Source organism: Cornus florida, unplaced genomic scaffold (genome assembly GCF_030987335.1).
Source record: "Cornus florida cultivar Cherokee Brave unplaced genomic scaffold, ASM3098733v1 CherokeeBrave_3.0.0_Hap2_Chr04, whole genome shotgun sequence".
Taxonomy (NCBI): Eukaryota; Viridiplantae; Streptophyta; class Magnoliopsida; order Cornales; family Cornaceae; genus Cornus; species Cornus florida.
In genome coordinates, this window is record NW_026775574.1 from 30,728,420 (window position 1) to 30,800,508 (window position 72,089).

Below are 72,089 nucleotides of genomic sequence, written 5' to 3' on the forward strand. Positions count from 1 at the left end.
TTCCATGACCTCATTGAGGGTCATATTGGTGTCTTAGAGACGCATTATATCTCTAGAGACCGTTGTTTCACCTTTCGCTTTCGCATTTCAGATCCGTTATCGGGTCATTTTTTGGTCACCACTGACGCACCGGGTTTACAAAACTTAGGCCGTCACAAGTGGTATCAGAGCTCCTAGGTTTGAATACCTTGGATGACGGGTTTTGGGTGCATATCATGCTTGTGTTACCCTGCTCTATTTGTTTATATGCTTTATGATAACATGTTTTGGTTTGATAACATGTTTATGTGCCTAGGTGGTATATGTAGTATATCGTTTGGTTAAAGCATAATTTTATTCTAATATAAGAAGCATGACATATGATGTATGCTAGGTTAGATTTGTATATGCATATTATTTTGCGTATTTGATAGGACTTGGGATTATTTACGGATGTTTGCCTCGAGGTTGGGTTGTTTGGTGAGTTTGCACTTAGTGTAATATTTGGTGTGTTATGGTTTTATTTAGGCACTCTTCTTAGATATTTTTAGCAATTGTCAGTTTGGTTTCATGGTAGTTTAGGTCGTTGTTGACCTAGCGTTGGCTTTGGATAGGTGGATGGTCATCTTTTGTTTAGGCTCTCATGGGGTGAGCCATTAGGCGTAGCCGTAGTGCTGGATTTGTTGGTTTTGGGCCATAATGAAGTTATGGACCTCTTAGGATCCTTGGTTGTTTAGGAAGATTCCTCTGAGATTGCAATTTTCGTGGGCGGGTACGTTTGTGGGCGGGTGCATGGCACTGTCATGCTACCGTGCTGGCTAGCTACAAACGCAGTTTGGATAAAATCAGTGTTGGTTTTGTTTTGATAGGCGTTGTCCTTTTATCAGTGTTGATGATGGTTGTTTTGGGGATCAGTCGTGGTGATTGATTTAGTTGTTATTGGTATGGCTGTAGTTGCCATTTTCCTTGAGGAGTTCTTGCGTGGTGACGCTTTTGGGATTAAGTCGATTGGTTGATGTTTCGAGTAGTGAGAGCACTACACTATTAGTGTCACTTGTAGTGTCACCTTTAGATTCGGAGTTAGATTGTTAGAGTCTTACCGTTGTGGTAAGGTCTCACGTTTATTTGGAGTCAGGTTATAGCTAGGACTTGTTTTCCTTTTACCTAGACACTCTAGGACACGATGTCCATAGGGTTCATTGTTGCATCATCTTATCTTCTATAGTTTCGTTTACTACCATGTTAGTAGTATGATTTATGTTATTGCGATGCATGAGTAGATGGAGGTCTATCCACATTTATTTTCTTGTTGTATGACATTAGCATACCTTATTTACATGCTTAGAGATGCCATGTTGTTACTATGCTTTAATAATATGCTTTTGCATTACGTGGAGACATGCTGCATGTACCTTTGATTTTATCTATGTGAGTACATTTGCTTACTTGGTAGTTGCATTCCTTGTCATATGCATGACTTTCATGTTTAGTTTTCCCTTTTGTTTCCTCCGGTTGCACTTAGTGCATATGTGGGTTTTGTAATGGTTCCATTGTGAGATTCCTTGTGGAGGAGTTTTCACATTTGTTTTGTTTTGAGCTGTCCGCTTCCCTAAGGTGGGAAGAACGCTCTATTTTCTTGTTCGTTGTGTTAACATTCGTGGGGGGATAGGGTTCCTTCTCTTTTTCTTGGTTGTCTCTTCTCTTCGTCGCCTCGTGCACAGTTTTGGGGTCGGTTGGTCCGTGCGGATCACCGTGGTTGTCTTGAGTCCTTGGTGAGGGTTTGGTGGATTTTGGTCAACTTACTTCCAAGTAGGGGGTGAAGTCTTTGACCTTGTTGTCTTTTGTTTTAGAGGTGGAGTCGTGGTGTTGTCCTTCTTAGGACTGGTGGTTTTCTTTCTTTCGTGTCTTCCCTTGGGGAGTTTTTACCGTGTTTGTTGACGGAGTTATGGTGCTCAGGGTGAGTTGATTTATGTGAGATCATTTTACGAGGACTTGTGTCCATATTATTGAGGATTTTTTTTGATTTGTGAGGTGAGCTCGATGCTCTTTTGAGAATGTCTTTTGGAAACTTGTTTCGATTTTGGAAACCTGGATGTGGTTGACCCTTAGGAGAGGTTTTGAAGGATCGCAGTTGGATTTGGTTTGTTTGTGAAGTTTTCTCGTCCTAGCTATGGCTGGGCATCATTTTGAGGAATTGTAATTCCAGTCATTGGGTATGGAATGAAATTGAGGAATTTTGATTTAGCCTGGTATTGCCAATCACGGTTTTGATAGACTCTGTTTTTATGACCACAGTTGTCAGAATTTTAATGTGTATGCTACGTGGTGGACTTGTTTTTCGAGGACTTAGTTATCCATGATAAGGATGTGGATCTGATGTTTAATTTCGATGTAGTTTTGTAGTTGATATGTTTCAGGGAGATATGTGGGACTTTCGATGAAATGTCTTGTATTGAGGTTCGTTTTGATTCATGGTGGGGTTGATTTATCTGGCAGGCTTTGGATTTTCAATTGATGTTGTTAATAGGAGTGTTTTGAGACATTGGAGTTGTTGGTTTTGTTGTATTGAGGATTTAAGACCTTAAGCAAAGCGGTACCTATAGCATTGTTGTCAGAGTTTTTGGATTAGCCAGGATGGTCCGGCCGGACATCTTGGACCATATCTCAACTCTCACAAAATGTTCGTCCTCGTAATGCTTTTGGTAATGATCATTTTGACATTGATGTCATTGGTATCGAGAGGTTTCATGGGTAGACCTAATGGGGGGCAGGTTATGAACTAGTGCCTTATACTGTCATGCTACCGTACAAAGTTGTGTGTTATGGGCGAGTACTAGTTGCCATCGATGCTACCTCATAGACGAGTAAGTGTGGGCGGGCACTAGGTACTGTCATTGCTACCACACATTTGAGTACGTCGTGGGCGGGTTTTGGTCACTATTCGTGCTGCCACGTTGTGTTTGTTCTGTACCCTGATTTGATATGTGGTTATCTTGGAGTTCTTTTGGTGGTTGTTTTTCTGTTCGTTTGTCTAACCTTGGGTTCTGTGTGTAAGTTTGACTTATCGTGTGGCCATGTCGTCACTTTTCTTTTGAGGGGTTGTCCTATCGTGAGCACATGGGTGCGAATGACATAGGGTTGCACCTTGTCTTTCAGTTTTGGGATTGCTTTCATAGCATGTTGTGTGGGATACTTGGAGATGTACTCTGTAGTTATCCTAGTTTCACCTTTTTTGTTTTGTTGGGGTTGGATTTCGGGGACGAAATCCCTTTAAGGTGGGAAGGTTGTAATGACCCGGTCATTTTTCTTCCTTTTCTTTTTCTCAGATTTTTACGGATATTTTTTTTCCGTTGTCTTTTCCTTTTTGTGTTCGGTTTTTCATCACTTGATGTCGTCTCGAGTGCTCTAGAATGATTTCCGAGACTCTTTTCCTTTGATTGACAACCTCCTTTGGGGATTGTGTCATTTCCATATTTTATTTTTCCGAACACTATTCGGAATAACTTATGCATGTGCGCACTAGGTAGTGCCTTGTGGGTCGTAATTACCCGGAAACACTTGCTTGGTCTAGCGACCGCATGTCCTAGTCTTTCTACTTTGATTTCACATTCAATTTCAAGTTATTAATCATGGATTACTTGTAACTTAAGAATTGGTGCTTGCCTATGTATTTTGATCTCATTTAGTATACTTGAACTTGTATCCTTGTTGGTGTATCTAAACTCTATCTAGTGTATTTACGCTTAGTATGCTTGTCTTATGTGTGCGGATTTCATTTTTGTATACTTGTGCCATGTATACTTGTCTTGTGCGTATGTGTTTAGCTTAGTATACTTGTGTTTGTATACTTGATTTATGAGTACTCTATACATATATCTTATACTTGTGTATGTATGCTAGATATTGCTTATCCGGTTTAACATGATTTAGTATACTTGTGAGCATGTGTACTTGAATATCGTGTATCATGTTTTAATACGGTGTAGTGTACTTTGTCATGTATACTTGTATGCCGAAGTTCATTTCAATTGCATGAGTAGCTTAGGATGCTCCCTGAGTCTCATTTTGATATAGACGTTAGGTGGCATGAGCCCTTTTAATATGTTTCACCATAAAGTGATCTTATTGTAAAATGCTAGGTCGATGCATGCTCATCTCCTACGAGTAGCTTTATGTTACTCACCCACGTAGTGGGGATATTTTTCAGGTACAGGAATCAAGATTCGAGATTCTCATATTGCTTGGATGATTTGTAGCCTTGAAGGTTTCAATTCTTGTAAAAGTTGGCTTGAAATGCCACCTGTAGCCTTATATGTCAAAATGTGTATATTTGATTCCAATTATGTAATGTGTACATAAGTACACTCGATGCAATGTATTTGACATGTATGAGATGAGGCCGGAAGCCAATAACATGTATCTTGTATTCTATGCAACTTTAACTTTATGAAATATTATGAAAATATTGAAAAATGCTACATCATTGCTTCATAACTTTTGCATCGGGTGTAGGAATTTCATTCTTATTCATTCATAGGGTCTTATAAATCATGTTTGAACTGTGGCCAAGGGCCAAACGGTAATTTGAAATCATTTGATAATTTTGGTTTTCAAATTTCCCTTTTCTTGTTCATTTTTGCCTTTTTGCCCGTTGGGGGGTCAGATTTTGTATCGGTGGTATTTTTAAGCCGTGGACCATTGTAGCGCATCCAAATAGGTAAGTTACGTTTGCGTGCATGGTCGTTTCCGGGAAAACCTTCTTCTTTGGTGAAATGAGCCTCCTATTGACTCATTTTGAAATTTTGTTGCATAATCTGATCTAGGGGCATTCTAGACCTTTCACATCAGTTTTAATTTCTTTTTTCAACATGGTTGAATAGAAAATATGATTTTAGGGGGGGTTTCTTCTTCGTGTTTTTCCAGAAAATATCATCTTGGTACCGGAAATCCCTCGTGAAGTTTCAGCTTCCAGTTTGCATTTTAGCAGTTTTTTGGCCTTCATGACCAGATTTCATGAAGGGGAATTTTGGGCATTTTACAGTGAGTTTTTTTTAATTCTCTCGTAAGTCACGTAGAAAACTCGATTTTAGGGGGGTTTCTTCTTCGTGTTTTTCCAGAAAAACTCGTCTTGACCTCCGTTTCAAGCCTCAGTTCTGGAAAACCTGCTTTGGACCCTTGCTGTCAGCATGGGCATGCCATTAGGCACCAGCGCGCATGGGGCATGTCTTGGCCTTCGTTGGGCCGCCGCGACGTCAAAACTTCAAACACTCGTTTCTCCCTCATCTGGACTCCAAATCGAGTGAACTTTTTTTTGAACTTGATTAATTTTTCACTGTCTTTCCAACGGTGTGCTCGGTTACACCCGGATCTTCCTGGATAATTACCAATTTACCCTTTTAGCCTTAAGTGCTCGTTTTTTTTCGTCATGCCATTTCTCCTTCGTCCGGACTCCGAATCATGCGATTCTTGAGTCCAGCTTGATTAGTTTTTTGTTATCCTTCCAGCGATGTGCTCGGTGGCACCCGAGTCCATAGTTTTCAAAAATGACTATTTTGCCCCTGAGGGCTTATTTGTCATATTTTTTAATCTTTTGCTTCCACATTAGTTCTTATTGAGTTCCATGACCTCATGGAAGGTCACTTTGACTTCTTAGAGTCTTGTTTTCTATTTTTGTTTCCGCAATTCGGATCCGTTATCGGGTCAATCTTCGGTTCATCACAGGACGCACTGGCTTGAAAATCCAGGGCCGTCACAATTGCAAGATTAATATAGACGAATACAAGGGAGCATTCCACTTAACGTCTATGTTCAAGGTGTTCTAAGGGATCATCTTAAGCTAACTTAAATGAATCTAGCAACACAATATCAAGATGGATGTACTTAATAACATCAAATTGCATGAAACTAAAATTACAAGTTACAACTTAAACATTGATTGTCAACTTGGAATTGAATGCGAAATCAAAAAGTGGAATCCTTGGACACCTAAGCTCAGAATTTTGCCGAGACCTTAACGGTTATTCCGAGTATTAACCCGCAAGGAAGACCACCCTAAGTGCGCACTTTCTCAATTGGGGAGAACTCATACCTCCCGCACTAGAGCCAAACTCTAGCCATGTCACTTGTAACCATGTCCCAAGAGAATCCAAAATACATCAAGTTCAAAACTTATACATAATATTAAGGCATATATACTACCTTCCATGCACAAGTATTTTGAAACCACACAAATCATGTCTTAGGGTTCCAAGTCTAGAATGGCATAATAAATGACAAGTCTTTAACATGACATAATGTGCAAAATAATACCACTAACTTATCAACTTCAATCATTCCTCAACAACAAGCTTCATATACTAAATCTTAACATTTTTGTAATAAGCTTCTAAAATAATCACAATTACCAATAGTAATCTACTAGAATGTAGAATTAACATCACAATAGTATAGTAATTTGAATCAATGAGAATTCTATACGACATCAATAATCCTACTCCAGATACATACACAATATACATGCTTAATCAATAAAATCCTAAGTCAATCAAAAGGATTTCCTATAGTATGCAATACTACAATTCTAAAAGCATGTATACAATATATATTAAACCTCAAAGGATTTTAAAACACTTAAAATATAAACATACTACCACCCCTACCTCAATAGAGAATTGAATCTCTATAATCCAAGCAACCAAGCTCAAAATGGAAAACAAGTTTAGGGTTAATGAAGAGGAGAGTGAGGGGAAACTTTTGCGTTCTAAAGTTTTAAGTCTAGGGTGAATGGAAGGAGGCCAAAAATGAAGTCAAAGCTATTAACCAAGCTTTTCTCCAATGGTGGCTAGGCTAGGGTTCTTGAAGAACATGTGAAATGAAAAAGAGAAAGTGTGAAATGGTGAGTGGAAGGGCTAGAAATCCTCCACTCACTATGTGTTCTTACACTACCTCTCACACACACACAATACAAGACTAAATTATGATCCTACACTTGTCACAAATCCAATGCTCATTCCTAGGCTCAATCTTAAGCCTACACTTGTCAACCATCTAAGCCAACAAGTGCACCAATCCTATGCCAACATGTGGGTGAATCTCCACCCTCCAAATGTCAAAAGATTACACATACAAATCACTTCACCCCATTGCCAACAAGTGGCACCATGAGAATGTGACACTTATCACATTTTCCAAAATTTGCAAAAAGGTCATTTTTTAAAATATATTGCAAATTAAATTGCAAAAAGGTCACTAGGACGAAAAATAATTACTTTATGTAATTACACAAAAACCCCAAAAATAATGAATAATTACAATAAAGTATGCACCCATGCCCTTTATGAAAAAGTAAGCAATTAACATGCTTTTCTACAAAAGTAAAAATAAAAACATCATGGAAATCAAATACCATAGATGCATGCAAAACCGGAATCAAATCCGAGCACAAGAAGTGAGGTTATGCAAGGAAAAAAAAATGATAAACGGGAAAAAAGACGAAATAGGGAAAAGACAAAATAAGAAAAAGACGAAAAAAGAAAATCACCGCAAAAAGAAAAGGAGGAAAAAGACCGGGTCATTACAGTTGTATACTTTTGATATGATACAGGAAGAACCTAAGCCCCTACGTTCGCAGTTCATCTTGGATCTACTCGACGATCCCAGGAATGCAAAACGAGATGACTTGTACAAGCTCACGAACATTGAACAAATTTAAAAATGCATCTTAATGAGAGTTGGTTGGACAAGCTGCCTTGTGTTAAGGCTTTGTATAATATTACTTCATGTCTGATGACTATGGAATTGCTATTCACATCTCCAAAGATTTTACAGCGGGTCCCAAACCTTTAAAAATGGTGTAGTTGTTGTGTATGCAGGTAAAGTCGAATTGATTAGGTGTACTGTCACTCCTATTTTGCTCTACTGGTGTAATATTTATAACATTCCTATGGCTATGATTAATCAATTAGAAAGACTCTGTATCATTCAAGGTTTGAAATTGGAGGGACACCGTCAACATTTGTATGTTGCTGTCTAATCACCTTCACCCTGATGAAGTGCGTAAGGCTTGCAGGTTCTTTGTGTATCTCTATAATTCTTCAATCTTAATTGTCCATGTTATTAACTTAATTCATAATCCATCACCAGTAGGGATAGAAGTGAAAGTGTCAGTAATCAATTTTTGGTCTTTCATCCATAATGGAAGTACTCGTATGTAGATGGTAGAGTAGAGTATGTGACTTTACCCTTTGTTTGTTTTGACAATCCAAAATGGGTTGGTCTAATTATGTTATGATTTGCTGATTTAATATTTGATAAAAAATGCACCAATAGTTTTTTTTTACGATAATTAAATTGAACTACAAACTACACATAAGCAACCAGAGAACCAAACAGATAAATGGTGAAAAAGGAAAAAATGTAGTAGCAATTATATTCCGTATTCGTACTGTTTGACGCATGAAAGGGGTGCGGAAAATCATTATGCAAAATAAGCATAGAAATAGATGATCTATTTTACATAAATTGGTGGTGGGCCTATACCTGTTAGTTACATGATTGATGCATGATTATAATGATGTTCGCATGTTTGGAAAATATTGATCCAAATCACATCGCAATTTTTGTCTCAGGTTTTGTAATGGGGGATTCAAACTTGTTCACTTCCATATGTAATGTATGATTATAATGACGTCCCTGTGGAATGGCGGTGAAGTACGAAGTACCTTACCCCTGACTTTATTTTCCCAATATAAATTAGGTTGTTGTAATTATGATACTAGTTCATGATTTGTACAAGTTAAAGTTGACAGGGAAATGGATAAAACGTTTTTGCAGGTACTGTCGATGGAGGATCAACGGCTGAGGTGAGGGTTTTATACATGTTGGGAAAGGAGACTGGCGAGGAAAAATAGGTGCAGCAAAGAGAGGGAATTGGGAAGGCAATGTGTACCTAGAACAAGGAAGAAAGCAGAGTATTGAGGGTTTTAGACATTCGGGATAGAATGATGTATTAGTAAAAACAAGTTGTTAAAAAATTTAGTAAGCAATGTTGATGTATTTGACTTTATCCATGTCCAGTTCCTCTAATTTATGCTACTGTTTCGAAAAGATAATTCCCAAAAGAAGGATACGATATTTTTGGGTTATATGCATAAACAAACTCTGTATTTTATTCTTAGTTTGGTAGGTTAGTATAGGTAATGAATGGATTGGATTATTTGAAATTTTTGTTAATTGCCAAATGTTGTAAATATGCATATGCAAATTATGTATTATGTATTTCTGGAAATATGCATTTGCCAATTATGGTAAACGATTGGATTATTTGGTTTCACTTTTCAACGTGGACAACTAAATAGGAACAGCTAAAAATGAGATACTGGACTACTAATATGGGACAGATGCACGACGCGAGGGTACAGTTATACTGACATATGTGAATTATGTGAAGTTTCGGAAATAACTCACTTATTTGCTGGAAATGTGGAATTTGTTAGTTTAACAGTGAGAGAGAAAATATGGTAGTTTCTGACTGTGTTAAAGGCCTCTGTAAAATAAATAGCCATCTTTCACATTGGTTAAATGTGGCATCTTACACATTGGTTAAATGTAGCCGTGTATCTTAAGAAAGATGCGTTAAATCCCAACATTTTCTTGGAGATAACTCACTTATTTGCTGGAGATGAAAATAAATGACAAATCATATGTCGGTGTATATTTTACAGAAAAGGGTTATTGAACATACTGTTGGAGATGCGTTAAATCCCAACATTTTCATAATTTAAATCCCAACATTTTACTACTTTAAATCCCATATGTTGCTACTTTAAATCCCAACATTTTGCTACTATAAATCCCAACATTTTGCTATTGTAAATCTCAATATTTTGCTATTTTAAATTCCAACAATTTGGTAATTCAAATCCCAATATTTTTCTACTTTAAATCCCAACATTCTGATAATTTAAATCCCAATATTTTGGTGCAAGAAATCCTAACATTTTGGTATTTCAAATCGCAATATTTTTCTGGGTTAAATCCCAAATTTTGCTATTTTAAATACCAACAATTTCCCAACTTTAAATCCCAAATTCAGTAAGCAATGTTGATGTATTTGACTTAATCCATTTCCAGTTCCTCTAATTTTGTGGTACTGTTTCGAAAAGATAATTTCCAAAACAAGGATACGATTTTGGGTTGGATGCATGAACTCTGTATATGGTTCCTAGTTTAGTAGGTTAGCCTAGGTAATGAATGGATTGGATTATTTGAAATTTCTGTCATTTGGGAATTGTTGTGAAGTATTATATTATGTATTTGTGGAAATATGCATGTGCCAATTATAGTAAATGATTGGAATATTTGGTTTCAGATATCAAGGTGGACAACTAATTAGGAAAACGTAAACATGAGATACTGGACTACTAATATGGGACAGATGCACGATATGTTTATACAGTTATATTGACATATGTGAGTTATTTGATGTTTCGGAAATAAGTCACTTGTTTGCTGGAATGGTGAAAATTGTTAGTTTAACTGTACCTAAAGTTTCGGTCCATCACATTCATATGTTAGGAATTTTTTGGAATATATAAAATATACATGTCGTATAATAACTGTAATAGTAACATTCAAAAAACAAAGTTCAGCTGGTGTAAAAATTTCAAACAAATTTCATGTCATGACTTTATATCACTCTTACTTTGCCTTTAATAGACACGTGAATGGAATGTATGCCGCTAAACATGCATTTAATATCACTCTAACTGAGTGTTGGAGATGAAAATAAATTACAAAACATATGTGCCGGTGTATATGTGGTAGTGTATATTTTAGTGTTGGAGATGCTCTAAATCCCATCATTTTCCTAATTGAAATCCCAATAGTTTCCGATATTCAAATCCTAATATTTTGGTATTTTAAATCCCAACATTTTTCTACCTTAAATCCCAACAATTTTCTTCTTAAATTACAAAATTGTCCTACCTAAAATCCCAACTTTTTCCTATGTTACATCCCAACATTTTATTGTGTAAATTTACAATAATTTTCTATTTTGTATCCCAAAATTTTGGTTTGAATATCAGAACAGTTTCCTAAATGAATCCCAAATTTTACTAAAATTATTCCCAATATTTTCCTAATTAATATATCAACATTTTCCTAGTGTAAATCGTAACATGTTCCTATAATAAATCACAACAATTTCCTATTATAAATCCCAATATTTTCCTAATTTATATCTCAATAATTTTGTGCCAAAAGTCCAAACATTTGCTACAGTCAATCCCAACTTTCTCATCACTACAAAGACACCTTACCATTGCAATGTGGATATGAAATTTGCAATGTTTAAAGAAACATAAGACAAAAGTTGGTCCATAACCATAAAGAGGGATCAGACCTTACAACTGAAACTTACGTACGAAGTAAAATAGATACAGTTAACACAAAGCATAAGATAGTCATAAATAGGGTTGACATTGCCAACAGCTTAACCAATGCATTACTTGCTTGGATGACTCTCACAGTTGAAGCAAGGTCTCCGGTTTCAGATTTAAGTTCCTCAACTTCATCCACCAAATTAATGCGATCTCCCATTAACTGGTCGGTTGGTAAGTGATGTGGTTGACTTGCAAATAATGTTGAAGATTGACCGAATCTGGTAGAAGAAATAGGATGTCACCATTCCCAGAATCCACAACGTTTATGTTATGGTTTTGAACATACATAATATAACTTTCCTTTGTTGGCATTTTGTTTTTCTGTAATTTTTACATCTGCTGTCTCTTGACACCAACAAAGTGTATTCATATACCTTATGTCAGGTAAGTCGATTGGCCCCGTGCTTGATGCAGATGCAGCCTGAATAAAGGGAAATAAACACATTAAATACGGCTTCACCAAACCTTCTTCAAAAAAAATGAGGATAATCTAATGTCATCATGGAGGAAGTAAAAATTATTTGAATACAATGAAATATTTCATCAATAAAGAGAGGGAAACCCTTACTGTGTTCTGAACATTAGATGGTCGGAGTGATCTGCGATTCCTACGACTGTTGGTGTAGGTGACCATTGATGATCTTCAGTGACGGGATTTTAAACAACACCTGCTGGTTTACAAAACATAGGAGTCCATCTCCAAATAGGAGAAGAATATAACTGTAATTCATATGAAGTAAATTTGGGAAGTCATAATTTATAGGACTCTAGAAAGACTAATTCCAATCAAAGTACAGAAATGGTCAGTTTTTCAAATTTTGAATTTCAAAGATTTTACTCTAATATTATCCAATAAAATATTTAGGAAACAAATACTAAGGATAAATTGTGAATATAATTCGTATATAACATTCCAACATTTACCTACATTAAGCCTCATATTATTCGTACATTAAACCCCAATAATTAAGTACATAAAATGTGATACCCCTCGGATCCGAGACACTGGTTGATCAGGCCTAGGCCCAAACCCGAGGGATATCAAACAATTAATATGTAACAGAACACAGAATACAAGATAAAATAAGAAATAAAAATAATAAGCTGAAAGAATGCTAATCGAAAATCCTTAAAATAATATAATTATTGAAATCTATTAAATCCGAACTCTATAGGTTTACAACTTGGGAATCCATCCATTGGACCCCTTATTAAAGATTCTCAAACCGAAACTGAAATAATAGAAATAAAATCTAAAGCTAACAATAAGAAGATTCCTACATAGTCGGAGGAATGTATATTTATATCTGCTCTGCACGTCCAAGCTCTAACCCTGGAACTGACGAACACCTGAAAAATAAAGAAGTGGGTCAAGCCCACATGCAAGTCCTGATCTATTACAATCCATACAGTAATTCGATACGCAGATACATCATAGAAAGACTCAAGAATATCTAGAGTAGTCCATATAAGTATAAAGTACACACTATAGGACGCTCGCTAGTCTAGTAGGTCTGTCTCAGCCCAAATAGAATGCAACATGCAAATACGCACCCTGAGGTGGGCATGAGTACCTAGACCTACCAGGGAATAACACCTATGTCCAGTTATCCATCCTAGGCGATATACGCACCCTAATATATATATAAAGTCCGTACCACGGCACCATATAATATATATATAAAGTCTGTACTCCTCCTAATACAAAATATCATCCAACCTTATAGTGGTTTGATATAATGTATAACGTATCCATCCTGAAACCAAAAGTACTCAATTCACAATTGATATGACACATGTAGATGAAGGACTTAACCTTTATAATTAATCCATACCTTAATTCAAATTAGGTAGAACTTAGTGTTTTAACTAATCCATACCCAGTATGTCACCGTCCCATACCGGTACATACAATCCAATCCATCCAACATAATTATTAAGATAATTACTGTTATTAATCAACCATTATCCAGAATATGCATAAATACAATTTAATACATATCACATGACGTTAGGAAAATCATTACAGAACCTAAGCATCACATTCCATCCATTAAAGTTGTTAATATGAGTCATAGCATTCAAGTCCTCCATAAAATCCATAAATTGATAGAATTTACAAAGTATACTTATCAATTTATTCCATATCAAGAATAGATAAATTCAAGTATTTATTATTATTATACTTCTGATTAAATACAACCAAACAGTAATAAAATATATATGCCAGAAAAATTCCAAGTTCCAGTACATGGTTTAAATGTTCAAAACAGTTAGCAACTCCCGATATTTCTTAAATTTAATTTGCTCCAATCCTTAACCCAATCCTGGATTAATATTTCCCTTAGTATAACAGGTTTATTCCAAACCCAACAACAATTTAAAACAGTTTAAACAAAGTTCCAAGAACCTATACAGACCAAGCAGTGCACAAAAACCAAATTTAGTGCGTTCAACTGAGAGCAGGCTCATTCAAAACAAAGAGCCTGCTCTTTTTTCCAAAAAAGCCTGCTCCATTGCTCTAGGAGCTGGCTCCTAGATGCTAGAGCCGGCTCCACCTTCCTTTGGAGCCGGCTCTAAGGTAGAAATAGCCGGCTCCTCCTCTTCTTGGAGCCTGCTCTTCTCCCCTTAGTTATCGTCGTCCGTTCTGCTGCATCTTCTTTAAGTGCAGTGTTTTCCAAACCTCTATAAGGTTCTTAATGGTTGTTCTAGGGTTCAATCTTAGTTCTAGGGTAATCTTAACCCATTGTTAATCAATCCTAACTTGAATAGAACACAACCCTTTTTGAAGCAAACAATTACAAAATTCTTAGTTCTAAACTAATTCGATTCAAAACAGATTTCTTCGATGAAATTTGAATACTATTTTTACTACTTGATTCAGAGTTTAATCTCAGTCCCAAATTAATTACTAATTATCAGTACACAATAATGATCTCAACTTAATCAAAAATTCAACATAAACACCGAGAAGAACAAATAATAGAAAACTTCAAGGTTTATGCAAATCACTTATTTCAATGAGATTAATATAATTCATACATGCATACAAGACTTGATATCATGTTGTTTAATCCGTTTTTAGCCTTTAATTAACCCCTGGAGTCTAACCAAGCATGCACAGAACACGAATTAAAGGGAAAGAGAAGAACAAGACTTGCCTTAAGTTTCAAACTTTGAAACTCTAATTCCACAGTTTCTGTATTCTCCCTTGAACTGCTCTGCCAATTCCCCAAGTTCACGCTCTGTTTCTTAGCAGCCCCTTGTGTTACCGATGTAACCTTATGTTTGTCTAAAACCCTAAACCCCAGTACGTGTATGTATTTATAGACTTAAACATTAACCCTAATCCGTAAATAACTTAGCCCATTCAACAACCTAGGTTTAAAACAGTGTCGGCTCTAAGAACTTACGTAAGTTTATAAGTACCAGAAATATAAAACAACCATTAACAAATAATTACTAATTAACAATTAATCAAATAATTAAAACAAATAAATAATTAACAATTAAGCAAATAATTAACAAATAAATAATTAACATTTAATCAACACAATAAACAAGTAACCAATTAATCAAATAAAAAAACAATTAAATCAAAAATTAAATACCAGAAATATCCTTTTAAAATTAGGGGTATTATATAAAAGTACAATCTTTACGTATAAAACATCCCAAGAATTATGTACATAACATCACATTTAAAATAAGCCTTCAATGTAATTTGTTGAAAGTTTTCCTTGCAACAACATGACATTTAAATCACACCAACAACAATGGCAAGTTATGACATCCTCGTTCAAAATCCAGCATTGCCAGTTAATGTGGTTCCCTTGCGGACAACATTGAGGAACATATTCAAAGAATCTAGCATTCCCACAGTCTTGTTTCTGAATTAATGTAAGAATTTTTTTTCCGGGCCCTCTTCAGTGTTGTCTGCAGATGCTCTCATTTTGCTATAACAAAGTTAATAACTGAATTCCGGCCTCCTTGTCATCATCATCACAAAAGAGTAATGCAATGCACATGGCATATAACGACTCAGACCCATTTCGAGGCAGGAATGCTAAGCCTCTACGTTTGTTGAAGACAATCCAATCCACCTATGATATAGTCTTAATTAAAGTTGGCACAATATTCTTGTACAGAACTTTGATTGATAAATATATAAATAATAGAATCTTATGACACGTACCACTCCTCTTATAAACCTTGCATCATAATTCCTGCACTGAAAGCTATGTTGTAAGTACATACACCTATCTCTTATTACATATTCTGGCCCATCACTTTGAAGTATATGCTCTGCTACACCATAACCTTCCCATGTCAGCGTCGTCCACGGTGCATTTCCATGTTGTTCCATTTCCCTTCAACATGATATGTAAATTTCAGTCCAAACCTTAATTGAAATATATATTCTGTCATGCATGGGTACTGAAAAATAAGAACTAACCACTCATGCTTGTCCTTCATATGGTTGAAGCATAAAGCACCAACTCTGCGAATGACATCGTCAATCCAATATTGCGTTTCTTTATCCATTGTATCACTGCTCTGTAAACGCAAAAGTTTACGATTTTGAATATTAATTGTGGGTAGGTATGTTTTAATACGACACCTACTTAAATACATTTGTAAACAACGTTTCATACCTTCATGAATCGGCATATACAAAATTAACTGCTACTGCATGGCCTCTGAAGAAGCCAAACTACTCGGTGATTCCTTATAAATAGGACACCTATTCAAATAGGTTTTTAAATAGCATTTCATATAATATTATTTTTTAATATGCACTGCTACATATATATATATATATATATAGGCAATTATTCTAATAAAGAAGTCAAAGTACTTCATAATAATGAAGAGTGCATATACAATATTAACTGCTATATATTGTGGTAAGTGTAGGAATTAAAGAAATGACAGTAGTTCAAAGGTATTAAGACTTGAATAAATTTGGAACGACGCAGAGGTAATCAATCAATGGAACGTACAAAAGTCGGCATATCCAAAATTCACTAATGCTATATATACTAAAGAAGTAAGAGTAGTTGAAAGGAATTAAGAGTTCATTATGTTTTGAATGACCCACACCTAATCATAAAGTTCCAAACCTACCAAACTCCGCATATCTGTAATTCAATGCATATATATTGCTATATGTACGAAATAAGTGAAAGTATATCCTTGGAATTATTAGTTCAATAAACCCAACGTGACCAACGCAGTAAAGAAGTAAATGGTTTCTCAACTGGTATATATATTGTAAGTGGGTGGTATATATATTGTACCCTAGGGCCAATCCAACGAAACCGATACACCAAGTTTGTCCACATCAATGGCTGGACGTCGATATTACGCTATTTTTATAGGTCAGAAAGTAGGGATATACACGAACCGGGCCAAAGCGATAGCACAGACGTGAGGGTTTCCTAATGGCAAGTATTAGCCTTGCCATAGCCATGCAGAGGCCGTTGAAGCAGTTCATCGATGTCACATGCACGAGCTTGGGTCCACAGCAAACTCTCAAGTCGAAGCAGTAGACGTCAATCAACCAGTTCAACCTTAACAACAATGTATCAGGTGTAACGACTTGGTGGGTGCAAGGACTATGATTGTGGCAGAGTGCAAACGACTCAGGGTGACCATTCCTGAGCACGTCATCTTGAAATGCAAGAGTCGAATGCCGCAGATATGGAATCTGTCATTGTCCAACTTAAACGTGAGATCCGTCAATTAAATGTAAGATGGTATAAAGTGAAGAAACTGACAAAGGCGATGAACACATGCGAGGATCCAGATGCAGAGGTTGAAAAAATAATGATTGAACCGGAGCTAAAATCGGATTCCAATTTGTCAGATTTTTCTGACTCCAGAGATGATAACTTTGAAATTCCACCGCCAAGGAGTCGTACGTCCAAAAGAAACTGAAATGTTGTTGGGGTTGTTAGGAATTATGAGGTATTAAGCAGACTACTATATGTCTGTAGTTATAATTTCAGACGGATCTGTATATATTGCAAATGTATGTTGGTTACCTTCAAGGGATTTGGCCTCGGATTATGTTGGGATACTTACTACGAATTATATGTATTAAAGTACGTATTTATTAGGATGTAATGCACAATATATATTCTGAGGCAAATTTATATAGCTGCCTTCCTAGTCTCATATCATAAATATATAGTCTTAATTATATATCAATTAATAATTTCAATCTAAATTTGAAATACATAATTTCACAGATACTGATATTAATTGATATGAATTATAGAAGTTCGACAATGAACTTGTATTATTGGCTTTAATTTACCAAACACAAAAAAAATAAATAAATAAACGACTAATATATATTGTTTATGAATTATATATATTGCTTATCATAGTTCATAGTAATTAATAGTCCAAATAAAGAGCCGGACTTAATTTCTGTCAATCCACAAAAGATGACCTAATTAGTAGTCATCCTAATTCATACTTCAATAAATTGTCAAATATCCTTCTCAACTGCTATACCCTAATGGGTATGGATTTGGAGTCACTGCGAATTGACACCCATTTTCGATCCATTTAAGTCAGCAGTAGTCGCTATTTCACTCCCCATTTATGGTAGTTTCGTCACAATTTAAGGCATTTATGGTAGTGTCATTTTTGTTTCCTTTTTCCTCTCGGACGATAGAATATGCTTATTTGCCTTCATTTTTCTGAACACTACCCCCATGCATATATATATATTTTTACGTGAACTTTTAAATATATATGGCTTCATATTTCATTCAATATCACACATCATACACACATATTTCTTACACACAAAAGAAAACACCATAATATAAACAGACATACAAGGTCCAAGCCCAACCCAGCAACACTGTTTGCGAACCTTCCAAAAATTACATCACACCTAACCTCCACACATACAAAAGGACACCCACCCCCTCCAAAACATTCCTTCACAACCACGCAGAAAGGGTCCTCCGAAATCCTTCATTGTTCCTCAAGTTCCATCGTCACTTGTGGCGTCAGAAGAGTTGAGAACTTCGACAACCATGTTGTCGTCAGAGTCGGCGTTCCACAGCTCTTCAAGCCTTCTCAGGCGCCGTTCCACCCTCGTCACCAACCTCCAGAGGCGAGTGAGGTCAGTCCCATAATTGTCAATTCGTATGATCAGGTCTTGCAGCGTAGGTGGAGGATCTGGACCAGTGGGTGCTTGACGAATAGAGAAAGGACTAAAAGTGGGGCAATTGGGCCTGGGTCTGCTTGGTCTGTGGTTTGGTAGTGCACCATTGCTGGTTGGCCTAGACGAAGACATGATGTTCGTGGGTGCTTGGAACGCTACTCGGTACTTTGTATATTTATAGCACAACTCGTGCCACTGTGGGTGGGACTGGTGGTTGAACTGATTTATGTTTATAAGCTAACCCATGCATAAATATTCAACTACCCCAGTTCTTGGGATTGATAATACAAATTAAATTGATTTTATGTTTGTAGTAGTTGAGAATTTATGTACGTATTTCTTAAATTTTGTTAGGTAACTATTGGGAAGTTGTGTACAATACATATGTATAATTTCAAGCAGAATAAAGTAGTTTGTTTGTCTCATATCCTAAATATATAGTCTTTATTTTATATTTCATAAAATTTTATATCTCAATTTGACGATAATAATTTCGGACATATTTTTTTGAATTGATATAGGTTGTATAGGTTTATGAACTTATATGTATGAACTTATATCCTTGCCTTTCATTTACCAAACAAATTCAACAAGGAGGAGGCCGGTATTTTAGAATACCTCTTTTTAGATGATTCATTTTTTTTATCCATGTAGGTAAAACAATGTAGGAATGTTTTATACATATTAGTTTATTTTTATCCTACCTTGTAATGTTTTCTACAAAAAAACATAACAAATAAAAACAAAAAATAAGGTAATTTAGAATACCTCTTTCCCTACAATTATGACGGCTTTAATGGTAGAGATTTTGGAGTGACTGTGAATTGACACCCATTTCCTATCAATTTATAAACCAAATTGTCAGCATTTAACACCCCATTTATGGTAGTTTAGTCATAATTTATTACATCATGTATATTTGAATTTTTCCTTCCTTTTTCCTCATCACTTGTCTAATATTATTCTTGTTCGTCATTTTTTTTCACACTGCCCCCATGCATATATATAGTAACGTGAATTTATGCATATATATGGCTTCATATTAATCGCTTCATATACTAATGTTCACACTGCATATATATGGCTTCATATATCATTTCATATCATACATCATACACATAATTATTACATAATAAAAAACATACAAAAAAACACCATCATATATACATACATAGAAGGTCCAAACCCAACAAAGCAAAACAGAGAACCTTCCTAATAGTACTTCACACCAAACTTCCGCACATCGATAAGGGATCCTTCACAACCAACCACCTCCAAAACAGTCGTCCTTCCTCACGTTCCATCGTCGCTTATGGCATCAGAGGAGTTGAGAACTTCCATGACCTGGTCATCAGACTCTTTATTCCATAGCGCTTCAACCCTCTTAATGCGCCGATCCACCCTCCTCACCATACTCCACAGGTGACTCAGGTCACTCCCGAAATTATCCATGCGCATAATAAGGTATTGCAGGGTAGGGGGAGGATCTGTAAGAGAGGGTGCTTGACGCACAGAAATGGGACTGAAGGTTGGGTAATTGGAGCTGGCTGTGCGTCTCTATGGTTTGGTAGCGCACCATTAGTTGGCCTAGAGGAAGACATTTTCTTGTGGGCGCTTCTATCCAAGCCTCATGACATATATTTATAGCAGAAGTGGTGGTGCTATGGGTGGGAGTGGTTGTTGAAGGCATTTGTGATTCTAATCCATAGTTCAATTAATATTCAACTACCGTACACATTTATTATTCTGTTGGGATTCTATTTACATATTATATTCATTTTATGTACGTATGTGTTGTGATTGTATGTACTATAGATATTGGAATTTTCTGTACGTACGTATTGCAATTTAATGTACGAATTTCTTGAGGTATTATGTACGTACGTATGTGGATGTTTGATTGGTTCATTTTTTTTCCTTCAAGTAACATAGTGAAACTTGTGCAACGGTGAGTGTTAAAATTGGAGTGAATTTTTGTACAATAATGTGCTATTGTCCACTTACAATTGCCAACATAAATGATTCAACATGTCTTTGATCTATGTAGGTAAAACAATGTAGGAACATTTTCTGCATATTATTTTATTTTTTTCCTACCTTGTAATGTTTTGTAGTAAAAAATAATTTTTTAAAAAAAGACGAAAAATGAAGTATTTTAGAATATCTCTTATTGTGCAAAACTCGAACCCAGGACAAAGGGTCAACATTTGTCAACACCTAAGCCAAGAGCCCATTGTTAGTCTTAGTGTTTGATTGGTACATTTTTTAAGCTTTCAGTAGCTTGAGTTATATTAATATTTCTGATCCATGCATTAATATTTAACTAGCCCACTACACATTTATTATTGTGTTGGGATTATATTTACATATTATATTGATTGATGTCTTTGATTCATGTAGGTAAAACAATGTAGGAATGTTTTGTACATATTACTTTATTGTTGTCCAACAGTCCCTCAAAAAAAACTAATTACATGAAAAAGGAGGTATTTTAAAATACCTCTTTTCCGACATTGCCACTCATTCATACTGATACTCGAACCCAGGAAAAATGGTCAACATTTGACAACACCTAAGCCAAGAGTCCATTGTTGGTCTAAGTGTTCCATTGGTACATGTTTTTTTCTGCTTTAAGTAGCTTGGGTTACATTAATATTTCTGAACAAACAGTCTACCCAATTTGACAGTGATTCTCTTATGTCTTTCTTGCTTCCAAAACATGGTCATACCCAAAATAAGACATACATTTTGTAATGTTCGAACAGTGAATTTACAAAATACGGTGATACTCAACATGTGAAACATGTTACAAGCATGCACACAATGAATACAAGGTCAATTACATGACAGCTAAAGGTAACAAGGGCAGCCGAAGTAGGCCATAAACTTTGTACAAGATGTCCAAAAGATTACAAGGATACACACAATCAATGATAAGTCAATTACATCACAAGTTTATTCTCAATATTGAAAGAGTCAATGCTGAATTGGATGATTCATCCCCAACGTCATTGCCATTCCAGATGTTGGCGTCACATTTGTTTGCCCAAATGTCTGCAATTAACCATAATGACAACAAATGTAATCCAAATAATTTTTGTAAACTGTTTTCGGTCAGCATATTTATAATGAGAACAATGACAAAAACATTAGTGGAGAAGGAATAAACGATTACCTCATCACCTCCCAAACGATGAGCACTTGATTCATCATATGAAGAGGGCGTACTGAACAATTGAGATTACAACATGGCTGGATTGCCAATATCAGACTGAAACATTTATGTTGTTGACAATACATATTAAGGTAGGATGAACGGAGGCCTTACGCAACCCCCATAATTCACTGCTATATAATTTTAACCACACCATTGATCAGCTTTGTTTATCTGATATTCCAGTGGATAATGGATAATTTACTTGGGGTACTGAAAGGTTTAGTCAGACGAGAGTTCATGCAACGCTGGATCAAAGTCTTATGAACCAGGATTGGGATAATGTATTTTCAAGTTCACAAATTATTCTTACTCCACAACATTCATTTCAGATCATAGAGGACTTAAACTGAACATTCCTTTGCACATTGGTGAAGGTCCAAAGCCTTTCTGATTTTTGTTGGTTTAGAACACACAGGCAGCGGTGCGCAACATTATCTCTGATTTATAGTCATGGGTGGGAATCCAATCCAGAAGCTGCTGTACTATTTTACATTGGTTAAAAGGGCTGTAAAAATTTGGAATTTTTATAAAGTTTGAGTCTGTTTTATTTTAGGTTATTGGTATTAAGAAGTCTCTTGAGTAAGTGCAATTGAGGTTAGCCGAGAATCTTATGAATAATGTTTTCATTGACGAGTAGGATATTAGACAGCAATTTGAATGTGCTAGCTCTAATGAAGCAATTCTTCTGTCTCACAAGACAAGAATTAGATGGATGAAGGACCAAGACAGGTGCAGAAGGTTTTTGCATCAGTAAATTAAAGAGCATACGGCTAGAACCAATATCACTGTCATTCAGGATGCGGCAGGGAATTTTATACATGATTATGGTCATATGAAAGACAATGAGGAACTTCATTTTGGGGCATGATGCAGATATTATACAGATACGAGAAATTTAAAACGAACGAAGCTTGCTGCTCCTACAGAAGAAGGTGGTTTGTGGGTGACAACAGTTTTGGATATTGATTTACCTGAAAACTGTGTATTAGCTTCGGATTATTTATTGTCCAAAGATAGGATTTCGGTGGTTGGGTATAAACATTGTTCATGTTACCTAAGAAATACATCCTTTTGGCAAGTCATGCCAAAGGTTTCAGATTCTTCTATATGGAAGAGTATAGTTGCCATTTGGGGGACTTCATGAAGATCAACTGTAAGTATGTTATTGGAAAAAAGAACTGACATCAACATTTTTCTTCATCCTTGGTGTGATGGTAAAATGATGTCAATTTTTTTTTCCACATACAGTTTTCGATCAAGAGTTTTAGGGATTTTATTGCTGCAGGTCAACGGAAAATGGATAATATTCCAACTAATCTACATCAGTGTTTTGCATTAGGTTTTAGTGTGACTTTTTCTGATGTTGCCTAATCTAGGCAAAGTTTGGTGTGGGATATGTCCCATATGACCTTTGTATATATTGTTTAGATGTAAACAAAATTTGGTCCATTTTGGAAAAATAAAGAAAATAATGCATCTTAATTAGTCAAAGTACTTACATGGTTAGTTAATGAAGTACATGGTTCACAAATATTAAGCTGTCTGTTGTGGAATATAGCTGGTGGTGTTACATAAGATTCTTCATTGAGAAATTCGACGGGAATTTCTGCACCGTAAAATATTTCATATAAACACTGTCAATGCACTTTTCAATATCATCAGCATGTTAACCAACAATCATGAATGAATAGTAACTACTTATATATAAATATACTTGCAATAATACTCACATTCACTAACACGTAGGACGGGGTTGACGGACCATCTCTGCCACCGGCGTCCCCCAAAACAACGGTTTCATTTGATATCTAAAACAAAAAAAAAAAAAATGTTAGTTTCTTCCACTCGCGAGTGTTTTATGACGAAGGATATAATGTTATGCACTTGAATTTATTTTGTTCGCATGTTCAAATAGTTAAATAATGAAATATCAATGCATGCGATAGTAACATATACCTGGCCTGTTGCTTTCGTTGACTTCCTCCTTTTCCCACTATTTAACTCTATGGCTGGTTTCAGCCTCCTAAATCGTCCTTTAGAGGTATCTTTAACTTTCAGGGACATGAGAATTATTCCACTGTTGTTTTTCACCCTTTTTTTTCCATTACCCTTTGCAATTTCTCTGCAAACCTACAACTACAGGTTATTTGTACTGTTCTTTTCCAGTCCAGTGCTTTTTCTAATAGATCATTATATCCTTTGGGGTCGTGCGATGCAATGGAAGATATTTCAGTCAGTATACGGCAAAGCGTCCTATGCCGTCGCTTAATCTCAAGTTGAGGATCCGGATTCATGTCAGTGGAAACAATTTCCTCCAACCTGCCATCTCTAGCATTTCTAGTCCACCTTTTTATTATATATCACGAAGGCAACTCATTCACAAACATGCAGTCTTTAAGGATTTTCAGACTGTGCCTGCACAAATAACCCTCTCTTTGAAATTTACAACATGAGCATGACAATTCATCTTCAAGTGTCCTGCTCACACGATGTCGCACCCCGTCCTCACCAGCAACTTTATAAACACGGTGTCCATTGTTATCCAAGTCAATGCAACTAATAACAGCCTGACTTGCAAGAGCAGCTAAAAACTCCTCCTGGAAAAGCTGAAATATTGCCTTGGTGTACACCTTCCCCGCTTGACGTAATATGTGGCACTTTGTTTTTAGTTCTAGTTGCTTCTCCACCAAGCCATACTCAGCTTCATACTCCTTGTACCGCTTGTCGGACAACAATCTGTCAAATTGTGCGAAGAATTTTGGTAGAATAAGTTGTCTGGAAAGGTAATACTTCAATTAACCATTGAAGCTTTCACTCAATTGCGTGCTACTCATTCCTGCAGACCAGTCGTGTTTGACAAATGCCAGGGCCCATTTATGTCTCAAATCTAATAAAGTGGAAAGCCACTTATTACCAGCAACACCATACTCTGCAATCATTAAATCCCATTCCCTGATAAAATCATCCTCCTCCTCAATTTGGAACATTAATTTTGAGATAACCTTCTTTATTCCTTCAACGCGTTCAAACAGAAACAGTAAATTCTTCTGCGCATTTTTCATTAAGTGTCAAACACATAAATGATGTTTCGTCACCGGCATGACCTTCACGATTAATTAACTTAATACCCATGTTGCAAATATGCAAATCCAAAAAAATACAACCGACTGAAATAATACAATTGTTTCAGCATGAAACAATACAAGAATAGAGATGCATGAAAGTTATTCACCTACTTTAATGCCTTCGCCATTGCAGCATCTTGATCCGTAATAATTGTCTTTGGCACTTTTCCGCCCATCGCTTTCAAGAACGTTTCAAATAACCAGACAAACGAATCCGTTGTCTCATCATACATTATGGCTGCTCCAAACACGGCGGTCTCCCGGTGATGATTCATACCCAAGAAAATTGCAAATGGTTTGTTGCCGTGTACCACTTTGTATGTTGTGTCGAAACTGATAACATCTCCAAACTGGCCATAATCAATAATCATTTTACAATCTGACCAGAATATGTTCATAATCATTTGCTCAGTATCCAGTTGAAATGAATAGAAGAACGAAGGATCTTCACAACCACGTGTCTCAAAATAATCCACAAGTCATACCGCCTCTCCATAAAGAAGCTCATTTTGTCTTCGCGTCCTTAGATAATTTTTAAGATCCACTTTCAAGTATCCAATTGATTCTTTGCCACCAGACTGCCTTCCCATCAACTCATATGCATTACAAGCCAGAACTCCTGAATCCGAAGCCAACTCAACATCAATGGCCTGGACTGAGGAAATTCGTCACTGGGACGGCATCATGTGGTTGCATTCAGCAATTATGAATGAATGGTTGTGACTTTTTACAAATTTAGAAACTACGTACTTTGCCTTTGTCTTGTCATATATAATAACCATTCGTGCACCACAATTGGTTCGTGTTTTAGCCCGGGGAGTCTTTCTAAATACATCCCGTTTATCAGTCCCCTTCACACCTTCCTTGCTACAAACAAACGTCCTCGATGTAATTCTTCCATTAACTTTATTGCCATACTCCTTCCGGATGCTAAAACCAATTCGACCACCATATGCATTGTAAAAATCATATGCCTCTTCCTCACTATCAAACTCCATTTTATACCTTGGTTTCCATTTCATCACTTCCGGTTCTACAACAGCAACATTTCGTCCGTTTGTTGTGTTTTGAATATTATTTACTTCACCTTCCATCTGAACGCCTCAAATACAAAACATTTTCTCACATATGCACAAAGTATTGAATTAACAAAAAAAAAAAAAATTACTTCTACATCACAAGTATGTTCCATCTCAATGTCTCAAATACAAAACATTTTCACATGTATGACCAATCAAATAAAAAACCTTTTCACATGTATGAGAAATTAAATTTGACATATATATATCTCATTCATTTTATTTCTTTGCATGTATCAATCAAGTATATCCCAGACAAACGACAATAAAAATCCTCGTTGCCACCAACTAATGCTAATTTCACATACACTTTCTGAAAATGTTGGGATTAATATTACACAAAATTTGGGATTTACGTTACCAAATAGTTGTGATTCACCTTACGAAATAGTTGGGACTCACCTTAGAAAAAATTTGGGATGTACCTTTCAAGAAGTTGGGATGTGATTTACGAAACCTTTGGGATTCACATTAAGAAAATTTTGGGATATACTGTACAACTACTTTGGGATTTAAATTACGAAAATTTTGGGATGTAAGCTAGGAAAATGTTGTGACTCACTTTACAAAAATATTGGAATGTAGATAAGGAAGAATTTGGGATCCTTTTTAGGAGAAAGTTGAGATGTAACTTAGGAAAATGTTGCGATGCAAGCCCAACGACCAAACATTTTCTTAACATTCACATTCTGAACCACTCTTTTCCAGCCAGTCATGTACCCTAAAAATCCTTTCATTTTTTATCCTCACAAATAAACATTCAAACCCCTCATAACTGCGCAATAAAATAGCGATCAATTCAATTTCACCAATAATTTTCTATTTCTTGGTTTTGGGATGTACGCTAGGAAAATGTTGTGACTCACTTTACAAAAATATCGGAATGTAAATACGGAAGAGTTTAGGATGCTTATAAGGAGAAAGTTGGGATGCAACTTAGGAAAAATGTTACGATGCAACGCCAACGACCAAACATTTTCTTAACATTGTAACACTCACACTCTGAAACATTCTTTTCCGGCCACTCATGTACCCTACAAATCCTCTCATTTTTTATCCTCACAAAAAAACATTAAAACCCCTAATAACTGAACAATAAAATAGTGATCAATTAAATTCACCAATAATTTTCTATTTCTGGGTTTCTTACCAAAATTGTGTCTATATATATTTGTTTCTGCCATTCAGTTCTTATGGAAATCAAATGATTTCCTAAAAAATCAAATCTCAAAATTATGAATCGTACCTAATTAAGGTTGGAAATAAGGCGATTTCCTGCTTCGATTTGGAAATGCACTCCCGCTTAGCTTTGGAAATACACTGTTGCTTCATTTTGGAAGGAAATCAGAATCTGCAATTTCATTGCAACTGACAGAACCGCTGCTTCTAGTTGGAAACAATTTGTAGCATCTAAATTTTGGGTTGATTCACACAACAATCATTGCTTCTGGATTCTATTTGGAAAGAAATAAATTTCTAAAATGCCTTCATTCATATTTTGGAAGAGACGAAGGCTAGGGCGGAATTTTATTTCTATTTCAAATGTCGCCTGAAATGAGGGAGGGAAGAAGAAGAAGAAGAAGAAATAAGGGAAGAAACACAAAAAGGGTATTCTGCAATAGTATATATATATATATATATACACACACACACACACCAAAATTATGTATTCCAAAAATATATTTTTTATCCAAACATGGTTAACACTATTCATTAACCCAAAATGGAGGAAATGGGGCACTATGGAACTGGAGGTGATCCTGGTCCGTGGTTCTAAGTGCGTAAAGGAGCCCTAGCCAATACCGCAGCATTTTTCTTACACGGGACCTTGGCTGACATTGGATCTATTTGAGACTTGAACTCAGATGCTCTTGTTTGGCTCGAAGCAGTACGTCATATGCATAAAAATAATGTTAATCCCGTGCTTTGCCTTGATTGCGAGTTGGCTCATACTAGTACAATACTGTTAATCTGAGAATACACGAGTCCATCAAGTGCATACCCAAATTGAGACCTAGGAATTTTTATTCCCAAAACGGACTTCTCCAAGACCTTCTCTAAGAAAAGATGATCATATCATTGAAGATGCATATATCTCTGGTCTCCTCCATCAATCTCAAATCTAGTTGATACCATTATTTTCTTAAACTTATCATGCCACCATTTATTTTTTTATTTTAATTTTTGGCAAACACATGTAAAAAAACAAAAAAAAAAAATTTAAAATATTTAAATTGGACTAAGATGAAGAACTCGGAAATAATTGGGACTGGAGGGAACCAATATTTGCTTTTGACCTGATTGCATAAAATATTTCCAGATGTTTCTCTTCGTTGATCAAATCAAGCTTACATCAAAGAATGGAGTATCAATGTAAAAATAAAAATACATAAACATGATTTCAAAGGCAGACGGTTAGTCAATCAAAACTACTCCAACTTTGATAAACGTGTGACAATGTCCTCTTTTACATTAACCAGATGATAAAATTTAAACAACAAAAATCAAAGTATATATTATAAATTATTTATAAATAAAAAATGGTTCCAAACAAATGTTGCCTTCAAGGTTGAAATTCCCCAAACCATAAGCTAGCTACGTTCGTGAATGGACAGAGTGGTTCATAATCTGCAGCAGAGTTGCACAAGAGAGAATCGGATGATCAAAGAGTATCAGATTTAAGTGTAAACACAAGACAGTATAATTAATTAATACACAAGATAACTCACCACATATGGTGCTTTGTAAGGCCATGATCCGCATAAATTTGGTTACATTCACTTGCTAATTTATAACATACAAGTCTTGTTGAAAAGAATTTTGATTCTGAATCTGTGTTTTCCTACTATCCTGCAAATTTGAAGGAAAAATCCTCTAAATCACTCTAGAGAAGTGTTGCGTATTTTCATGTTCTCCTACAAAATTCTTCCTTACCTCATCTGAAATTAGCGGAACTCATCGTGGTACTCATAGTCTTCTTCGTCTTCGTTGAATATAGCGCTATAAAATACATATGGGCTCTCGATCATCTCTGTCAAGGTTAGACGTCCATCTTTATCTGCATCTGCCTGCAGAACAAATTAACAAATTTTCAACAACAGAACCTGTCTACTCGATATTAAGTTTATGATATGCCAAATGTGAGCCAAAAATAGCCAATACCATCATGCCATTTAGTAAATAGCTTGTAATAATAACCACCACCAACACTTATTCATACTTAGGGTAAGATAAACTCTAACATCCATTTCAATTCAAATGGACCATAACTGCAGATAATTTCAGAAATTTTCAACAAGGAAATCTCACTACCAAAAATAAAATAAAATTATAGCACAAAATCAGGTAATAAATCAACTCGATCCCAAAATTTGATTGTAAGTTTGTCATCTACATACAAACTTATATTACCACATAATCTAGGATTTGATATTTTTGTCTCACTTTACAAACACAAGTCAAAAACATGTAAAAGTTGTATAGCCAATGTTATCATTTTCAGATAAAAAAAAAAATTATAACTCAATTGGTAAGTTATTATAAAACTTGAAGTTCACAGTTAACCTTAACACTTTTGGATGAATAGTACATCCTTTAATTTGTTTTCAATCTAGATAAGACAATATATTAATCAACCATATATATATAGGACAATACTTGCCTACTCACCGGTGAAGAGGAAATTTATACTCACCATGTATATGCACGATGCTAAATTGACAAGTGTCCTTATATTGTAGAATTACTTTTTATTTAGTTTTGTACATCTAAAATAGATTATATATAACCAGCAAAAATATACTTTTTATTTAGTTTTGTACATCTAAAATAGTCTATATGAGAGGAGAGATAATTATAATTTGATTCGGATTCATTTGGGTTTACCTCGAATAGTTATCAAATTATTTATTTTTTATTATTTTAAATGTAAGGACACTTGTCAATTTAGCATTGCGCCACGTACGTGGTGAGTATAAGTTTCCTACTCAATGGTGAGTAGGCAAGTATTATGCATATATACATATATATATATATATTGATAAGTTATATTAACCAACCATATTACTTTATTTAAAATAAAAAAAAATAAAAAAACATATATTAACCCATATTAACAAGATACATCCTTGTTTTCAAGAACATGTTTTTAAGAGGTTTTGTGTTTCACATGGGAGAGAGTCCAGGATGTCTGGAGCAAGTGTCCGAAATAAACAATGGACATGTATATGAGGTGTCGGACAAGTATTTAGGAGTGTATACAAAGTGTAAGAATTTGACATGTATCTGATGCGGATACAACACCTTTTTTAGAACTGTTGGTGCTTCTCAGGACTCCAAAATAAAGAAAGTGAAACAGTAGTCAGCAACATGACTAAAAGATAACAATCATTAAAGTCATTAAGGGGCAACTATGACTGAAGGTTCTTAAACTTTTATAACAATCACTTGTCTAAGTATTTAAGCTCCTAAACTCTTTTATTCATTTTCTATTCTTTGGCCCCAACCAATAGAATTTAATAGTACGGCAAAGTGATAGAACTTTTCATCCACTCCTAGTTTTTCCCCTCTCTTACCTTTTCTATTAAAACTCCTAACCCTTTTTTAAAAAATCCTTATCTCATCCATAGTTGTTAAAGGCGCCGGAGGCGCAAGGCGCCACCTTGGCGCCTTGATTGACTTAAGGCGAGGGACTTGATATAGGCAAGCGCCTTTTGGGATAAGGTGCTGGGCTACAAGCGAGATGCAGGCGCGCCTGTTTGAAAAATAAATTTTTATTTTAATATTTTGTTATTATTTTGGTTGTGTAACTTGTCTTACTTGTATATTTTATTATTTGTTTATTTCTATTACAAAACCTATATACAACTTGCAAGTTACAAAGCAAAAAAAAAAAAAAAAAAAAAGAAATCAAAAAGCAAAAGGAAAGAAGAGACTCCAGAGACAGAGAAGTACGACTGTACGAAGCACCGAAGCCTGGACTCCACTCTCGGATCTGCTGGATCTGCGTCTGCGCCGAAGCCTGGTAAGTTCTCCTTCCCTCTCTCCTTCTTCTCTCCTTCTCTCCTTCTTGCTTCTTCTTCTCTTGAATCCCTTCTCGGTATTTTTTTTTTTTTCTCTCTTCTTCTTCTTCTTTTCTTCAGTTCTTCTTCTTCTCTCAGCTCTCTCGAGTCTCTACTCCCTAGTCTCTTTTACTTTTTATTTTTTGAGCCGATACCTCTTCTTTTATTTAATTTTTTTTTTTTCCCCTCTATTCTTCTTCTCTTGGCTCTCTTGCTCTTCTTTTATTTTTATTTTTTTTTTTTTTTTCTCTATTCTTCTTCTCTCGGCTCTCTCTGCTCTTTTTTTCTTATTCTTTTATTTTATTTTTTTATTTTATTCTTCTTTGAGCCAAGTCTCGGCTCTTCTTTTATTTTTTAATTTTTTTTTTTCTCTATTCTTCTTCTCTTGGATCTCTTGCTCTTCTTTTATTTTTTTATTTGTTTTTCTCTATTCTTCTTCTCTCGGCTCTCTCTGCTCTTTTTTTAATTTTTTATTTATTTTTTTAGGCTGGTCCTCTGTTTTTGGTCCTCTATTTGTTTGGTCCTCTGTAATATATAAAAGAATTAATTGATGCATGTGAGATACAATTGGAAGTTGTATATTGACTGTTGGCACTTGAAATTGTGGGCTGTGACCCTTGTGAAGGAAATTGGGCAGTGTTGTTAAATGGAGTAAGGGCTGTGTCTATGTATATAAAAGAGAATTGTTGCATGTTAGGTATTAATTGATGCATGAAACAAAATGCTTATATAGTTATATACATAACATTACTATGTCTCTCTCTCTCTCCACTGTTGAAGTCTGAGTGACTCATTCATTTACTATTGCATCTTTATATATACTATTGCATCTTTAATACTCTTGCATCTTTAATACTTTATTAGGTGGGTTTTGTTCTTTTTTTTTTTCAACGTGCGCCTTGCTTCAGTCGGGCGCGCACCTCGCCTTGCACCTTGCGCCTCAGGCTCCAGGAGGCATTTGCGCTTTTGTGCGCCTTGAGCCTTTAACAACTATGATCTCATCCCCCCCTCATTGCAACAGCCAATAAGATGTATTTAATGCTGTGGACTCCTAATTTTTTTTATTCATCCTTTATTCTTAGGCCCCAATCAATAACGTGTATTATTAATAGTAGGCACCTACAGTTTAATTCTTCTATATTCATTCATATCTAGCGGATAATTATTAATTAGCATTGGAAGGTGATAAAACTTTACATTTACTCCTAATCTTCCCCACTTTCCTATCTTTCCTATTAAACTCCTAATTTTTAATTTTTAATTTTTAATCTCTCCTCACGTTTCTTTTCTTCTCCACCTAAACTAAAATCTTCTCCATCTCTCTCTAACTCCTGATTTTTTATTTTTTTCTGAGTACCATACCCTTACTAATAATACAGTTAAGTATCATACCCTTGCTATAAAATCAAACTCCCTCTACAGTAAAAATTGGGTAGGTGCTCCCTGGCCATCTTCTACATTCTGTCTAAAGGACCATGATGGAGGACATCAATGAGGAAGTACAACAAGGCCACCAGCAATAAAATAATTTGGGCCACGACTTCAATTATAGTATAGGGTTAAAAAGACGGGAGTAAACTATGGTTAGGGATTTATGATCAAAAGGTTAAGGTTTTATAATGAAATTAGGGTTTGAAAGGACTGGTTGTGGTTATTGAGTGTGCGAGTGGTCATAGAAATTAATTTTTGATAAGTAATATTTCATTATAAAGCACTCAAGGCTGGACCGCACCCAAGGAAGAGTGGTCATAGAATTTATAGAAGAAATATAAAAGATACTGTAAATCTTAAAATCTCAATTAAAGCCCCGTAGGAGTCGTACCTAGAAGATATTACTCGAGTCTCACCATTAGCAAAGTATCCTTGAAAAATTAAAAAATTATACCTTATAAACTCCTAGCAAATAAAGAATTCCTAAACACACTCAAGTAAAAGGACCTGACAAAAACCATTATCAAAATGTCTAAGTTGAACACATAATAAAGCTAAAATTACGAAATTTTATTTTTTTCAAATGAAAAGGTGTTCGGGCCATGTGAGTTAGTAGCACTTAATTGGACATGATAGAACACAAACGTTTTGACACACCAAATCCTAAATTTATATGATATGAACACAGCATGGACACAATCACACATAAATACCACCACCACCAAAGCCTTTTTTTTCCAACTACTTGGGGTTAGCTATATGAATCATTATTTTCCATTCCGCTCTATCTAAGGCCATGGCCTCACTCAAACTGTTAGCAGATATGATATCTCCCCCCAAATAGCACGAATTTTGGCGATGTAACCTGAAACTATCAAGTCACCCTGAGAAATCCTGGTGATGTCTCGCTCCAACTGGAAAATCAGTGCATTATTCTGCATCTGAGAATAAGTGCGTTGAACTGAATCCCAAATCTACTTAGCAGTCTTCATAAACATATAGCCAACGGCTATGTTTGGCTGCATCGAATTGACTAGCCAAGACATAACCATAGCGTTATCTGCAAACCACTGTGAATATGCCTTCTCTGACTCAGATGGCTCTTTTTCAGAACCAGTAATATAGTCAATCTTGCCTTTGCCACCAATGAACAACTTGGTACACTCTGCCCAAATCAAATAGTTGGAGCCATCCAACTTCACTGTGGTGATTTGAAATTCTAGATTTTTTGATGAGTTGGTGGGAAAAATTGGACCATCACCCAAAGAACTTGAGCCAAGAGAATTAACAGTCAAGGATCCTAAATCTGCCATAATCTGTCACATGACAATAAACAATTCCAAAAACACCACAAATTCTATTAATAAATCAAAGGGTCTCCTCAGACCATAAACAATAACAATGTCTCCTTAGACCATTCCCAAAAAGTGCAAATACAAACATTTTTAAGGAGCGTTGCCCGCTTACATAGCCAGACAACCTCTTTCTTAATATCCAAAACCTCTCTGTAGACTCAAAAAATATTATCCAAGCCCTTCTAGGTATTGGAGACTAACTATCCCAATTTACCCAACCCTAGAAGAGTAAAAAATAAATTGTAAAACTTAAAAATACCTGTTTTCGATCACAAAATAGCAACACAGAAAAACATGATGTTGGAGAATTACGTGATTTATGTAATTGTTAGATAAATTTGGAAAGTATTAACTGTTTGATTTTGTGCTAATTATAGGCTAATATAGCTGGTGTATTAAATTTTAGGTTGACTTATTTTATTTCCTGATCTTCGGGATTTGGTTGTATATTCCTTAATTTACTGGATTCTGATCTGATTGTATTCAGCCTATAAAGGTCGGGCTGCTTTGTACTGGAAATGGATGAAATATACTTCAATTTTCCCAATTTCTGTGTTATGGTATCAGAGCCTTAGGTGCTCTCCCTGGGATAAAATATTTCATCACTTGTTACCTCCCCCTGACGAGAAGGATGATGAAAGAAACTCTCATGTTCAACAAATGTGACATCAATTGAAATGTAGGTTTTTCGAGTAGGCGGATGGTAACATTTGTAACCTTTTTGAGTTGAAGAGTAACCTATAAAAATACATTTAAGTGCTCGGGGATCAAGTTTGCTTCTTAGCATCTTGGAGTTCAGTTTTTTACAGAAGGAAAAAAACGAGATGTCAGAGGTTACACAAACCAGCTCTCAAATCGGAGGAGCCTACAATCCAATAACAAGTTCCTGGAGATCTACAGAACATTCAAGCTGCGTATAGGCTGAATGGAACGAACTATTTAAAGTGGTCTCAACTTGTTCAAACCTTTCTGAAAGGGAAGGGCAAGCCCAACCATCTTCTTGGAAAAGGGCCTAAGAAGGAAGATCCAAAGTTTGCTGCTTGGGACGAAGAAGACTCAATGATCATGTCATGGCTATGGAATGCTATGGTACCCGAGATAAGTGATACTGTCATGTTTTTGACAACCGCTCAAGAGATATGGGAGGCGATCAGACAAACTTATTCGAAGAAAAATGATGCAGCCCAGGTGTACGAGATCAAGGTGAAGCTAGCTGCTACAAAACAAGGGAACAAGACTGTAACAGATTATGCCAACACTCTGAAAAATATGCGGTACGAGTTGGACTATTACCAGGTTCTTGAGATGAAGATCAGCGAGGATGCTGCGTTGCTGAAGGTTTTCATAGAAAAAGACCGCCTTAATCCGGAATTCGATACTATAAGAGTTCAGACTTTGGGGAAAGGATTATCCACCCTAAATGAAGCAATTGCAACGATTCGTGCTGAAGAGAGCAGGAGAGGAGTTATGTTGGATTCGCAGCCATTGGAAGGATCGGCACTGCTTACAACCGCTGCTAGTGGGCAAACTTTGGAGAAGAAGTCTTCAGCTACTACTGATTATAAGAAATCTGACCCGAAGAGGACGTTCAAAGAGAATCTGGTATGTAACTATTGCAAGAAAACTGGTCATACGAAGGACACCCGCTATAAGCTACATGGAAGGCCACACAAAACATGAATGAGTCAAACCAGAATTCCGAAGGAAGAAGCTGGCAGCAAAAAGGACAAGCCCACGTTGCACAAAATAGCACTAATAATACCAGTGATCAACCGAATTCCAGCAGCAGAGAATTCTGTAAGGAAGACATTGATCGCCTCCGATCCCTTCTTGATTCACTCAAAGAACCTACAGGTGCCTGTTCATTAGCACTTTCTGGTATGTATTCTGGTTCTCATGCTCTTAGTGTCTCAAATAATGTTTTAATCCACCCACACTCTTGGATTGTCGACTCAGGGGCAACCGACCATATAACCAACTCATCCCAATCTTTTTCTTCTTATAAACCATGCCCTAGTAATAAAAAGATCACCATAGCTGATGGGAATTTAGTCACTGTTGCAGGACAGGGGGACATATCCTTAGGACCTTCCTTGTGTCTTAAAAATGTTTTACATGTGCCCAAATTGACAACCAATCTTTTATCTGTCAAACAAATCACCAAGGATATGAACTGCAATCTTATTTTCTCAAAAAAATCATGTGTGTTTCAAGACCGAGCTTCGGGGAAGACGATTGGGCATGCTGAAGTAAAGGATGGTCTCTACTGTCTCGAGCCCATGAGTGAAAAAGTGAGTACTGGAGTTGGTTGTTCATCTGTGCTTGTGTTTGATTTCTCCACAAATAAAGACAAAATTCTCCTTCATCATTTTCAGCTTGGTCATCCTTCCTTTAGAACTCTCAGTCTTATGTTTCCTTCTTTGTTTAAAAATGTTGATTTGAAACAGCTTCATTGTGATATTTGTGAAATTGCCAAACACAAACGTGTTTCCTTTCCTTTGAGCAATATTAAATCATCAGTTCCTTTTTATTTGATGCACAGTGATGTTTGGGGTCCTTCACGGGTTGCTAATTATTCTGAGGCACGTTGGTTTGTCATTTTTATAGATGATTGTATGCGGGTAACTTGGACTTTTCTCATGAAGCAAAAATCTGTTGTAGCCAATATCTTTCCAATATTTCATAACATGATAAAAACACAGTTTGGGCTGAAAATTAAAAAGGTGAGGACAGACAACGGGAGAGAATATTTTAACCAAATTTTATCACCAAATTTGAACCAAGAGGGAATAGTTCATGAGTCCTCATGCATTGACACACCCCAACAAAATGGGGTGGCCGAAAGAAAGAACGGACATCTTCTCGAAACTAACTGTGCTCTTCTTTTTCAAAGACAAGTTCCAAAATATTTTTTGGGGGAAGCCGTCCTCACAGCCACTCATCTCATCAACCAATTACCTACAAAAGTCTTAGATTTTAGAAGTCCTTGGGAAACACTTTCACATCATTTTCCAGACTTCCTTACTCAAAACAAGTTGTCTCCTCGGGTATTTGGGTGTGTTGTCTTTACTCATGTTCATGCTCACAATCGAAGCAAACTTGATCCCCAAGCACTTAAATGTATTTTTATAGGTTACTCTTCAACTCAAAAAGGTTACAAATGTTACCATCCGCCTACTCGGAAAACCTACATTTCAATTGATGTCACATTTGTTGAACATGAGAGTTTCTTTCATCATCCTTCTCCTCAGGGGGAGATAACAAGTGATGAAAAGGATGATGATGCAGATGTCCTCGATTTCGATCTTATGCCCAAATTGTCACCACCATCTTTGAGTCCAAGTTCTGCAACCGCTCCTGCCTCGGTTTCCTTTGGTTCCCCCTCCTACCGCGGCTTCTCCAAGTCCGGATTACATTCATTCCCAGGTTTCACTTCCTAATTCTGATCCCAGTTATGATATTCCTCCACTTCAAAATCCAGGTGTGACACCTCCTGAATCTTAACCACAATCTCCTCCTAAAAATCCAACTCCATCAATCAATCCAGTAGTCACTAAACCACTTCAAGTTTTTTCGAGAAGGAAGGGAGGCAAGACTAATCCGAAGCAAGCCCAAAAGTCAGAACCTATGCTTGGGAAAGAAACCACTCAGGAGAAAAACACTGCTCAGGTAAACAATTCCGCTCTTGTGTTTGATGAGACTGATTTCGAACTACCCATTGCAGTTCGAAAAGGTACCCGAAGGTGTACACAACATCCACTCTCTCATTTTGTCTCCTTTGAAAAATTATCTCCATCACATAGAGCCTTCCTTACTCATCTAAACTCAATAGCCATTCCTAAAACATTGTCTAAGGCATTAAACAACAGGGAATGGAAGCAGGCAATGAAATTTGAGATGGACGCACTGGAGAAGAACAAGACTTGGGAGATGGTCGAATTACCAAAGGGAAAAAAAACTATGGGATGCAAATGGGTTTTTTCAGTAAAATTCAATGTAGATGGATCTCTTGAGAGGTACAAGGGGAGGCTAGTAGCAAAAGGATATACCCAGACCTTTGGTGTTGATTATCAAGAAACTTTTGTCCTAGTGGCAAAAATGAACACAGTAAGAATTTTATTGTCTCTGGCTGCTAACTTTGATTGGACTTTGCAATAGTTTGACGTAAAAAATGCATTTCTGCATGGAGATCTTGAAGAAGTAATATATATGGAAGCTCCTCCAGGTTTCAGTTTTCCGAAGAAGAATAAAGTATGCAGACTAAGGAAGGCATTGTACAGACTAAAGCAATCCCCCAAGGCTTGGTTTGGCAGGTTTGCAAGAGCAATGTCAGCAATGGGTTACAAATAAAGTCAAGGTGATCATACTCTGTTCATAAAACACTCTTCTTCAGGGGGAGTTACAGTCCTCATTGTATACGTAGATGATATTATTGTCACTGGCAATGATCAAGCTGAAAGGGAAACTCTTAAAGCTAAGCTGGCCATGGAATTTGAAATAAAAGACCTAGGCAAGCTGAAATACTTCCTGTGAATTGAAGTTGCTCACTCCAAAGAGGGAATTTTCATCTCACAACAAAAGTATGTGATTGATTTACTGAAAGAAACAAGAAAGATAGGCTGTAAGCCCGTGGAGACTCCCATTGAACCGAATCATAAGCTTGGAGAAGCTGTTGATGATGAGCCAATTGACAAAGGAATGTATCAAAGACTTGTTGGAAGATTAATCTACTTGTCTCACACCAAGCCTAACATCGCCTATGCAGTTAGTGTAGTGAGCCAATTCATGCACAACCCAAAGGAAGTACATTTCTAAGCAATATACAGAATCCTGCAATATCTAAAATCTAGTCCAGGTCGAGGCTTATTGTTCAAGAGAGGATCGTGCTTGAACTTAAAAGTTTACACAGACTCGAACTATGCAAGTTCAGTGTCAGATAGAAGATCAACCTCGGGTTATTGTGCCTTCCTAGGTGGGAATCTTGTTACACGAAGGAGCAAAAAGTAACCAGTAGTTGCAAGGTCAAGTGCAGAAGCTGAATTTCGTGCCATGGCTTTAGGAATATGTGAATTATTATGGTTGAAAATAGTCCTGAAGGATCTTGGAGTTTCAGTTGAGAGGCCGATGAAGTTATACTGTGATAACAAGTCAGCCATCAATATTGCACATAATCCAGTGCAACATGACCGCACCAAGCATGTGAAAGTTGATCGCCACTTCATAAAGGAAAAGCTCGATAATGGACTAATTTGCACTCCGTACGTCTCAACAAGAGGACAACTAGCTGATGTACTAACCAAAGGGTTAGCCACTCCTGCGTTTCAAGGAATTGTCTGCAAGCTGGGGATGGAAGATATTTATTCCCCAACTTGAGGGGGAGTGTTGGAGAATTACGTGATTTATGTAATTGTTAGATAAATTTGGAAAGTATTAATTGTCTGATTTTGTACTAATTATAGGCTAATATAGCTGGTGTATATTAAATTTTAAATTGACTTATTTTATTTCCTGATCTTCGGGATTTGGTTGTATATTCCTTAATTTACTGGATTCTGATCTGATTGTATTCAGCCTATAAAGGTCGGGCTGCTTTGTATTGGAAAGGGATGAACTATACTTCAATTTTCCCAATTTTTGTGTTACATGTGTAGGCAACGTCACACAATGTCACAAACAGCCTAAGGTGGCTATCGCACAAGTAGCAAGGCTATTGATAGCTGTGGAAAGGTGTTGGCTCTAATACCAAGAAGAAATATATATAATAAATAAATAAAAAATAATAATAATAATAAGAATAAAAAATAAAAAATAAAAAGGAGATAATTGTGTAACGACTTGAAAGAGATAAATCACTCATTCAGAGCTTTAGTATGTATAGATAAAAAGAGCACAAGCTCATATTACAAGAAAGGATATGAAATCAAATCTAAATCAAATCACATCATATTCTATAACATAATCAAATCTCTACTAATACGGTAAGTCATTCCATAAATCGTGGCTATCATATCTGCTAACACAAACCATATGGTATAATATCTTTCCTTACTAACTCTATTTACGGTAGCTTCGTCTTCTCATTCCCCTAGTATTACCTAGGATGTAGACTATGTCACTCTTCCTAATTGCCACACTACATGTTCAAGCAATCTTAACCGATTTTCTCTCATTTAATCTCCAATTGGTGTTACTCCAACCATCTCAGAAATGTGATCATTTCCAATTCTATCATTTCGAATCTTAACACACATCCATCTCAACATTTGCATTTTCGCTACTCACTTTATGCACATATTGTTTCCTAGTTGCCCAATATGTTGTTCCATAAAGTACGGCTAATCTAAATGGTGTTCTATATGTTAGACAGCCCCTTAAATTTAGGATTGATATTAGCTTGTATATTTGCATATCTTTTGTTACATCCCTTTTTGTAACACACATATAAATACCCTATTGGGATGAATACAACTAAGTTGAATTTATTTTATTTTATTTTATTGAGTAGAGGCTCCGCCTCCTCCATGAGATCCCTCCAACATGTCCTTCTGTATTGAGGTACTCCTTGTTCGATGGTTGTCTGGCTTTATTGTTGTTACTCCATGTCTTCCTCTTCTACCAACCCTGGCTCTACGAACTATGCTACATCTACACCAATAATCTCTGTAGTGTGGTGTTCCTCATTCAGTCTCTAACATCACCAATTTGGTAACTGAAGTTGACTGACTCAAACTCTCTCCTTTAGTGCTCTCAGGTCAAGCCATATCTGGTTGGCCATACTTTTTGTCGCTTTGTTGATTGGCTTCTATCCCGCGGCCTCAAAATTCCTCAAGACAATTGTTGGCCAACCTGGAGTACCAAACCCAGATTAATTGACTTGTCTTTGCACTCATCAGATATTCCTTAGTCTTCTCAATGCCACCTTCTCTGAGACTATTTTTGGGAATGGGTTGTTGGCCTCCACACTTCATGAGATGTTGGACCAGCCTTGAGTGACATTTCTCTCAACAATTTGTTGCTCATGCCTCTACGATTTGAATCCGTCTCATGTCTCTCACCAAGGAGAACCGCTCCATCTTTGACTATCTCTTATATATGCCAAGTCCCCGGCTGATCTTTGGCTTCTATTGGTCAACCGTCAACCAATATCCAAGGATAATTTAGTCACTTGTGTTCTTCGGGTTTGGGTCCAGGTTCTGAGATGATTATAACAGTTATACTGCATTTTCTGCCGTTGCCTTCATTTCAAGACCTTCGGGCTCAGCTACCATCCTTTGAGGCTCAGACTTCTGCTCCTACTCCGCCTCCTCAATCTGCACTTCTGGCTCAACAGGATTATGTTCCTATTGGGATTTCTCCTACACCTTGAGTTTTTAGAGAGGGTAATAATTTTGGTAATACAGGTGGCAACTGCCGGAATCGGAATCGCAACCGGAGTTGCAACAACAACAATCGTGGCTCGGCTCAGGGTTCTACTGGCTTTTCTGATTCTCTTTGTTACTTGTACAATGGTACTCGACATGTTGCCCTCCAGTGTCCTCGTTGGTGTGCTCGTCCGACTGCTGATTCTCTGAATACTGCCTTCGCTGGTATTCAATTGATTCAGCCATCTCCTTTGTTACCATTCCCTATGTAGAGTTATCAGCAAAACGTTTAACCACAGTCCTTTCAACCATCGTATTAGAATTATCAGTCAACTACTGCTAATGACCCAAATTGGTACCTGGACACTGGTGCTACTCATCACATGATCATAGTTCTCAAGGGCGTCAGAGGTGCATGCTAGAGGCACAGCCATAGTGCCTGGAGGGTACTTAGGCGAGGCCCCTTTGATGAGGCGCGCGCCTTTAGGTCAGAGGCAATGAGCTCGAGGCGCGTCAAAGGCACGCCTCATTGAAGTTTTTCTTTTTAAATGGCTTTTTACTTCTTGTACCAAGTCAAATTGAATTATTGCTGGTTACCCACAGGAAAAAAAAAAAAAAGAGAGAGAGGAACAGTGATTTATTTCCGGTTGGCCAACTTGACCCAAAACAAAATCAAAAACAGAACCCAAAAAATAAAAAATAAAAAATAAAAAAGAGGCAGTGACTGCATAATGAAGCTCTTGAAGACGAAAAAGGCCGTTGTTGGGGATATTAACTCCCTCCAATCCACTCAACGGTCTTTTGTTAAAAGTTAAATCTATCCTTCATCACACACAACAAAAGCATCATCATAAGACAAGCATATATGAAGATAACAATCACACATATCCGCACAACACAAATTTTACATGGTTCATCGAACTCTAAAGCTACATCCACGGAAAGAGAGATTCCAGTATGATGTATCAAGGAAGAGATTATGTAACTAGATGTCAAAACCTTACTCACTCTCACTCATCACACTCTTCGGCTACATATTTATACTAAGGGAACCCCCCCACCCCAATTTCCGTCCCCCCCTCTCTATCTCACACTCGTCTCTATTGATAAGAGTCTTCACTAAATTCCTTGTAGGACAAGAATTCCACAACTTGTCTACAACGAGTTACCGTACTCTTAAATAGCAGCCTAATACGCCACAACTTCCTTCCCAAATCTTCACCCTTTATCCACAAATTTGCAAGCTTCCAAAAAGTAATAGGAAACTTATTCCCACACATATCAAGCATGTTGGACTGGTCCAAATAAGCAATCCCTTCAATCTTCACCCTAGTTAAACTGGTCCAAATAGAACAACTCCTTATCTTCAATCTTCCCCCGTTGGACTGGTCCATCTTCTCCAAAACACTACATACACACCGAATTCGAGTCACAAAACCCAACAGTCTCCACCTAGGCTCAAAATTAGTCTTCATGCGCTCCTCCATAGCTCCACCTTGACTTAAGATATCTCCACCTTGAACAAAAAAAACTCTCCTTCCTCCATCTTCTTTCCTTCCCATCCCATTGGTACATAATTGCTCATGCATGGCAACCCACCAACCAATCAACTCATGCTCATCAATTGTTTTTCTGGCTCAAAGCAACAAACATCTCTTCTTCATACCATCACCATCGCCCCATCTTTAAAACGAGCATCCTCCGGCTTATCCCAAGACTTGTTCCTCATGGGCTTCACACTATAACCTTCTTCCTTATCTTCACCATCTTCGTGTCATCATCAACTCTGATTGAATCTCCATAACACCTCATGATCAACCTTTGCTCTAACAAACTTCATATTAACCTTCAGCTCTAATCTTCAGGACCAAACCATAGGCTCTGACCCACCATCGGCTCTAACACCAGTTTTTAGGGATATTAACTCCCTCCAACCCACTCAACGGTCGGCTATTGTTGAAAGTTAAATCCCTCCTTCATCACACATAGCGGAAGCATTATCATCACACAAGCATATATGGAGATAACAATCATACACAGCCACACACAACAGAATATTTTACACGGTTCACTCAACTCTAGGGCTACCTCCATGGAGAGAAATTTCACTATTATGTATCAAGGAAGAGAATATACAACTAGATGTCAAAACCCCACTCACTCATCACACTTTTTTTAAGTCAAAACCTAGCGCAAGAGGGCGAATTTCTCTTTCTTTACTGCTTTTTAAAGATGTGTTCTCTTATTTCAACTTTTCACACTTTAAGGGCTCTCCTCGCATTGACTCTTCACGTTTACATGTGGTCTTTTCTCTTTTTCTTTCTCCTTTCTCAAGCATGCCTTTAGCAGACTTATTCCAATCAAAATAACATTATGGTGTAACCAATGTTAATAAGCACAGCTAGGATCATGATAACTGTTAGCAGATATAATAGCCACGATTTATGGAATGACTTACCGTATTGGCAGAGATTCTATTGCACAGAATATTATGTGATTTGATTTAATTTCCTTTCTTGTAATATGAGCATGTGCTCTTTTTATCTATAAATACTAGAGATGTAAATGAGTGATTATCTCATTCAAGCATTTACACAATTCTCTAATTTTTCTTCTTTTTATATTTCTACTTGGTATCAGAGCCAAAATAGTCCGACTGCAATGAGGGCATTACGAGTTCGGCACCACCCATTCGGGAATGGTCTAAGGTGACATCGCCCATCCGGGAGGTGTCGGGTAGGAAGGGTGGTCCGACCTCAATGACGGAGTTGCGAGTTTGGCACCACCTATTCAAACATAGTCTGAGGAGACATAGTTGTTTCTTTTTATAGTCTGAGGAGACATTGTTGATTCTTTCATCTTCATTGTTTAAACATATGTATGCAGCGGAATGGTCTGAGGATACATTGTTGTTTCTTCCATCTACATGTTTCAAACATATGTATGAAGGGAAATGGTTTGAGACATTGTTGGTTGTTTAAGGTCTTAGGAGACATGAATCATAATTGGTTATTTACGGTCTGAGGAGACATTGTTAATTGTTTATGGTCTGAGGAGACATTTTTGATTTGTTGATTGGCACTTAATTTGAGAGAAAATCATCGCTAGTCAGATTTGCACCCCATCTGTCACAAACTCTCAGCACAGACATTCTTACAAAGGGTGTCGGCAAGATTGTGTTGAGAATGAATTGTCCAAGTTGGGCGTTTCAGATATCCATGCACCAACTTGAGGGGGAGTGTTAGCAGATATGATAGTCACGATTTATGGAATGACTTACCGTATTAGCAGAGATTTGATTATGCTATAGAATATGCCATAGAATATGATGTGATTTGATTTAGATTTGATTTAGTTTCATTTCTTGTAATATGAGCATGTGCTCTTTTTATCTGTAAATACTAGAGCTATGAATGAGTGATTATCTCATTCAAGCTTTTACACAATTCTCTCATTTTTCTTCTTCTTATATTTCTACCATAACATTTTGATTCAGTTTAAGCAATTACTCTTCTGTCCTCCCATTGTCAAAAATCTATTCACAGATCTGACATTATACTGGAATGGATAAATATAGTTAATCTAATTAGCCAATCAAGCTACACTAGCGAAATAAGAGAATTTCAGCATGACAGATACTTCAACTGCTTGTTTGAAGAGTCCCTAAAGGCAGTTTTTTACGAGTATTATTTGTCCTCAATCGTATGCTTCAACTATGTTAGTCATGATATGGAATTAGACAAAGTCAATCAAAGAGCAAAAAGAATATTTTCCCACTGCGATGGCAGAGGAAGCCATATGCAAGAATTTGATACTTATTATAGAAGTTCCATCCTTATGTTAACATATTTAAACTCCATAATCAATCATCCCAAAACAAATAGCCCTCTTTCTGTCAAATGAATACCTGCGTTATGATGTATTCTGCCTGCTGTTTCGCATAGTAATGTTCTGATGGATGAAGCTTTCCAATGATAGGCAGCAGTTCTGTGTGTGAAATGTATCTATGCAGAGGAATACGATTTCAGGTAAGCAATAAAATCATCAAAAAACTCAAATCATCTGATGAAAAAGGGAAATGAATAAGAAGCATGTCCCCAATCGAAAAAAAGAAGATATCTTGATAAGTACCCATCACCATCTTTGTCAAGCTGCGCAAACAACTTTCTAGCTGGTGCTTCCATTGAATCATCAGATTCGTGTGTAGAATTATGAGCCTCTTCATCATAGTTCCTTACAAAGTCAAAGAGCCCATGAAAAAATTCTTTGAAGTTAACCTTCCCATCTTTGTCAGTATCTCTTTCCCTGAAGTGCAAAGGCAAATGTTCCAATCAGTGAACTTAAGGCAACTTATTCTACATTTCTACATAGATCAAGCACAACTGCAAATATAAAATTAAATGAGAGAAAGATGAAATATGTAAGAAATTGAATGAAGTCGCTAGTGGAAGTCATTGAACAAACAACAATTGCAAAATGTACCATGTACTTTTAGTTGAAATCAGAATAAAAGGGTCATTAACCAGGGTTGAATCCTTGAATCTTAAAGAAATACATGGAATTAATGGTTGTATTAGCTGATTTATATTTACTGTCTTACAGAGTACTTGTACATTGTTCAATTGCTTTGAATTTTTTTAGTTCGTGTTGGAATGAATGAAACCTAAATATTGACATGATTTGGTTCAACCAAGTTAAGGCATAGAATTGCGAATTTTTATTGATGGGCAAACAAAGCCCTATGTTTGGATTTGGATTTTAGGTTGTTTAGTAGTCCGATTAACCTGGGAATATGCTAGTTTGGGAAAGAAACCCACTGGCGGTGAGTTTCTGGAAAAGCAAAGAAGAAAGAAGGTGATTTCCTCTAGGCAACGCTTGACCAGTTGCAGGCTTGGCACATGTGGGGCCCACCCGGGCCCTTCATTAAGAGTCTTAAGGCTCATTTTGGTCCACCCTCTCAGCTCAATATTTTAAGCTCACTCCCAGTTCCATTCGAAATAAAAATATATATTTAATTTGAATTTAAATTGATATAAATTATGGAAAAATATATTATAACCAAGGAAAAAATTAATTATATAACTAATTAAAATACATCTAATAAACTCAAATTAGGCATAGAGATTGAGTTTAGATGGTCTTAGACTGATTAATCATGAAATTAGTTAGAAAAGTACCATTTTACAAATAAAAACCAAGAGGACAAATTAGTTTTAAGTAGTTTGGCCTTAATAGGTAGCTAAATTGGGTGGAATTAAAAGTTTTTTGATATAGTTATCTCCTTGCTTCGGTTTGTGTGCATAGCTCACATATAGCACATATGTATGAATGTTGTGAGGTGATTGATGCTGGTTGATGGTTTTGGTAATGATGGAGACGTGTAGTGTGGACATGCTATGTGCTAGTCCAAATTTGCTTTGGCGCACCAATTATTCAAGCCGCGCATGCTCAAATAGTAGTATTAGATACACATCCCTTGGGGACAATACTCCGGATTAGATCATGTATCTGCTCTATTGCTGAGGTATGTGCATGGGTGAAGTTACGTATCTCCACTACACTTGCATGGAGAGTTATGTAGTCTCTCAGCAATGAGGAAGGTAGGGTGCCGGTTAGTTGTGTTGCTTGTTTCGTAGCATCAGACAGATGGGATCTCTCATTGAAGGCGACGTTGGTTTATGAGTATGACTGCTGAGGATTGTGTTTGGATAGTTGAGTGGCTTAAGTTCATCCATAGTGATAAGAGGATTAGAATTACAGAGTCATGACCTTATAAACCATTGGAATTGTTTAATTATGTTGACGTAATAATAATTGATATAACTGTAATAATTATAGATTTATGGTCATTATTGACAATTAGTTTGACTGTTGTTTATTGGACTTTCCAAGCTCACCCAATTTTTCTTCCATACAATGCACGTACTTGAAATATTGGATGGCTAATGACCTGTTGTGGTGGCTTATAGTAGAATTTATGTTTCTTGTTTGGTTTGATATTCTTTTATTTTACTTCAGAGAAACATTATGCAGTCAGGATTCTTAAGTTGAATTTTTTAAACATGAATTTTATTTATTTATGGATATCAGTTGTTTTATTTTAAATTGTCTTGGTCTTGAGATTGATATTACATACATAGATATTGTGAAAGGTTTAATGTGTGATGAAAGAGAGAGAGGAGAGAGCAGATGGAGCAGAGCAAAGAAATGGTGGAGGGGCAGCCTCAGTTTCATATTATTAACCCTAAACATAAAAGGGTTAGATACAAAGACAAGAAAGGCCTATTTGCATAATGGCCACAAACTCTATATACAATTACAAACTGACCCCAACATAAATATATATATCTACATATAAATGTTGTAACAGATATGTTTGGAAATTTTGATACAGCAGGTTGATGCCAATTGTTATTGAGTTGAATTTTGTTTTAAATGGAATGGTATGGTTGTATCCAATCATGCACTTGTTAAGTGAAAGGTCAAGTTGCACTTATCTCAACTCAGGGGGCATGACATATCTAACTTATATAATTATACATACATGTCAAAATTATATATGGACTTTACAACTTCATTACTAATATCTATTGTTATATAAATTATAACTTGGAAATGTTAGAATATTTATATTAGGACACATTTGAAATTAGTTTACCCACGGGTATTATAGTCTTTCATTACTTCTGTACTTTTGTGTGTGTATATATATATATAAGATATTAACGTGAGAAAGGAGTAGGTTTTTCTTCTCACAGAAAGTTCCCCAACCCATGTCTATTGTATTTCACTCAACAGAAAATATAAATATTTATGTAAAAATAGAAAAAAAAAATTAAAAAATTAAAAAATTGGCCTCCTCAGCCAGGCTTGGTGATGTAGGACATAAACGCTCTCATACCAACTGATGTAGGACGTAAATACTATAAGCCAAATTGATGGCGGACCAAGAGTGTTCTAACATTAATTGATGTTGGACAACGGAGAAGAGAGGGAAGAGAGAGAAGAGAAGAAGAATATGGAGGAAGAAGAAGATCTTAATGTGCTTTGATCCAGCTTTAGGAGGATTGTAATCTCCAACAACCTTTATACAATCTATTGAAGCAACTTCTCCAGAGTCAATCTTGTCATGATGTCTTAAACATTCCCTTTAAGTCTCCTATCATCTTGAGTTTTATTTTATGGATGTGAATTCACTAGAAACACACTGACTATGAGGGTGAGTTGCTCAAGTTGAGCATGGATTTGGTCAATTGCCTGTTATAAACAAAGAAAGGTACCTTGCCCGGACTCCCCTGATGTATTGACTAAGTTAAGACACTCTAGACAACCATTCAGAGGTAAACAAAGACCAGCAACTAGAACATGAAAACTACTTAAACAGCAAAGCGAACTACTTGGCAGAATCTGAAAATAGCAAACACCTAGGAATGATGTGAGAACAAAGTGAAACGAGAATTAACATAATGAAGAGCCTTGGATAATGCAAAATAACCAAAATATGTGATTTCAAAGTGCAGGACAGTATGCGTCAATTTAGTCCCAAATGCCAAAACATGAAAACAATGACCCTGTAAATCTAAGACAGCAAAGATAAATAGTAGTAGTTATGCTCTTGTAAGAAATTTATTAAGCAGTTAACATACAGAAAATATACACTGATATTTTGTTAAGAAGATGATGATGATGATGAAAGGAGAGAGATGTAGGAGAGCCAGAGAGTAAAAGATGCGAGAAAGAACGGAGGTGGTACTCACCATAAGATGTTCTTACAAAATAACCAACCACCCCACAATGACGTAAGAAAAGGTATATATAATAAATTACTGAAGAAATTCAGATCCTAGAGAATGGTTTCTTAACTTGTGTGTCATCATCGTATATAACAATCTTAAGTCTCATGTGAGTGATGTCACGAAGACAGTTTAGTTGTCATGTGTACTGCATGTGACTTCCTAAACAACTAAGTGGATCTGGATAAACCTCTTTGCCCCTAATATTTTATGATAATAAGTAGAAGTGACATAATATCATTAAAGATAGTAATAAACTTAAAAATTAAATAGAAGAAAAAAAAAAAAAAAAAAAAAAAATCCTTAATTACTAAGCTATGTGAACTATCTTAAACTAACCAAGTAGAGTTACGGAATCAATCATCTCAAGGCAGCTCTTGACTGCTCCGATTTCTCCAATCATAGATATAGTTTTGCTTCCTACTAATTAACATGGGAAATAAATCATATTCTAATGTACACCAGAAAACTTCTGTTTTAACTAGCTTTCAGTTGCACATTTGTCTGTACAAGTTTATGACTCGATAGTTGAGAGAAGCAACCAAATTAATAAAGGTCAAAAGTCAAAAATAAGTTCTAAAGCCGATTTGAACATATGTGGCTTGCAAATTGAACAAATTGCTCTGTTTGCAACTTTGTTTAGACCCTGCACAATACTCCACGGAGGGGAAGTAAACAACACGTAATGCTCTTCCGTGTGAATGATGTCTCCAAAGTCATTATACGTCAAAAAATCCGTATGAATGGCACAGCCACACAAGAATATCACCATTGTGAAGTTCCAATTTTCTACTTTAGATACTTCTTTTCATTTCTTTTCCCTTTTCTTTTGTGAACTTCAAGCATATTTGAATATGTTTCTTTCATAATTTGTTTTTTTTTTTTTTTTGATAAGTAAAATGTATTAGAAAGCGTTCAAAAGGAGAACGCGCCCCGAGATATACACAAAAAGAATCTATGAACTCAAAGAACCCAAAAAGTCCACAATGTCCTCTAAAACATAGAGTTGCCATTAAATTAAAGTTCTTAAACTGATTTTTTTTTTTTTTTTCGATAAGTCAGAATTCATTAAAAGCGTTCAAAAGGGGAACATAGACAAAAAGCCAAATAGAACCTCTAAACCCTCAACAAATCAAAAAACTCTACAAGTTCATCCAGGGATTTACAATTTCTCCCTAGAACCCAAAAAAAAAAAAGTGATAAGAATGGAGAACTTCAATGATCCTATATGATTTTCTTTTCCTTCAAAGGATCTCCTATTTCTTTCAAGCTATTGACACCACCATACGCACAAAGGAGTAACCCTCCAAGAGTCACAAGCTTGGGCCCACACTAAATTAATTTTTACCACAGATCAACAATTCCAAGAAAAAACCATTAGGAAATTCCATTTCCAGCTGGATTGAAATTCACATCAAAGACAAACATAAAGACATTGCAACCTCAAAATTTTACAGTTTCTTAAATTCCATGATCTTAACTACGTACAAGTCTACAAAAAAAATTCCATAATTCCACTTCAAAAGGGTAAAAAAAAAGCTAATAATATATGATGAATGGGGCTCCTCTGTTTTTGGTGGTGTGTTTAGGAGCAGAACAGGCACAAATTTAAAGGGGAGGAACTTCCCGTCCACAAATTGAAACAAGCAATGCTTAGTTCATTTGTATATGGGCCTCAAAGAAGGATTATGTTTCTTGAACTTCTTTTCATGCACTGAAAAAGAAGGATTGTGCTTTCTTCTATTTCTTTTACACACTTTGTAACAGATCTGGACTCTAAGGCAAGCTATCGTGTTTGTTTGTGTTGTTCTCTTGAATGCTTCCTGTGTACTTGGGTCACAACGCCTTTTGGTGGTCATTACTTAAATTTACTTCTAGAAAAAAAAGTTCACTTTTAAAAGGGTTGCAATTCACACCAAGACTAATAAATCACAAGACCTTATAAAAAGTGCTGCAAGTCAGAAAAATGTAGTTGACACACATAAGTGCAACTAAATTTAAAGTATAAGAATTATACAAGGATATAACACTTTAATGATGGGACCCATTTAAATTGTTTTGGCACTCACGTAGTATTATATTTAGAACAATTATAATTGTTTTACCATATAACCCAACAATTATCAGTTTGACAAACTCCAACTTGGGAAAGGAGGAAAACCAGCATCATCAAACACAGCTACATAATTGAAGCCATTTTCTGAGTTGAGTGAATTTCCGGGAAGAAAAAAAAAGGAGGGAGTTGAGTGAAACCCTTTCTCACCTCAATTGTGTTTTACTGAACTTATGAAATAATAATAATAATAATTGAAGCCATTTTCTTTCCTGTTGTTTATATAATATAAATATCATACTTTTCCACTACTAAGTAGGATTGAATGAACAAACGAAATTTAGAAAACCATAACTGATTTTTTAATTTAAAAAGATCGCCATTTTTTAATTGCCATATGAAAATGAATGAGGTAAAATTTCTAGTTAGCTATCTAATTTTATCCATCCCGATATTAAGAAATGACAGACAAGTTCTTGCAGAGATTAAAAAAAAAAAAACTAATCAAATAATCCACTTTTAATAATCTAAAAAGAATATTATGCAGCACTTGCATCATAATATCATATATCTTGCTAAGATTTAAGATGACAATTTTATTTTAATTTTTTATAAGTAAGATTGTATTAGAAAGCGTTCGACCAGGAAATAAGATTTGAGATGACATATGACCCAGCATGATATGCATAAAAAACTTAGCACAAAAAAATTAATTGTTATGACATAGACATGAATGCACACAAAATTTCATAATGATGTCTTTGTTCAAACAGACGTAATCATACCATCAGTTTTTCACAAGAACACAATTTATTGACAGTAAGCAAGAAGAATATATTGCTACTAAAGGGAAGAAATCATAGCCCTAAATAAATGAATGCACCAAAAAGGAAAAAGAAAAATGGAATCAGATTAGGAAATAAATATTAGGTTTACAAGGACAAAAACAACAAAATCATATGAGAATAGAATGCATAAATTTTTATTTAAAGAGAAAAGATAAAAATAGGAACTTGACGGAAACTATGGTACCTTATTTCCTCTTTGCACAACCATTGGAGTAGTTTTGGGTTCTTGCTGTCAGCTGGGTGCAGAAAGCTAGAAACAATGAAGAGAATATATTAATAGACAAAGATTAACTGCACTTGAAAGGAACCAAAGAAAACAGATAGAGTTCAGAAAGAAGAAAAAAAAAATAAATAGAGATCCTTTTTTTTTTTGCCGAGTAAAAGTTCCCAAACAGTGGAAGGCTGGAAGCTTACTCATTGAACTCTGTAATATTCAGAAGGCCATCTCCATCTGCATCTGATGCATTGAAATGCTCCTGTTTCCACCAACCCATATCATACCCAAATGAAGTATTATCTGGTAGAAGAAACACATATCAGTTACCAGGACAAGGCCATAGGGAAACAAGGTATTGCCATTTACATCATATGCAGACACATATGTCAATATAAAATCTAAGCAAGAACTTCAATCTAGAATAAGTTGGGTCACAATACCAACCACAATAAAACTTTCTAGACCTAGAATGATGCAACTAATCCTAACCACAAATAAGTAAGAAATAACAAGATTCAACGCCCCCACTCAACTTTTGTATATATAGTTTTTAAAAATTATTTAAAATTATTGAAAAAACCTTCTTTTAACTGGTTTTTTTTTTTTTTTTTTTTTTTTTTTCATAAACACTCTTTGCACGTAACTTTCCCAGAACTCGCATTCATATCCTCCCATTTATTCATCGTTACCTGTCTTTTACCCTCTCAATCTTTCTCCAAGACAAATACAAGAAGAGAGGATCATAGTTGAGAGTCTAGGGGACGTATTTGGCACATGTGGTTTTGTATTTGGGATGAACTCCCCAGTTGAGTGTGCTTTTATGATACATTAATTAGCCAAAAAAAAGATTAATAATATTAGTCTTCTGTCATTTTTCAACATATTTCTTGACCTCGAAGAAAAATTCTTTACTTTGAAAAAAAAAAAAGAGTCAAAAGTAAAATTCTTTATATCATTTTTTTCATCCAATCTCACTCATATTTCATTTTAGGTTACAAAATAAGAATTTTGTTAACATTTATGCATTGATTATAGATAGCTTGAAATTATACTGTCGCCCGCAGCTCTCCTCAAATGTTTTAATGAAATCTTTCTTCTTTCTTTTTTTAAGAATTCATTAAAAGTCATCAAATTTTAATGAAATCTTAGTTATTTTTTTCTGTAAATAATGAAATCTTAACAAAATATATATGTATATGTATACATATTTGTGAATTGGTTTTTCAAATAATCAAGACTGGAGAGTCTTAAATTAGGCAAACAGTTCAAAATCAAACAAACAATCAAAGCTTTGAAGAAAAAAAATTAGATAGTACTGGGCTCTCAATCATCTATTGAGTCCACAAAAATATATAGATAAAACTAAAAAATGGCAAATGAACAACAATTCATCAAAATCATCAACCTTTAAACAAGTTTTTATCAACCCTTTACCTATAACATACAAATCCTTCAACAGTGAGTAAAAAGTTTAGGAATGAAACATAAAAAATACATCACCTGAGTTGCGAACCCAACTAGGGGGAACATACTCGGCGAAGGAGACAAACCCATCACGGTTCTTGTCGTGAAGCTCCATATCCCTCTGAGTTCGATGCATGACCACCTTCTCCGACTGCTTCAGATTCCACTGGGTGAGCTCGTGCTCGGTCACGTACCCATCCGGTGGGCCAACGTCAAGCTTGGGGAACAGCAACACCAACCTGTTGGTCACATTGAACTTATCCTCGTCGTTCAAGTAATCCTCCGCGTCCATGAATTCCTCCCATTCCGGCTGCGACTCAGCCCCGGGAGCTTCTTCAACTAAATCCTTGTGCGCGTGCTCAATGTACATCTTCTCCCACTGCTTGTCCTCTCGCCGCCGCTCGATCTCCGCCACCAGAGGGTCGAATGCCACCGGTTCGTGGTGGTGGCGTTCGTCCCCACCGCCGTAGTAGGAGAAGCTTGAGCGGAGCTTGATGCGGCGGTGGCGTTGATTAGGGGGTTTCTTGGGAGAATGAGAGATGAGAAAAAGGAGGAGCACAGCTACTGTGATGTAAGCAATTACAGACACTTTGCCCATCTCGTCTAGAGAGAGAGTGAGAATGGGAAAAAGAGAGACCAAATTGTGCAGTCTAGAGAGAGAAAATGATGATAGGAAGAGAGATGCCAAATTGTGCAGAGAGAGAGTCTGTATTAACTATATTACAGAGAGAGAGAAACGCTGTTGACGAGTTGGACTGAAGATCAAAGTGAATGGAAGAAACCCACATCAAAGAGTTACAGATCTGTTCAGGGCCATTTATTACTGCCTCCTTACTTTGGACAAATTATATATTGAAATTCAAAAAATTGAATTAACGACATAGTCTTGTTCAGTTAAGGTTAATTATGTAATTTTATTTCACATTTAGTAACTTGATTTTCAAATTGCATTTGATATTTATTTTCTTTATATATTTCCTTATCTAATTAGATATCATTTTATTAAAAAAAACTCATAATAAATAATAATAGGTAATTTGAGTTTTATAGAAACTCTTCCAAACACTTTATATTAATTAAAAATAAATATAAACTCATAATAAATAGGTAATTTATGTTAAAGTGTTATAAAAACTCTTTTATCAATTAATAAGTATTTTTTTATATTAATAAATAAATACTAAAATATTAAATTAGATACATAGATAAAAATATACTAGTAAAATCTACGTGCATGCGCATGAGCGAAAGTATGTGTATAACTGTAAAGTAAAAATAAAAAATGATAAAAAAAAAAAAAAAAATTATATATAAAAGAAAAATTTTGCATTATATATAAAACAAAAATTTTGCATTATTATTTATTATATAAAAATAATTTTAATTAAGAAAATAAAAAAACTCATAATAATTAGGTAATTTGTGTTAGATTTTTATAGAAACTCTTTTAAAATATCTTTCTACATTAAAAGTGGTAGTGGCTCATTGCTACTACACCACAAGCTTAGAGAGTGTGCATTAAGGCGAGGGCCAAGTTTTATATTTATAGAAGCCACTACTATCTTCACTAAAAATATAGTTAGGGTGAGTAGGGATCGTTCCAAGGGATTGGAGTCGAATTTGGTTGTGGAATTACAATTAGGGTTAGTAGGTCGAGTGATCAAACAAACAGTTGGTTGGTTGATTAAACTAGAGAGCAAATTAAACTAAATAATTGAATGCAATAAAGAGTAAGTAAGAAAGAGATTTTGGGGTTTAGAGGTCATCACTAAGCAATACTCTTCTACACCCTTAACAAGTGACTAATGAGGGAAATGTGTGTTGTAATATTGATGTGTGTGTGTGTTTGGTTGATTCAATTAGTAAGGGTGACCAATTAAGTATATATTGTCTAATCAACATGTGAAAAGCACAATATATCTAACAATTAAGTATATATTGTTTAAATAGCATGTGAAAAGCACTATATTCTAGCAAGTCATTAATCATTTCATTAAGTTCACAAGCCAAATACACCACAAGGTTAGAGACATATGCTACTTGCATTCAAAAGTATGGAACATCAAACAACAAGCATGGATTGTCCTCCCATCTAACAACTATGCTACCACTACACTACAATTAAGCTAATGACATGAAATTAAACTAATTAAGCTAAGGGAGAGGCACAATCCATCAAAAAATAAGCATGAACCATCAAGAAAATTACAAGAGCATTCCATTAAGCACAATGTTTTGACAATCTCTAGATCTATGGCATTAATACACATAGACATGCATCAATAACACAAGAAATAAAGACAAACACATAAACATCTATTCTATCATACATAGACATATGGATAGAATGAAATGATCAATTGAAAGCATTAAACCACATAAATCATTGAATAAACAAGATCTATATATATAAAAGTGTCAAAACATGTATTACAACACTAATCCCTCAATAATACACAAAATAAAGATGTAGAAAGCATGCTTGGGGCTAACTCTAGCCCCAAGAGGATGTCTAGCCACTCATGGTAGTGCTTCTCCAACCCTCAAAGGCTAACTCCATGGTAGAGATTTGCTCTTTGATTGATGAAAAGTCTCCAATGGTGTCTCTAGCCTCCTCCTCCTCTAAGCTTCCTCTCCAAGAGTTCTACAAGGTATGATATGATATGATGTGAAATGATGTAAAAAGTAATCCTTATCCTTATATAGGTAGGTCAAATGACACCCAAAATAAGCTGGGGTCGTACAATAAATATTCCCCAATGATTGGATAAAGGACAACTTTTTGTGAGCTGAAAATTTAACTTTTTTGCACTGGAGGAAGTTCGATCGATCGAACCTTGGACTTAGATCGATCGAACCTTGGACTTAGATCGATCGAACATGGCTGAGATTTATCGAACTGAAGTTGGATCGATCCTCAATGGCGGTGTTTTTTGGATAAAAACAAATCTGAGATATTTTGAAGATATTTTTGGAAAAAGGACAAAAGTGGTTGGTAGGGTGGTACAACTAGATAAGATCAATCATTTGGACAAGGACAAGGTAGTTTGATTGATCGAAGAATGATGTGACGGCCCAAGTTTTGTAAACCCGATGCGTCAGTGATGACCAAAAGATGACCCGATAATGGATCCGAAATGCAGAAGCGAAAGGTGAAACAACGGTCTCTAGAGATACAATACATCTCTAAGACACCAATGTGACCCTCAATGAGGTCACGAAATCCAAAGGAAACAAATTCAGAAGTGTCATTTCAAAAACGGACAAAAAGAACCTAGGGGCAAAATGGTCATTTTGTAAAAAATGGATTCAAGTGCTATCGAGCATACCGCTAGAAATACAATAAAAATTTAATCATAATGGACTTAAGAATTTCATCATTCAGAGTCCGGACGAAGGAGAAAGATCAAAAACAAAAAATGATGTCGTGGAGGCCCGACGAGGACAACCAACCACTGCTGCAACTGAGAGTAAAAACGGGCATCTAAACGGACTTTTTTGGAAAAACTCAAAGAAGAAACCCCCCCAAAAATCAAGTTTTATACCCCTTTAAAGGACAGAAACAAAAAAAATGCATTGTAAAATGTCCAGAATACCCCCAAGAAAATCAGGTCAAGAGGAAAAAAACTAATCTGAGTTACTGCCCAAGTTTTGGAAATAGGGCTTCGAGAGGTTTTTAAATTGCCTAAATTGAAAATTCAATCTTAAAATACACTCACAAGACCCCCGGAAGTTTCAGATCGGTCGTGAAGATTTTCAAAAAAAAGTCGATGAATAGTACCAACTACATTTGTACTAAAAATTTGCAAAACCTGGCAGCAAGGATTTTTTGGAAAAATATTGATTTTTGAGGGCTAAGATGATATTTTCTGGAAAAACACAAAGAAAAAACCCCCCTCAAAATTGAGTTTTCTATGTGATTCATGAAGAAAAATAAAAAAAATGCATTGTGAAATACCCAAAATGCCCCTAGAATAGAATAGGGTAAAACTCCCTAAAAATGCTACTTAGAGTTTTTGTTTCATCAAGGAATGTATTATTTGCCAAAGTAAGCATGCAAGTGTATATAATATGATAAAATAGATGTGCTACAATAGCCTATGGCCTCATTACAATACATTTACAACATTTGACATGTCAAACCTCCAAGTTAGAAAAATTACATTTCATAGACAAATCATGAACATGCTAACACTTGTATGTGAACAAGAATGCTTCTAAAGAAGCTCAACTCAGCAAATCACCCAAGCAATTGTAATCTCCAATCTTGTATCCTGTACCTGAAATATGCCCCAGTATCATAGGGGTGAGTAACATAAAGCTACTCGTAGGAAATGAGCATGCATCGACCTACGTTTTACAAGTTTGCATGATTTAATTATTGTAGTTCATTCCACCTAACGTCTATGTCAATGTGAGACTCAGGGAGCATTCTAAACTACCTAAGATCATTTATAGCATAAATCATATCATTCATGCAATTCAAACAACATAGGAGCATGCTATTCAAAGCAACAAAATATAGATTCTCAAGTCATTAATTTGAAATCTAAAATACGAAAACGATAAAAGTGATCATATCACCTAACGTCTATGTTCCAAATGAATCTATAGGATCATTCCTAAATTACATTTGAACAATATAGCATGGATGTACTTACCAACATCAAAAGCTTATAATGATTCATTAAAAATCATAAAACAAGAATGTACTTAACAACATTTAAAAGCTCACAGTGATTTATTAAAAATCATAAACATGAATGTACTTAACAACATTAAAATGATTCATTAAAATCATAAACATAGATGTACTTAACAACATCAAAATCGCCAATAACCAAAACCATAAGTCACAATATAAACATGATTGTTAACCTGGAATTGCACGTGAAAACAATTAGTGGAAGACTTGGACATCACGTCTCGGACTAAACCAAGAACAAATTGGTTATTCCGAGCATTAACCCTGTAATGACCCGGATTTTTTCGGATAAAATTTTTTCCGTTGTCTTTTCCCTTCTGAGTTTGGTTCTTGTCGATTAGTGTCGTCTCGAGTGCTCTGGAGTGAATTCTGAGACTCTTTTCTTTCAATTGACATCTTCCTTTGAGGACCGAGTCATTCCCACATTTTTTATTTTTTGACACTATTCATTTTTTGTCTTTTTCCCTATTCCGTCTTTTCCTCATTTGTCACTCTGTTTGCGTAACCACACTTCTTATGTTCGGAGTTAGTTTCTGACTTCACGTATCTTCATTCCCAATTATTTCTATGAGATACGTATCTTTACTTTCGTGAGAAAGTACTCTGGTTGCTCCTGGTGTCCAAAGGGGCATAAATGCAAAGTTCTTTGGAAACCTTTTCTTTTCTTGGGGTGTTTTTCATAAATATCTTTTGAAGATATTTTATGTCAGGGGTATCTAAGAAAATATCTTTTGGAAGATATTTTCATTCTGTGGCAGTTTCGCAGTTTTCACTTTTTGGAGGGGTCATTGTGCAATTAATGAAAGTTATTGCTCAATGCCTTGTTTTGAACTTGGATTCTCGTATGGGATTCATTTTCACGTTTCATCGATTCGTGGACTCTTATAATTTCCTCCTAGACGATGTTTTCCAATTTCAGGGTTTCTGGCCCCAGTTTGCGCCAAACTTGTTTTAGGCATAACTCTCTGCTCGGGACTCAGTTTTTAACGCCGTTTCTTCCATTGTTCATATTTTCTCATTTGGAATCTTTTTTGTTCATGGAGTTTTGCCATTTGAGCGCGTTTGCACGAATTCCACATTTCCGGACCCAACGGGGCCCGTTCGGGGCACTTTTTGAGTTTTTCTATAAATAAGAGGTATTAGAAAAAAAAATCAGATTTCTCTCTCTCTCTCCTCTCTCATGGCCGGTCCAAGTTCCATCTATGGCTGCCATCTTCTCCCTCCTCTTTTGGACTTCTTCCCTTCATTAAAAAGTAGTGATGCCTTTGTGTTTATTGTTCCCCTCGGCGAGGCCTTCGATTCCAACCGATTGGAATCTTGTTTTGGCCGTTTCTTGAGTTCGGGTTTGAAATCAAGTTGTGTTTTTGATGGGGCTTCCTTGGGATTCATGTTCGTGGTGTTGTCCCCGACAAAACTTAGGAGTTTCGTCAGATTCGGAGCTGATTTATTTTGGTGGGGATTTGAGATTTCATCTCAAATGGAGGTAGGGGGTGTCTTAGGATTATATTTGTGTTATATTGATAATTATATGAGCTTATACAACTTGTATGCATGCTTTAGTTCAAGATCTAGAAATTAATTTAATTAATTTCTTTGTTTAAGGTTTAATTTCCATGATGATATGTAAGTTGGAATTAAATTGTGACATGCTAGAAAATTTGGCTTTGGTATGGTTGTTGACATATATTAAATTTGGATCATTTGGTTAAGAATTACAAATTTTAATTAATATTTATCTTTAGTGAAAGTTTAATTCACATGGTTGTATCAAGCATTAAATCAAGTTATAATATGGTATTTAAATAGGCATTGGCATGTTCTCTAACATAGATAAAATTGAGGGCATTTGGAATTATTTAAAAATCAAAAGGAAATTAATTAATTAGTTTCATTAATTTTGTTTTAAGTGTTTTAATCACTTAACTTGTCATTTGATGTTGTATATATAATGACCATGACATGCCTTTCAATATATATTAAATTGAGGTTATTTGGATTAACTTGGAATTTAGAGAATTTAACTATTTATGTTTAATTAAATTCTACTTTATTACTCCATGGATTTAATTGCATTTTGGAAGTTGTTTCTATATTTAAATCATGGATTTGGATTTGATGTATGTTCACTTGATTACTTTTGAGCATTAGATAACATAGTTGTTACTTTTATATTCATGAGAATATGTTTTTCCTTATTGAATATATTGTTGCTATGTGTGAGGAATTACACACTTTGTATTTGACATCTTACATGCCATAGTAGTTGTGAATTTTGAGCATGTATTGTATAAGTTTTCAAATTTTGGATTGTGCTTGGTAAATAGTTGATATCTTGTATATACATGTTGATATATACACGTTGTTGCACAATTTGTTGATTTTGAAAACTCGGGGGTATCGTTGTTTGGCTACGGCTAGGACTTGATTCTAGTACGGGGGATTGTCCTTCTATATAGTCTAGTGCGCACATAGGGAGGTTACCCATGGGCTAGTAACCCTAAAATAACTATGTTTTCGGTCTGATCCGGCGTGACGTCCGAGTATTCACTTTGTTTGATTTCGTATTTCATTTCAAGTTGATAACTAGATGATATCGTAACTTGTTGTTCCTTATTTGATTTCCTATTTTGAGCTTAAGATGTAGCTTTGTGAAAGCATGCTTCATGCGTTGTATTGGAAGTTCCATTGTTGGTTAAATTGCTTCGATATCATAATTTGTGTTTTGATGTTTAAATGTAGTTTAGGAATGACCTTATAGATTCATTTTGAACATAAACGTTAGGTGGCATGATCCACACTTATTATTTTCGTATGTTGGATTTCAAGTTGAAGACTTTGAGAATCTATATCTTGTTGCCTTGTATAACATGTTTCCATATTGTTTGAATTGCATGAACAATGTGATTATGATAGAAATGATCTAGGTAGCTTAGGATGCTCCCTGGGTCTCATCTTGACATAGACGTTAGGTGGCATGAGCCCCTTTAACTTGTTTCACCATAAGGTGATAAACTTGTAAAACGTAGGTCGATGCATGCTCATTTCCTACGAGTAACTTTATGTTACTCACCCCTACGATACTGGGGCATATTTCAGGTACAAGAATCAAAGTTGAGGTCTCCATTATGCTTGGATAGTTTGTGGACTTGGAGACTTCCATTTTTTGTGAAGGTTGGCTTGGAATGTCTTATATGTCAACATGTGTACATTTGATTCCTTATATGTAATTTGTTTATGAGGATACTCTTTACGATGTATTTGAAATGTATGAGATGAGGCCGGAGGCCAATGACATGTAATTTGTATCTTATGTAAATTTTGACTTCATGGAATATTATGAAAGTATTGAAAAATATTGAGTTTTTGCTTCACCATGTTTGCATTGGGTGTGGGAATTCAATTTTGATTCTTCTATTAGCATTCATTCACCATGTATGAAGTGTGGCCAAGGGCCAAGCGGCATTTTGAAACCATCTCGTGATTTTAAATTCCAAGTTTTCGTTTCAAACTTCATTTTTGGCATTTTGGCCGTTGGGGGGTCATATTTTGCATCGGCTATATTTTTAAGCCATGGACCACTGTAACGCGTCTAAATAGGTAATTTACGTTCGCGTGCATAGTCGTTTCCGAGCAAAACCTCATCGTTTGTGTTTTGAGCCTCCAACGGACTCATTTTACACTTTTGTTGCATAATCTGACCTAAGGGTATTTTGAGAATTTTCTTTGGGAAATAAATTTCGTTCTTAATATGGATGAATAGAAAACATGATTTTAGGGGGGGTTTCTTCTTCGTGTTTTTCTAGAAAATGTCGTCTTGGCATCGGAAATCGATCCCGAAGTTCAGCTTCTATTTTTCAATTTAGCAGCTTTTTGGACCCTCAACACCAGTTTTCTTGGGAGGGCATTTTGGGTATTTTACAGTACGTATTTTTTGATCTTTCTCCCAAATCACGTAGAAAACTCAATTTTGTGGGGGGTTTCTGCTTTGTGTTTTTCCAGAAAATGTCATCTAAGGCCTTAAATTTTCATTTTTTCTGGAAAAACCCCTGCTGCCAGGTTTTTGGGCTGCGCATTCTGCCTCCTTCACTTGTAAACGTTTAGATAGGGCCTCGTAACCGGTTACATGTGCATGGGCAGTGTTTTGGTCGAATCTTTTGGTCTCCTAACCGGTTAGGAAGGCTTAGTAACAGGTTAGATGTTCTTGGTTGTCCACTTTTTGACCGTTTTGCCCCTTCTTCTTCCGTTAGCCATATATTCTTCATGCGGACTCCGAATCAAGCGATTCTTAAGTCTAAATTCATTAATTTAACATTGTCTTTCCAATGGTGTGCTCGGTGGCACCCACTTTTAAGCTGAAAATGACGATTTTGCCCCTAGGTTCATTCTTGTTCGTTTTTGGAACGTTGCTTCTGCATTTGATTCTTTTGGGTTCCGTGACCTCGTTGAGGGTCATAATGGTGTCTTAGAGCCATGTTGTATCTCTAGAGACCGTTGTTTTATCTTTTGCTTCCGCATTTCGGATCCGTTGTCGGGTCATCTTTTGGTTCATCACTGATGCACCGGGTTGAAAAACTTGGGCCGTCACAAGTGGTATCAGAGCTCCTTGGTTTGAAAACCTTAGGACGACGGGTTTTGGGTGCATATCATGCTTTTGTTGCCATGTTCTATGTGTCTATATGCTTTATGATAACATGTTTATGTGTTTACGTGCTACATGTCGTATGCCGTTTGTTTAACATTGTTTTATTCTAATGTAAAGAGCATGACCTGTGACGTATGCAAGATTAGAATTATATATGCATAACTGTGTTGCATATTTGGCATGACACGGGGATTGGTCATTGAGGCACGAATTGAGGTTGATGGTGATTGTAGTCACAGTTTCGTGGTAGTATAGGTTGTTGTCGACCTAGTATTGGTTTTTGAGGTAGGTGGATGGTCACCTTTTTTTTTAGGCTCTTGTGAGATGAGTCATTTGGCGTTACCGTAGTGGTGGATTTGTTGGTTTTGGGCCATGATGAGGCTATAGACCTCTTAGAATCCTTGATTGTTAAGGATAATTCCTTTGGAACTTGCATTTTTTTCCTGGGCGGGTACGTTTGTGGGCGGGTGCATGGCACTGTCATGCTACCATACTGGCTAGCTACGAGCGCAGTCCGGATGGAATCAGCTTGGTCTTTTGTTTTGATAGGCGTAGTCCTTTTGATCGATGATGATGATGGTTGTTTTGGGGATCAATCGTATGGATTGGTTTGGTTGTTGTTGGCATGGCAATTGTTGCCACTTTCTTTGAGTTTTCTTTGCATGATGATGCTTTTGGGATCAAGTCAATTGATCGATGTTTTGGGTTGGTGAGAGCATTGCATTGTTCATGTCACTCGAAGTGTCACCTTTAGATTGGAGATGGATTGTTAGAGTCTTGCTACTGTGGTAAGGGCTCATGTTTATTTTGAGACAGATTGTTGTCACATTGGTTTTTGGAGTCAGTTTATGGCTAGGACTGGTCTTTCTTTTTACCTAGACATTCTAGGACACGATGTCCATAGGGTTCATTCTTGCATCATTTTGTCTTATGCAGTTTCGTTTACTACCATGTTAGTAGTTTTATTTATGATGTTGTGATGCATGAGTAGGTGGAGGTGTATCCACATTTGCCTTCATGTTGTGTGGCATTAGCATGTCTTTCTTATATGCTTAGAGATGCCATGTTGTTACTATACTTTTGTAACATGCTTTTGTGTTTACGTGGAGACGTGTTGCATGTACCCTTGGTTTTTATCTATGTAAGTAGATTTTCTTCTTGGTAGTTGCATTTCCTTGTCATATGCATAACTTCCAGGTTTGGTTTTTCCATTCGTTTCCCTCGGTCGCACGTAGTGTGTATGCAGGTTTCCACCAGGGTTTTGTGTTGGTTCATGTTAGGGACTTCACAAGGAGTGAGTCTCTTCTTTTCGTTGCATTGTGTATAGTTTTGGGGTTGGTTGGTCCGTGAGGATCACTATCATTGTCTTGAGTCCTTGGTGAGGATTTGATGGATTTTGGTCGACTTACTTCCATGTAAGGGGTGAAGTCTTTGACCTTGTTGTCTTTCATTTCACAGATGGAGTCGTGGTGTTGTCCTTTTTAATACTGGTGGTTCCCTTTCTTTCGTGTCTTCCCTTGGGGAGTTTTTGCCGTAGTTGTTGATGGAGTTGCAGTGCTCAGAGTGAGTTGATTGGTGTGAGATCATTTTATGGGGACTTGTGTCCATATCATTGAGGATTTGTTTGATTGTGAGGTGAGCTCGATGCTCTTTTGAGAATGCCTTTTGGAGACTTGTTTCCGTTTTGGAGACCTGGATGTGGTTAACTTTAGGAAAAGTTTTGGAGGATTGCGGTTGGATATAGCTTATTGTGGAGTTTCTCGTCCTAGTTATAACTAGGCATAGTTTTGAGGAATCGTAGTTCTAGTGGTTGTTTATGGATCGATAGAAATTGAGGAATTTTGATTTAGCTTGGTGTTGCCAAGCATGGTTTTGAGAGATTCATTTTGTGACCTTAGTTGTTGGCATTTTGATGTGTGTGCCATTTGATAGACTTGTATGGTGAGGATTTTGTTATCTGTGATAGGGATGTGGATCTGGTGTTTGATCTTGGTGATTGGTCTTGTAGTTGATCTGTTTCAGGGAGAAATGTAGGACTTTCGAGGAAATGTCTTGTGGAGAGGTTCGTTTTGCTTTTTGGAGGTTTCGATTTGTTATTTAGGCTTTGGATTCTTCATTAATGTTGTTGGTTGAAGTATTTTGAGACATTGGTGATGCTGGTTTTGTTGTATTGAGGATTTGGGGCCTTAAGCATAGCGGTACCTATAGCATGGTTGTCAGAGTTTTGGGATTGGCCAGGATGGTCCAGCCGGACATCTTTGGACCATATCTCAACTCTCACAAAATGTTGGTCTTCGTAGTGCTTTTGGTAATGATCATTTTTGACATTGATGTCATTTGTATCGAGAGGTTTCTTGGGTAGACCTAGTGGGGGGCAGGTTATGAATTAGTGCCTTATACTGTCATGCTACCGTACAAAGTTATGTGTTGTGGGCGAGTACTAGTTGCCGTCGATGCTACCTTACTGACGAGTAAGTGTGGGCGGGCACTAGGTAATGTTGTTGCTACCACACATTTGAGTATGTCGTGGGCGAGTTTTGGTCACTATTCGTACTACCACGTTGTGTTTGTTCTGTACCCTGATTTGATAAGTGGTTATCTTGGAGTTCTTTTGGTGGTTGTTTTTGGTTCCTTATGATGGTTTGTCAGGAGGGATGCTTTCAGTTGTTGTCTTCCATTCCCTTGTCTGACCTTAGGTTCAGTGTGTGAATTCTGACTTGTCGTGTGGCCATGTAGTCATTTTGCCTTCGAGAGGTTGTATTGTCATGAGCACGGGGGTGCAAATGACACTGGTTTGTGTGTTCCTTTCAGCCTTGAGGTCGCTGGTGTGGCATGTTGTGTGGGGTACTCGGAGATGTACTCCGTAGTTATCCTGGTTTCGCCTTTTTGTTTTGTTGGGGCTGGATTTCGGGGACGAAATCCCTTTAAGGTGCGAAGGTTGTAATGACCCGGATTTTTTCGGATAAATTTTTTTCCGTTGTCTTTTCCCTTCTGAGTTTGGTTTCTTGCCGATTAGTGTCGTCTCGAGTGCTCTGGAGTGATTTATGAGACTCTTTTCTTTGGATTGACATCTTCCTTTGAGGACTGAGTTATTCCCACATTTTTCATTTTTTGACACTATTCATTTTTTGTCTTTTTCCCTATTCCGTCTTTTCCTCATTTGTTACTCTGTTTGCGTAACCACACTTCTTATGTTCGGAGTTGGTTTTTGACTTCACGTATCTTCATTCCCAATGATTTCTATGAGATACGTATCTTTACTTTCGTGAGAAAGTACTCTGGTTGCTTCCAGTGTTCAAAGGGGCATAATTGCAAAGTTCTTTGGAAACCTTTTCTTTTCTTGGGGTGTTTTTCATAAATATCTTTTGAAGATATTTTATTTCAGGGGTATCTAAGAAAATATCTTTTGGAAGATATTTTTATTCTGTGGCAGTTTCGCAGTTTTTACTTTTTGAAGGGGTCATTGTGCAATTAATGAAAGTTATTGCTCAATACCTTGTTTTGAGCTTGGATCCTCGTATGGGATTCATTTTCACATTTCGTCGAGTCGTGGACTCTTAGAATTTCCTCCTGGACAATGTTTTCCAGTTTCAGGGTTTCTGGCCCTTGTTTGCACCAAACTTGTTTTGGGTATAACTCTCTGCTCGGGACTCGGTTTTTGACGCCGTTTTTTCTGTTGTTCATATTTTCTCATTTGGAATCTTTTTCGTTCACGAAGTTTTGCCATTTGAGCGCGTCTGCGCGAATTCCACTTTTCCGAACCCGGCGGGGCTCGTTTGGGGCACTTTTTGAGTTTTTCTATAAATAAGAGGTCTTAGAAAGAAAAATCAGATTTCTCTCTCTCTCCTCTCTTATGGCCGGTCCAAGCACCATCCATGGTTGCCATCTTCTCTCTCCTCTTTTGGACTTCTTCCCTTCATTAAAAAGTGGTGATGCATTTGTGTTTATTGTTCCCCTCGGCAAGGCCTTCGATTCCAACCGATTGGAATCTTGTTTTGGCCGTTTCTTGAGTTCGGGTTTGAAGTCAAGTTGTTTTTTTGATGGGGCTTCCTTGGGATTCATGTTCGTGGTGTTGTCCCCGACAAAACCTAGGAGTTTCGTCAGAGTCGGAGCCGATTTATTTTGGTGGGGATTTGAGATTTCATCTCAAATGGAGGTAAGGGGTGTCTTAGGATTATATTTGTGTTGTATTGATGATTATATGAGCTTATACAACTTGTATGCATGCTTTAGTTCAAGATCTAGAAATTAATTTAATTAATTTCTTTGTTTAAGGTTTAATTTCCATGATGATATGTAAGTTGGAATTAGATTGTGACATGCTAGAAAATTTGGCTTTGGTATGGTTGTTGACATATATTAAATTTGGATCATTTGGTTAAGAATTACAAATTTTATTTAATATTTATCTTTAGTGAAAGTTTAATTCACATGGTTGTATCAAGTATTAAATCAAGTTGTAATGTGGTATTTAAATAGGCATTGGCATGTTCTCTAACATAGATTAAATTGAGAGCATTTGGAATTGTTTAAAAATCTAGAGGAAATTAATTAATTAGTTTGATTAATTTTGTTTTAAGTGTTTTAATCACTTAACTTGTCATTTGATGTTGTATATATGATGACCATGACATGTCTTTCAATATATATTAAATTGAGGTTATTTGGATTAACTTGGAATTTAGAGAATTTAACTATTTATGTTTAATTAAATTCTACTTTATTACTCCATGGATTTAATTGCATTTTAGAAGTTGTTTCTATATTTAAATCAAGGATTTGGATTTGATGTATGTTCACTTGATTACTTTTGAGCATTGGATAACATAGTTGTTACTTTTATATTCATGAGAATATGTTTTTTCTTATTGAATATATTGTTGCTATGTGTGAGGAATTGCACACTTTGTATTTGACATCTTACATGCCATAGTAGTTGTGAATTTTGAGCATGTATTGTATAAGTTTTCAAATTTTGGATTGTGCTTGGTAAATAGTTGATATCTTGTATATACACGTTGATATATATACGTTGTTGCACAATTTGTTGATTTTGGAAACTTGGGGATGTCGTTTGGCTACGGCTAGGACTTGATTCTAGTACGGGGGATTGTCCCTCTATATAGTCTAGTGCGCACATAGGGAGGTTACCCATGGGCTAGTAACCCTAAAGTAACTATGTTTTCGGTCTGATCCGGCGTGATGTCCGAGTATCCACTTTGTTTGATTTCGTATTTCATTTCAAGTTGATAACTAGATGATATCGTAACTTGTTGTTCCTTATTTGATTTCCTATTTTGAGCTTAAGATGTAGCTTTGTGAAAGCATGCTTCATGCGTTGTATTGGAAGTTCCATTGTTGGTTAAATTACTTCGATATCATAATTTGTGTTTTAATGTTTAAATGTAGTTTAGGAATGACCTTATAGATTCATTTTGAGCATAGACGTTAGGTGGCATGACCCACACTTGTTGTTTTCGTATTTTGGATTTCAAGTTGAAGACTTTGAGAATCTATATCTTGTTGCCTTGTATAACGTGTTTCCATGTTGTTTGAATTGCATGAACAATGTGATTATGATAGAAATGATCTAGGTAGCTTAGGATGTTCCCTAGGTCTCATCTTGACATAGACGTTAGGTGGCATGAGCCCCTTTAACATGTTTCACCATAAGGTGATAAACTTGTAAAACGTAGGTCGATGCATGCTCATTTCCTACGAGTAGCTTTATATTACTCACCCCTACGATACTAGGGCATATTTCAGGTACAAGAATCAAAGTTGAGGTCTTCATTATGCTTGGATGGTTTGTGAACTTGGAGACTTCTATTTTTTGTGAAGGTTGGCTTGGAATGCCAATTGTAGTCTTATATGTCAACATGTGTACATTTGATTCCTTATATATAATTTGTACATGAGTACACTCTTTACGATGTATTTGACATGTATGAGATGAGGCCGGAGACCAATGACATGTAATTTGTATCCTATATAAATTTTGACTTCATGGAATATTATGAAAGTATTGAAAAATATTGAGTTTTTGCTTCACCATGTTTGCATTGGGTGTGGGAATTCCATTTTGATTCTTCCATTAGCATTCATTCACCATGTATCAAGTGTCGCCAAGGGCCAAGCGGCATTTTGAAACCATCTCGTGATTTTAAATTCCAAGTTTTCGTTTCAAACTTCATTTTTGGGATTTTGGCCGTTAGGGGGTCATATTTTGCATCGGCTATATTTTTAAGCCATGGACCATTGTAACGCGTCTAAATAGGTAAGTTACGTTCGCGTGCATAGTCGTTTCCGGGCAAAACCTCATCGTTTGTGTTTTGAGCCTCCAACGAACTCATTTTACACTTTTGTTGCATAATCTGACCTAAGGGTATTTTGAGAATTTTCTTCGGGAAATAAATTTCGTTCTTCATATGGTTGAATAGAAAACATGATTTTAGGGGTGGTTTTTTCTTCGTGTTTTTCCAAAAAATGTCGTCTTGGCATCGAAAATCAATCCCGAAGTTCAGCTTCTGTTTTTCAATTTAGCAGCTTGTTGGACCCTCTGGACCAGTTTTCTTGGAAGGGAATTTTGGGTATTTCAAAGTGCGTATTTTTTTATCTTTCTCGCGAGTCATGTCGAAACTAGATTTGGAGGGGGGTTTCTTCTTTGTGTTTTTCCAGAAAATGTCATCTAAGGCCTCAAATTTCTATTTTTTCCGGAAAACCCCTGCTGCCAGGTTTTTGGGCTGCCCATTCTGCCTCCTTCACATGTAAACGTTTAGATAGGGCCTCGTAACCGGTTACATGTGCATGGGCAGTGTTTTGGTCAAATTTTTTAGTCTCCTAACCAGTTAGGAAGGCTTGGTAACCGGTTAGATGTTCTTGGTTGTCCACTTTTTAACCGTTTTTCCCCTTCTTTTTCCGTTAGCCATATCTTCTTCATCCGGACTCCGAATGAAGCGATTCCGTTAGCCATATTTTCTTAAAAACCACTGAAATAAAATATCTTTAAAAGATATTTATGAAAACACCCCAAGAAAAGAAAATAATTTCAAAGAACTTTGCATCCATGGCCCTATGGACACCGGAAGCAACCAGAGTACTTTCTTGCAAAAGTAAAGATACGTATTTCGTGGAAACCACTCAAGATGGAGATACATGAAGTCAAAAACTAATTCCGAACATAAGAAGTGTGGTTACGCCAACAATGTGTCAAACAGGGAAAAGATAAAATAGGGAAAATGACGAAAAGTGAATAGTGTCGAAAAACGAAAAATGCGGAAACGACTCGGTCCTCAAAGGAAGTTGTCAATCCACAGAAAAGAGTCTCGGAAATCACTCCAGAGCACTCGAGATGACACTAAGCGAAGAGGAACTGAACTCAGAAAGGAAAGACAACGGAAAAAAAATATCCGTAAAAATCCGGGTCATTACAACCTTCCAACCTTAAAGGGATTTCGTCCCCGAAATCCAGCCCCAACCAAAACAAAAAGGCGAAACCAGGATAACTACGGAGTACATCTCCGAGTATCCCACACAACGCGATACAAAAGCAATCCCAAAGCTGAAAGACAATGCATAGACCAATGTCATTCGCACTCACGTGCTAATGACAGGACAACCTCTCAAAAGGAAAGTGACTAAATGGCCACCCAACAAGTCGGAACTCACACACAGAACCCAAGGTGAGACAAAGGAATGGAAGACAACAACCGTAAACATCCCTCTAGATAAACCATCATACCGATCCAAAAACGACCACCAAAAGATCTCCAAGATAACCACGTATCATATCAGGGTACCGAACAAGACGATGCGGTAGTACAAATAGCGACCAGAACCCGCCCACGACGTACTTAAATGTGTGGTAGCAATGATAGTGCCTAGTGCTTGTCCACACTTACTCGTCAGTATGGTAGCATCGACGACAACTAGTACTCGCCCACAACACACAACTTTGTACGGTTGTACGGTAGCATGGCAGTATAAGGCACTAATTCATAACCTGCCCCCCACTAGGTCTACCCAAGAAACCTCTTGATACAAATGACATCAATGTCAAAAATGATCATTACCAAAAGCACTACGGAGACCAACATTTTGTGAGAGTTGAGATATGGTCCAAAGATGTCTGGCCAGACCATCCTAGCCAATCCCAAAACTCTGACAACAATGCCATAGGTACCGTTATGTTTAAGGCCTTAAATCCTCAATACAACAAAACCAACATCTCCAATGTCTCAAAATACCCCTATTAACAACATTAATCAGGAATCCAAAACTTGACAAGCAAATCAACGCCTACAGAAATCAAAACAAACCTCACAATAAGACATTTCATCGAAAGTCCTTCACATTTCTCCCTGAAATAGATCAACTACAAGACCAATCACTGTGATCAAACATCAGATCCACATCCCTATCACGGATAACTAAATCCTCAAAATACAAATCCACCAAGTGGCACACACATCAAAATGACAACAATTAAGGTCACAAGATGAATCTTTCAAAACCATGCTTGGCAACACCAAGCTAAATCAAAATTTCTCAATTTCTATCGATCCATAAACAACCACTGGAACTACGATTCCTCAAAACCATGCCTAGTTATAACTAGGATGAGAAACTCCACAATAAGCCATATCCAACAGCGATCCTCCAAAACTCCTCCTAAAAGTTAACCGTATCCAGACCTCCAAAATGGAAACAAGTCTCTAAAAGACATTCTCAAAAGAGCATCGAGCTCACCTCACAATCAAACAAATCCTCAATGATATGGACACAAGTCCCCATAAAATGATCTCACACCAATCAACTCATTCCGAGCACCACAATTCCGTCAACAACCATAGCAAAAACTCCCCAAGGAAGACACGAAAGAAAGGGAAGCACCAGTCTTAAAAAGGACAACACCACAACCCCATCTCTGAAATGAAAGACAACAAGGTCAAAAAATTCACCCCCTACATGGAAGTAAGTCGACCAAAATCCATCAAATCCTCACCAAGGACTCAAAACAACAATAGTGATCCTCACGGACCAACTAACCAAGAACTGTGCACAACGCAACGAAAATGTAATACCCCGATATTTTAAAAAGGATTTATTAATTAAATTAATTTATATT

The 72,089-nt window shown here is 36.3% G+C and overlaps 1 protein-coding gene across 1 annotated transcript; it reads right to left on the reverse strand.

The window, feature by feature from the left end:
• Positions 1-28,448: 28,448 nt before the first annotated feature.
• Positions 28,449-54,404, reverse strand: LOC132303105 (uncharacterized). Its single transcript, XM_059800192.1, has 8 exons — positions 53,652-54,404; positions 52,349-52,451; positions 52,119-52,184; positions 45,372-45,545; positions 45,148-45,244; positions 28,968-29,101; positions 28,763-28,883; positions 28,449-28,661 (listed from the first exon to the last, which is right to left on the reverse strand). Exons 1-6 carry the CDS (start codon positions 54,211-54,213, stop codon positions 28,979-28,981), a joined length of 1,125 nt encoding a protein of 374 aa, XP_059656175.1. The 5' UTR covers positions 54,214-54,404; the 3' UTR covers positions 28,449-28,661; positions 28,763-28,883; positions 28,968-28,978.
• Between the last annotated feature and the right edge of the window lie 17,685 nt (positions 54,405-72,089).

What these genes read in the sequence shown, in the direction of transcription:
- LOC132303105 (XM_059800192.1), bottom strand. Translation starts at nt 54,213, where the DNA reads ATGGGCAAAGTGTCTGTAATTGCTTACATCACAGTAGCTGTGCTCCTC. An exon ending in TTGTGCAAAGAGGAAATAAG is followed by an intron (nt 45,546 to 52,118) that starts GTACCATAGTTT and finishes TTTGCACTTCAG; the next exon opens with GGAAAGAGATACTGACAAAG. An exon ending in CTTGACAAAGATGGTGATGG is followed by an intron (nt 45,245 to 45,371) that starts GTACTTATCAAG and finishes TCCTCTGCATAG; the next exon opens with ATACATTTCACACACAGAAC.